Genomic DNA, 70,815 nt, shown 5'->3' with positions numbered 1-70,815 from the left:
CTTGTAATACCTGAGACCCTGTCTCAAGAAAGGGCAAGAGAGTCGGGCGTGGTGGCACACGCCTATAACCCCAGCACTCAGGAAGGCAGAGACAGGAGGATCGACCCTGTGAGTTCGAGGCCAGCCTGGTCTACAAAGTGAGTCCAGGACACCCAAGGCTACACAGGGAAACCCTGTCTCAACAAACAAACAAACAACAAAAAAGACAGGTGGTGGTGATGCGTGCCCTGAGTCCCAGCACTTGGGAGGCAGAGGCAAGCTCATCTCTGAGTTCAAAGCCAGCCTGGCTTACAGTGCAAGTTCCAGGACAGCCAGGGTCATACAGAGAAACCATGTCTTGAAAAACAAAACAAGGGAAAGCAAAGCAAAGACAAAAACAACAACAACAACAACAACAACAACAACAACAAAAACGAAACAACAGGAACAAAAAGAAAGAAAAAGAAAAGAAACATAGATCTGCTCAATGGTCCAGGAGTTATGCTGAAGAGAGAAATAAAAGTAGCGCATGTCCATATAAACCACATGTGATGAGTTCACAGCGGCAATGCCCACCAACAGTTGAACGGATGAAACCATGTGGTACAGCTGTGTGATGGCATATTTTCCCATATAAAAGGAATAAGGGACTGACACAAGCTACACCCAGAGAACCTCAAAAACAGTAAGCCAGGGCCAGCGAAATGTCTCAGCTCTGATAAAAGATGTTTCCTGTGCAAACCTGCAACTGATCCCTGGGTCCTACATAAGGGTAGAAGGAGAGGGCCAGCCCCGCAAGGTTGTCTTCTGGGATCCCAGTATTTGTGACCCTACAGATTAAAGGGAAAGTTAGAAGAACTGCAGCTGGAGGCTTGTTCAGTCTAACGTCTCAGTGTTTGGGGTCTGGATCTCCTCTGCTACTACCCTCCCCCACCCCACCCCTGAACTCGCTATATAGACCAGGCTAACCCCAAACTCACAGAAATCCACCTGTCCCTGTCTCCTGAGTGAGTGTTGGGGTTAAAGGCATCACTACTGAGCCCAGGTTCCTTTTGCATTTTTGAGATAAGGTCTCAGGTGGCTCAGCATGCCTCGAACTCACTATATAGCCAGGTTGGCCTTGAACTTCTGATCCCCTGGTCTTCACCTCCTAGACAGTGGAGTTTTAGGCATATTCTCCTACACCTGGCCTTCCTCCATCATCATCCTCGTCACACCTCTGTCATCCTGTAGCTGAAGCTACGCTACCAGGAATTCTTCACTTCAGGAGTATTTGCTGGGTCCCTGCAGACACTGGGCTGCTCGCTATTCCAGGCAGTAAGCAATCCATCACTGATCTTGTCCTCTTAATTTGTGACCACCACACCTGGGGGTGGTCCAGTTGACCCTCCTGATGTCAGTAGCTCCAGGCTTTTGTTCACATCCTCAGAGTTTGTCTCAGTTGTTAGTTACTGGTTGGACTTTATCCTCTTGGCCATTGTCTGAGGGAAAGGCATGGCTTCTGGCTATCACCCACAGCCCAGGCCTGACAATGGCACTTATTCCTCTGTGATCCAGGCAAACATTGATAAAGGGAAGGCTGACAGTATCTGGTGTTGGGACAGGCGTCCTTTCCTCTTATCTCCTCTAAGGACCTAGCTTGGTGCCTTTTACGTGTTTGTCCACCAGGACTTCCAAGACCTTCCGAGCACCTCTTTTGTATGTGACTTCTGAGAATTGGGGCATGCAGAACTGTGGAACTGCCACCTTTGAGATTGCCAGTCGGCTAAACCCAGAGACTTCCTGTTACAGGTAGGGAAACTGAGGCCCAGACTGGAATAAGGATATACCCATGAAAATTGGCAGATGCCGCGTGCAACCCTGCAGACCGTGGAAGCAAACTGCAAGTTCAATAGTGCTGCTAAATTACAAATGCTACAGATAATTTTATGGGTGTGGTCAGTTTTCTGGGAGTGTTTTCTTTTGTGAGTGCTGGGAGCTAACTGGCTTGGTACGTGGTAGAAAAGCATGGGGGCACTGAGCTCCCCTCATTGTCTTATGGGGCCTTCTGCTAGGTCTGAGGGCTTAATAGCAAACTGCGGAGACAGGGACTCTTGTGATAAAATCATAATTGAACTCCTTGACATGTCAGGGTTGTGGTAGATGCTTAACACCCTCCACCGTCACACCTGTCCACGTATTGGATGTGGCTTGGGCCCCAGAATGAATGAGAGAAAGAGAATGTGAGGTGGATAAAAGGATTAAGAATTAGGTTACATGCTGGGCATGGTGGTGCACACCTTTTTAGTCCCAGCACCCGGGAGGCAGAGGCAGGAGGATCGCTGTAAGTTTGAGGCCAGCCTGGTCTACAAAGTGAGTCCAGAACAGCCAGAGTGACACAGAGAAACCCTGTCCCAAAAACAAAACAAACAAAGAGAAAGAATTACTTCCCATCCTACTTACATTTGGTACCACTGCCTTTGTGTTTTTATTTATTTGTAGTGCTGAGGATTGAACCAAGTTCCTCCCTGACGCAAGGCAACTGCACCAAGCTGCAGTCTGAGGCTTCTGAGGTGTCCAGGACTCTTTAAAACACCAAGTCCCCTGGGGGGCTGGAGAGATGGCTTAGTAGTTAAGAGCACTGTCTGCTTTTTCAGAGGTTTTGAGTTCAATTCCCAGCAACCACATGGTGCTCACCAACCATCTATAATGAGATCTGCTGCCCTCGTCTGGTGTGCAGGCAGAACATTGTATATGTAATTTTAAAAAAATCTTAAAAAAACAACAACAACAACAACAAAACACCAAGTCCCAAATGTAAGAAATAAATCCTAGCCAATAGGGAGTCTGTTTCCTGACTGCTGCCTCCCATCCCCCAGTTGGGTAGGCCTTGAGACATAATCTCTGAGCCCCTCTGAAGGGTCAGAGGGTCAGCTGACCAGAAGACAGCCCTATTGTATGTAAAAGACTCTTAGGCTTTGTCTATTCCAACTGTGCTCAGGGGCAGACAATTTAAGATTCTCCACTCCCCCAAGGAGAAACGAGGCAGATCCCACATTGACTGCAGCCCAGGAAGGTCAGGCAGGAGGCTAGGCTCGGAGACAGGTGAGTAGCTGGAAATGTAAACTTTCTCCTGGAGGATTCTCCTGGGGGATGGATTGGTTTAGGCTAAAATTACGTCTGTTTTTCTTTACAAAGAAGACATTACCAGGTCCTAGGCCTCTGTGTTTCAGAGCTCAGTCAGTCTGCCTTAGACACATCCATGGCTTCACCATATTGGGAATGAAATATGGGCACTACAGAATGCTGTGCAGGCTGAGAGATTGAAGTCCGGGGGCGTGGACCTCTCCCTCTCCTCTCCTCTCTTCTCTCATTTTGTTTTGTTTTGTTTTTTGTTTTTGTTTGTTTGTTTGTTTGTTTTTTGAGACAGGGTTTCTCTGTGTAGCCTTGGCTGTCCTGGAAACCTCTTTGTAGATGAGGCTGGCTTTGAACTCAGTTCCACCTGCTTCTGCCTCCCAGGTACTGAGACTAAAGGTATGCACCACCAAGGCCCGGCTCAGGCTCTTCTTTTTCACTGTTGCTTCTTTCTTCTGAGGAGACCTTGGTTGTGACTTGCATAGTGCTCTAAGAACATCTGGCTTTGCCAACAGTAGAAAGAGCCCCTGACTTGGAGTCTGGAGGCACGGGTTGAAAAGAGCCCCGCCTTTGCAGACAGGTAGAAGTAGACCCTGGCCCTACCCTTCCTGAGTGTACAATCTGGGACAGGATGCTCTCCTTTCAGCACCTCCGTTTCCTCACCTAAAGAGGAGGCCGGTCCACTCTGAGCCCCATCAGTCTATTCACTCTTTCTAGATATTTTGGGACAAGCCTGGGGGGAGGAATGTCACTTTGTCCATTAGAATGCCCAGGAGGCAGCACTCCTGGATTAGACAGGGGGACCACCTCCAGTTCCAGATTTGAGGGAGAGATTGATTTGAGGTAGAATTTGAGTTAAACTATTGAAACTATATAAGAAACACATTTCCCTTTTTTCTGTTTTTGGTTGGTTTGGTTTGGTTTGGTTTGGTTTTTTGGGTCAGAGTTTCTCTGTGTATCCTTGGCTCTCCTGAAACTCACTCTCTCTGTAGACCAGGCTGCAGACAGAGACCTGCCTGCCTCTGCCTCCCAAGTACTGAGATTAAAGGCGTGCACCACCACTACCCAGCACTGTTTTGTTTTTCAAGACCGGGTTTCTCCATGTAGCTCTGGCTGGCTTGGAACTCACTCTGTAGACCAGGCGGGCCTCAAACTCACAGAGATCTGCCTGCCTCTGCCTCTGCCTCTGCTGGGATTAAAGTCATGGTACTGCCACTGCTGCTGCCGCTGCCACCACCACCACCACCCTGCTGGATGCTGTTTTCTTACACTGTTTTACAAGCAGTACACTAAGGCATGAACATTCAGGATCCCCACTGCCTTCTGAGGCAGGTGACAGCCTCACCTGATAGGTACAGAAGGTGAGAGAAGAGTGGCATAGCCAGCAGCTAGCAGATATGTTAATGAGGAGAGTGCTGCTGCCTCTTAGTTCTAATAGGCCAGGGCGCTACAGCCCCAGCTTTCCTAGGGGCTGGGATTCAGTGCAGCTTGTAGCGTGTCCAACTAGCATATACAGGGCCCTGAGTTTGATTGCCAACCCTGAATAGACCTGGAGACCAGGAGCATGCCTGCAATCCCAGTACCTGGGAAGTAGAGGCAGGAGCTTCAGGGGTACATGGTTGTTCTCATTTGCATAGCAACTGAGTTTGAGGCTAGCCTGGGCTATACAAGACCCTATCTCAAAACTTCAGGAACACTCAACCCTTTTATAACAGCTGTGAGGAGGAGGAGGAGAAGAAAAACATCTTATTTTTACAGGTGTAGACACTGAGTTCAAGTAAATTCACTAGGCTTCCCAGGGCATTCATGTGACAGCTGGGGACAGGTCACTCTGCCAAGCTCTTTGTGCTCACACTGTCCGTAGTCATGGATCCAGCCATGTCGGCGCCCCAGGCACACTCAGAGAGCCTGCTGTATGCCAGGCCCATACAGTTGTCCTGGATTTGGACAACCCTTGCTCTAGCACAGCGGTTCTCAACCTTCCTAATGCTGTGACCTTTTAATAGAGTTCCTCATGTTGTGGTGACACCAACCATAACATTATTTGTGTTGCTACTTCATAACTGTAATTTTGCTACTGTTATGAGCCATAATATAAACATGTGTTTTCCCATGGTGTTAGGTGACCCCTGTGAAAGTCTTTAGACACCCCCACACCCCCCAAAAGAAAGGGTTTGAACTGATGCTCTGGTGGGTCTCCTGTGCTGACATGTGGCATTAGGTGAGGTGGAGGATCATGGGCATCTATGCGATACTGGGCCAACACACAAAGCTACCCAGCTCCAATCTCCCCTGCCTGGGAAGGCCAAGCAGGGTGACCCTAACTTCATCAAGCCTCTCTGCCCTGAGGTAATGATCACCCCTGTATGGGGAACTGACACACTCCATAAGGTGTCTGAATGCCTTCCTTATCTCTGGACTTGGACCTCTTTGGGGCTTGTGTCACATACCCTCTGGGGGACTTTCCCTATCTCTGTTTCACATAATCAAGCTCAGGATAGGAGATGCCATCCCAGGGTGTTACCAGGATAGCTGATCCCACAGCATTGTGGGCAGGATTAGGAGGTCTACCTGGAAATTTCTCCACAGGTATTTGGGTTGGGCTAGAAGCTTCTGTTTGTGAAGGGTTGGGAGATGGTAGATAAGACCTCCCCTACCCACTGTGTGTGTGTGTGTGTGTGTGTGTGTGTGTGTGTGTGTGTGTGTTTGTGTAGAGGTCAGCAGGCTCCATGAACAGTTTTGGAGATAGTATGCCATTGGCTTAGAACCTGTAGATTCAGATAGGCCGATCAGCCAGTGAACCCCGGGAATTTGCCTGTCTCTATTTTCCCAGTGCTGGGGGTTACAAAACACGTGTTACAAATCCCAGGTTTTTTGTTTGTCTTGTTGGTTGGCTTTGGTTTTCAAGAGAGGGTTTCTCTGTGTAAGCCCTGGCTGTCCTGGAACTCACTTTGTAGACCAGGCTGGCCTCGAACTCAGAGATTGGCCTGCCTCTGCCTCCTGAGTAGGAGTTTTTAAAAAACATGTGTTTTGGAGGCTCATACTCACCCTCATGCTTGTTAGCTGACTTGGGAAGTGATGTGTGTGTGTGTGTGTGTGTGTGTGTGTGTGTGTGTCTGGTCTAGACTCTCCTCCATTCACAGAGGCCCCAAATGAAAGGGGTTCTCCCCGCCCCCAACACTCCATTTTATCACCATAAAGATCAAATAATATCCTTAGCTTCCTTACCTGTGCTGTCCCAGAGGACTCCAGAGAGAGTCAAATGCACTCATCTGTGGAAAATGCAGAGATAGGCAAGGGCTGCCCATGTTTTCTGTGGGTGATCTTAATTACACCCAGTCTCCAGAACAGAACAGAGCTGGGCACACCCTAGCTCCCCCCCCCCACTTCTGTCAGCCAGCCTCAACCCACCCCCTTCACAGGCACGTGGAGATGTGTGGTCAACTTGGCAGATGTGGCTGAGGAGTACATGAGATCTTCCCTGGTACATAAAAAGCCCCTCCTCACTTTCCTTGAAAAGAAAAAGAAAAAGAAAGAAAAAAAGCCTTTAACTCCAGCACTCAGGCAAGCCAGCCTCGTCTACAGATCGAGTTCCAGGACAACCAGGGTTATACGGAGGACTCTTGTCTTGACCCCACCCTCCCCCCAAAAAATAGAAGATGGATTAAGATTTCTTTCTTTTGGCTGGGCAGTGGTGGCACACGCCTTTAGTCCCAGCACTTGGGAGGCAGAAGCTGGTGGATCACTGTCAGTTCGAGGCCAGCCTAGTTGGTCTACAAAACGAGTCCAGGATGGCCAAGGCTACACAGAGGAACCCTGTCTCAAAAAACAAAAGAGTCCTTAAAAAAAAATTCTTTTAGCTCCTTCCCTTTCCATGTGTCTTCTTAGAGTTCTGTCTAGCTGTGGGTGTCTCTTTAGGCCCCTATTCTACACTTAACTCTGAGAAAGCTGAATTACTTACAGAACTTTGGGCTTTACCACTGTGTATGTGATAACAGTGACTATGGGGGTGGGGGGGCTGAGAGGATGGGGTGGGTGGGATGGGTGAGGCACAGCAGCCAACTCACATGGCTTGTATCTGTTTGGTCCTTACAGGGTTCACATGAGGGCAGATTATTACCTCTGTTTAAAAGATGGGAAAACCAGGGCTGGGGAGATAGCTCAGAGATTATGAGTGTGTATTCATCTCCAGAGGACCCAAGTTCTGTTCCCTGCCCCAACAATGGGATCACTCACAACGGTCTAATGCCAGCTACAGGGGATCTGACACCCCCTTCTAGCTTCTATAAGCACCTGAACACATATGTATCTGCACGCATGTGCGTGCGCACGTGCGCACACACAGGCACACACACACACACACACACACTTTAATGTTTTTATTTTTTGTTTTTTGGTTTTTTTTTTTTTAGATTTATTTATTTGTTATGTATATAGTGTTCTGTCTGCATAGAACCTGCAAGCCAGAAGAGAGCATCAGATCTCATAAAAGATGGTTGTGAGCCACCATGTGGTTGCTGGGAATTGAACTCAGGACCCCTGGAAAAGCAGCCAGTGCTCCTAACTTCTGAGCCATCTCTCCAGCTCCCTATTTTTTGCTTTTTTGAGACAGGGTTTCTCTTGTAGTCCTGGCTGTCCTGGACTTGCTTTGTAGAGCAGGCTGGCCTCTAACTCACAGAGATCCGCCTGCCTCTGCCTCCCAAGTGCTGAGATTACAGGTGTGCATTACCATGCCCAGCGAAAATTTTCAAGAAATTAAATATTTAAAAAGACAGGGAGTTAGCTGGGCGTGGTGGAGGGAACTAGGTCGAGAGATGGTTCAGTGGTTAAGAGCATTGTCTGTCTGCTCTTCCAGAGGACCTGGGTTCAATTCCCAGCACCCGCATGGCTGCTCACAGCTGTCTCCAGTTCCAGGAGATCCAACTCTCTCAGAAATGCAGGCAAAATACCAATGTACATAAGAGAAATAGTTATAAACAAATAGTTAAAAATAAATAAATAAATAAATAAATAAAAAAGACCAGGAGCTCGGCCTGGTGACACACACCTGTAATCCCAGGGAGGCAGAGGCAGGTGGATTGCTGTGAGTTTGAGGCCAGCCTGGTCTACAAAGCAAGTCCAGGACAACCAAGGCTATGCAGAGAAACCCTGTCTCAAAAAAGAAAACAAAATAACAACAAGAACAGAGCCGGGCGTGGTGGCGCACGCCTTTAATCCCAGCACTCGGGAGGCAGAGGCAGGCAGATCGCTGTGAGTTCGAGGCCAGCCTGGTCTACAAAGTGAGTCCAGGATGGCCAAGGCTACACAGAGAAACTCTGTCTCGAAAAACCAATAAAAAAAAAAAAAAAAAAAAAAGACTAAAAAAACAACAACAACAACAACAAAAAGACAAAGAAACGAAAACAAAAAAATGCCTGAGATCACAGAGCAGCCAGGAAGTCTGCCAGGAAGCTCCCACTCACATACTGTGACTCTGATGTTACAATTCACAATGTAGAGAAGAACTGAAGTCTTGGCTCTGTAAACCGCAGTGCTTTTTGTGCAAGCAGGTCCAGGAACTCCTGACTCTTCCTGCCTTCCCCACCCTGATGAGGGATTGCAGGAGGGAGCCACAACGCCCGGACTCCTCTCTTTTCTAATTAGAAGATCTGTTCCTGGGAGTTAGGAATTCCAACCTGTGTCCTGGTTACACTGGGCTGCAGGTTCATCTAAGTGAGGCATCACTTTCATTTTAACCTCTGATCTGAACTCTCCTGTGCTCAAAACCAGGCATATCTTCTCCTACTCCATCACCTGTGGAGAGGGCAAACTGCTGCTGACTGGGATGTTGCTTTCAAGGCTTGAAAACAATCTCTTGGTGGCTGGTAGTCTGTCTGAACTATTCTTCTCTGAAGGTAGGGGACCTGGCTCCTTTCCTGGGCTGGTCCTGTCACCAGCCAAAGAAAAGCACTAGAGTTGCCTGGTGCTTTCTCCTTCTGCGCATAGACTGCACACAGCTCAGGGATCGCCAGCTTCTGGAGCACACCACACTCACTGGGCTCTTCTGTCCCTGTTTGGAATTTTATTTGGGTTTACTCTTTTGTTGTTGTTTTGTACTTCCTTCCCCTCTCTGTGTCTCTATCTCTATCTGTCTGCCTGCCTGTCTCTCTGATCTGTCTCTGTCTCTCTCATCTGTCTCTGTCTCTCTGTCTCTCTCTGTCTCTGTCTGTCTGTCTCTCTGTCTCTCTCTGTCTCTGTCTGTCTGTCTCCTTTCTTTGCTTTTTGTATGACAGAGTATAGCCATGTAGAACAGGCTGACATGGAACTTGGAGTGATCCTCTGAGACTGAGATAATAGGTGTGCATCACCCGACACCTTATTGTTTTTATATTCCAAATTTTGGAGTTAAATAAAAGTATAAAGAACTAGGGAGGCTAGGAACAGAGGCCTTGCCTAGCTGCTTAGGCCTGAGCCCGATGCCCAGCATTAAAAAATAAAATAAAATAAAATATGTTTGAGAGAGGTTGACAAGATGGCTTGGTGAGTAAATGTTCCTGCTGCCAAGCCCGGCGACCTAAGTTCAATGTCTGGGCTCCATGTGCTGGAAGAAGAAAACTGAGTACTCTAAGTTATCTTCTGACCTCCACATGCATGCCGCAACAAATAAATAAATATAATAAGTAAATAAAGATGTGTGGGGTTGGCAGCCAAGAACATGGACTGCTCTTCTAGAAGATTCCATTTCAGTCCCCAGCATCCATGTCAAGTGACTCACAACCACCTGTACTGCCAGCTTCTGGAGACAGGATGCCTACACAAGCACAAACTCACATATAGACACATAATTAAAAATAAAATAAAAGGTATTTTTGTCTAGGATATAACCTATCTGGTTCAACGTGTGTGTGTGTGTGTGTGTGTGTGTGTGTGTGTGTGTGTGTGTGTGTGTGTGTGTGTATTTGCAATAGGGAAAACTGATCTCTAATCCCCCTACTTGGGTGCTGGAATCAAACCCCAAAGTCTCAGGCACACAAGACAAGCACTCACCATTAAGCTATAGGCCCAGGTCCTCCCAACATTTTAAACAGATTAGAGTTTGTTTTTAACCCAAGGGCCTAACCAGCTTGTCAGGTACTCCAGGGTGTGTGGAAGAGACACTCTCCTTGATCTTACCCTGAGGTCCTTTCGGTAGGAACTTTTGAACATTAAGCACAGGCTAGACCATTTCCATTTCAGTGCTTGTGAGCTCCTGGGGCAGGAAGGGACTCTTCTAGGCTTTTGAAAACACACCAGTGAGCATAGATTCCTCCTTCGTGTGCTTGGCATCCTGTGGGTTTTGTGCGTGATGAGTTAATGCTGGGGAGGAAAGCTAGGGGGCTATGGCTCCCTGAAGTAGAGGTTGTGGGGGATGTGAAAGCATTAGTGAGGTGCCTGGGCCTGCTTCCATAAGATACCACCATTTCAACCAAGATTTGGAGATGGTGTGGGACCGAACCTTGTCAGGATAATGGCGTGAAAGCTTTTCAGGTCTGGGGACCAGCCAGAGTCTGCAAGAAATAAAATTCAACACAAACAGGAGGAAGGGGGCCACCCAAAAGATAAGGAGTCTGAGAACGGGCCAGAGGAAGGGACAACGGTGCTGTGTTGCGGCTGCCCCGTAGGTGGGGTGATTTACTCCATCCTGGGCCAGCTCTGTGCAAAGCCCTGGGCTAACGGAAACCAGAGCCCTGTGGCTTGTGGAAATGGCTCGTATCCCAGCTCTTTCACAAGCACACACACGGCCTTGAGTAAGCAGCTGGCTCTCTCCTGGACCTCAGTGGTCTAGATGTAAAAGAAGATGCTCAGAGTCTGCAGCCCCAGCGTTTGGGAAGCCAAAGCAGTTAGGTCTAGGCCAGCCTGGGCTACATAGTAGCCACGTAGGCCCTAAATATAGGTCTCAAAACAAACACTAGGCCTTTCATTGACCTCGTGCTTGCTGACTTTGAGTGTCCTCAATGATGAAAACAGTGCTAATAATAAGGCAATATGTGGCGCATCTATGTGTGTGTGTGGGGGGGCTGGAGTATTGGGGGCTAAGCATAGGACCTCACACTTGTTAGGCATACATGCTACCACAGGATATCGCCAGCCCTTTGTTCCTCTGAGACACCAGGTCTCCCCAAGTTGTCCAACCTAGCTTTAAACTCACCCTGTAGCCCAGGCATGCCTTGAACTTTCAATCCTCCTCCCTCAGCCTCCTGAGTCATTATAATGACAGGGATCGATGATGCTATCCCTCGCTATCGAAGCTCTTCTGTTTTGCTTTCTTGAGACAGGGTCTCACTATGTAGCCCAGGCTAACCTCAAACTCATTATGTAGCTTAAGATGACCCTGGAACTCTTTTTTTTTCTTTTTTTGAGACAGAGTTCTCTGTGTAGTCTTGCTTGTCTGGACTCACTTTGTAGACCAGGCTGGCTTTGAACTCATAGCAATACACTTGCCTCTGCCTCCCAAGTGCTGGGATTAAAGGCGTGTGCCACCACACCAGCTGGACCTGGAACTCTTGACCCCTTCTATTTGTACCTCCCAAATGCTGGTGTTATAAGTGTGTGATACCGTGTTCAGCCTGCTAATATTGAGACTAAAAAAGTGTATGTATGTGTGTGTGTGTGTGTGTGTGTGTGTGTGTGTTTCTCAGAGCACAACTTGTGGGAGTTGGTTCTTTCCTTCCACCAAGTTGGTCCCAGGAGCTGACTTAGGTCATTAACTCTGGTAGCTGGTTACCTGCTGAGCCACCTCAGTGCCCTGTATTGAGACTTTTTAACTTGAAAAGCAAAACCAACTGACTTGGTTTGGTAAGGGGAAAAAAAAAAAATCTATGAGAGCCAGGAGCTCTCTGGGGCTCTCTGGAAAGGACAAGGCCCTGGGGTGATCCTATAACTGAAATTTAATAAATAAAAGGTGAAAATCCCCTTCCCACTGCACCACAAGGTCTGCATTGTGGGACGGTTCCTCTGCAAACAGCTAACTGTCTGTCTGTCCGTTGGGAAGGTTTAGAAAGTATTGTGTAAGTGGTGGTAGGGGGGGTCTTTGACAAAAGAAAATTTTTTTTTAAAGCAGCAAATGTCTTAACTTTTAGCTAATAAAGAAAGCAATGTGTACAGATACTGCCAAAGAGGCATTGGTGACATTGTATTGGCACAAGCTCCACTCTGTTTTTCCTTGCTCATGACAGAGGGGAGCATTTGGTTTTCTTTGTGTTGTTGTTATTTGGTTTTTATTTTTAAGATTTATTTTTTATTTATTACATGTACAGTGTTCTGCCTGCACACCAGAAGAGGGAACCAGATTTCATTATAGATCGTTGTGAGCCACCACTCGGGACCTCTGGAAGAGCAGACAGTGCTCTTAACCCCTGAGCCATCTCTCCAGTCCCTTTGTGTTGTTTTGTTTTGGGAGGGTCTTACTTTGTGGTCCTGGCTGGCCTCGGGCTTACAGATCCACCTGCCTCTGCCTCCTAAGTGCTAGGATTAAAGGTGTGCACCACTTTACTAGGTACATGCTTGGTTTTTCACTACCAGGACAGAAGTGAGGTGGACTTGCTGGGAGATAGGCCTAATAAAGAAAATCCCTTCCCCCTACAAAAGAGAGCTCATTGCAAGGGCCACAAAATGGGCCGTATGAGGTCTGGAGACAGAGTGCCAGATATCAAATCCCAGTCGTATATAATCCTCTTTGTGACTCAGTTTCCTCGCCCGCATCATAGGTATGAAAATGATGCCTAAGGGCTGGGGATGTAGTTTTGTTGGTCGAACTCGCAGGGAGCTGGATTCTGTCTTCAGCTTTGCATGCACTCTGTGTGTGTGTGTATACATGCCTTGCAACCCTAACCCTTGATAGGTGGAGGCAGGAAGATCAGAAATTCAAGGGAATCTTTGGCTACATAATGAGTTGGAGGCTAGCCTGGGCTACGCTACAGGAAACACTGTCTCAAAAAAATTTTTTTTGTTGGTTTTTGTTTTTGTTTTTTATTTTTAATTTAATTTTATTAATTTATTCTTATTACATCTCAATGGTTATCCCATCCCTTGTATCCTCCCATTCCTCTCTCCCTCCCATTTTCCCCTTACTCCCCTCCCCTATGACTATGACTGATGGGGGGCCTCCTCCCCCTGTATATGCTCATAGGGTATCAAGTCTCTTCTTGGTTTGTTTGTTTGTTTTTTTGAGACAGAGTTTCTCTGTATAACAGCCCTAGTTGTCCTGGACTCACTTTGTAGACCAGGCTGGTCTCGAACTCACAGAGATACACCTGCCTCTGCCTCCCAAGTACTGGGGTTAAAGGCGTGCACTTTATATATATAGCTCATCCTGAGTTGGACTTTCATGCCCTTGATAGCCATAAATGGCCACCATGTTAAAAAGTGCAGTTCTAAGTGGTTGGACTGGTTCTTAGCAGTGGGCTTGGGTGGGCTGCTCAGCAACACACATTCCCTCATCACGCTATGACCACCAGAAAGGCCTCGGAGGGAAAGGTCTGATGGTTGTACAAAATATGAAGGATACCGCATGAGGTCTATGATTCCGAGACTAAACCAAGCTGAACGAGATTTTATTCACTCAATATTCTTTTTCTTCCATGGTATTAACCCCAACCCTCTACTTCCACCTGTCTTGGCATTTATTGTTGGTGTTGTTGATGATGTTGTTGTTTCAGACAGGGTCTCTCTGTGTAGCCTTGGCTGTCCTGGACTTGCTTTGTAGACCAGGCTGGCTTCGAACTCATAGCCATCTCCCTGCCTCTGCCCTCCCGAGTGCTGGGATTAAAGGCGTGCGCCACCACACCCTGCTTCAGTTGAGTCATTTCATGATGCAAACATATTCCAAAATGTCTCTTTGATAAGTAAAGATCATTTTTGTCAGAAAAAAAAAAATCCGTGGTTTAGTGGGTAATGGAAAAAGAATTTAACATTGTTTGTCAACCTGAGTTCAATACCTGGGACACACATGGTAGAAGGAGAGAACTGACACCTGAAATCTGCCCTCTGATCTCCACAAGTGTGCTGTGGCACCCATACCTGTATGAGCACTAACACACACACACACACACACGCATGTACACACGTACGCGCACACACGCACACATGCGGACATGCACACAGGCATACACAATGGAAATTATGGGACTATGCCTTCAGTGAGAGTCCGCAGAGACTAAGGTAGTGTGGTGGAGGTTATAATGGGGGTAGGAAGAATATTTTGGGTTCAACGTGGAAGCTGAGAAAAGCTAGCATTGACAGAAAAGCTGTCAGAGGAGGTTCTTCAGTGTCTGAGTCTTGAGTGAGCCCCATGACCTCAAGTTGCTTAACTAACAGTGACCTTCTTAGCCAAAGGTAGCAGGCGTGAGTGTGAAGAGCATGTGCCAGCATTCTGGGCACACTCAGTACACATTTTTCTGCATGAGTGACTCTGTATTTGGAAGCTATCATTCCTGGGCACATTTAGAAATCCCACAGACCTGTCCTGCTTGCCCACCTTCACCAGGCCAGGAGAGCCGGCTCACCCGCTCTCTCTCCACAGCTGCCCTTTGAGCCGACACAAACGCATCCCTCCTTGGTCTTCTCTGAGGTAAGATGTACCTTGGGGAAGCCTGGCTCCCCAGGCTTGAGGAAGGGGCCTCCCCATCACCCCTTCATCTCCCTAGCTATCATTTTAAGATGTGTTTCCGCATCTATCTTGTAATCTCTTATGAGTTTGTTGAAGTAGGTCTCATTTTCCTATTTCCAGGTTCTTGGCAGTGGTGGAGCACGCCATTAATCCCAGCACTCAAGAGGCAGAGGCAGGTGGATCTCTGAGTTTGAGGCCAGCCTGGTCTACAGAGGATAGCCAAGAGCTACATAGAGAAACCCTGCTTCCAAAAAAAAAAAAAAAAAAAAAAAAAAAATAATGAAAAGCAAGTCTAACCTCCCTTGAGTCTCAGTGAGACTAAAGAAGTTAGTTAGGCCAGAGACCAGGTCTTTTTTTGTTTTGTTTTGTTTTGTTTTGGTGTTTCCAGACAGAGTTTCTTATTGTAGCCTTGACTGTTCTGGACTTACTCTGTAGACCAGGCTGGCCTTGAACTCACAGAGATCCACTTGCCTCTGCCTCCCAAGTGCTGGGACTAAAGGCGTGCGCCACCATGTCCAGCCTAAGATAGTTTTTTTTTTGTTGTTGTTTTTTTTCGACACAGGGTTTCTCTGTGTAGCCTTGGCCATCCTGGACTCACTTTGTAGACCAGGCTGGCCTCGAACTCACAGCGATCTGCCTGCCTCTGCCTCCCGAGTGCTGGGACTAAAGGCGTGCCCCATCACGCCCGGCTAAGATAGGTTTTTGTTAAAGTTAATTTTTTGTACACTATCAAATGATTTGGGAGGGAGAGGAGGCTGGGGTTAGTTTCCAGCACTCACATGTTGGCTCACAACTGTGTAAGAACAGGCTCAAGGGATCTGATGATGCAGTCTTCAGATCTCCTTGGGTACCAGGCACACACGGAACACATACATACCTACACCACTGAAATAAAAAAAAAAGGATGAAGCTGGTATGTACCTGCAACTCAGTACTCAGGAAGAATAGAAGTTCAGGGCCAGCCCTGGCTACATAGCAAGTTTAAGGTTAGTATGAGCTACGTGAAACTGTGTCTCAAAACAACAACAATTACTGCTGTGGAGTCTGGACTAGAGCTGTGAGACCGCACTCACGCAGGCACAATTCATCCAGTATCTGGGGGAGGGGGATAGACAGAGGCACCCTAAGGCCACCAGCAAGCTTAGTGTTTGGGGGACACCCAAGAGGGGTGGCAAAAAAAAAAAAAAATCAGAGAAGTGTCAGCAAAATTCACATCATTTTATTACAACTAAAAGAGAAGCAGGTATTTTCATATTTCCTTATTGTTTAATGGGCATTAAATTTTAATGTACCAGGAGCCAAGCGTGGGACTGAGAGGCCAGGTTGGCCTGCTGTACAGCAAATTTGAATCTACCCTGGCTGTGATCTAAGAGACTGGGGACACGATCTCCTAGATTTTTGGTGTGTGAACTCAGGCCCCCTCCGTGCTAGGCAGATGAGATGCTCCTGTCATTATCAGTGCTACATCTCTAGCCCCAGTAACCATTAAATTTCTAAGTAGCGTTTCACTAAGTGAGCTCCTTTTTAATGTTTGCAATGAAGACAGAGGGAGAAAAAAAAAAAAATCCTAGAGTCTAGCATAAAATAAGAACCAACCAGACGGGTGTGGTGGGAGTGTGCCTGTAATCCCAGCACTCGGAGAAGCAGAAGCAAGTGGATCACTGTGAGTTCGAGGCCAGCCTGGTCTACAAAGTGAGGCCAGGCCAGCCAAGGCTACACAGAGTAAACTTTGTCTTGAAAACCAAGGGAAAAAAAAAAAAAAAAACCCAACCAACTAAAGTGTAGTAATTTAATTGGTCAATGCAGTCAGCACCTGGGGTTGGAAACAAAAAGGCCGTTGAAGAGCTACTCAATGTTCTGTGGTTACCCATTAAGGAGAGGACTTCCTTCTTCCTCCGTGTCTGGCAGTTCCAATATAATGCCCCGTACTATGAACTTAATTTTGGGTTCTTTTGGGCAGAGAAGGAATCAGGAGTGAGGTTGGGTTGTGAGGTCTAGACAGTGCTGCACTGTGAATGAAGCTGGGTATGGCTGGCACATGCCTTGTAATCCCGGTACTGGGGAAGCTGAGGCCAGAGGACCAGCAGTTCAAGGTCATCCTCAGAGACATAGTGAGTTCAAAGCCAGCCTGAGCTACCAAAGACCCTGCCTCAAAGAAGATAAAAGACTGGGTTTGGTGGCCCATGCCTTTAAGTCCTGGAGTTCAGCAGGCAGAGGTAGGAGGATCTCTCTCTCTCCAGTCTGGTCAGCCTGGTCTGTGTAATAAGTTCCAAGCCAATCACTGAGTTGAGAACTTGAACTTGGGTAGATTGCAGATCCCAGAGGACGTTTAGAGTCTGCAGGTAGCACATCTGAATGGGCTACAGCACTGGCTGGGCCCCACAGGGTATTAGTGGGGCTACACAGTACCCCAGGGTATACAGAAAAGCAATGAAAAGCGATAAAGAGGGGTCCAATGGGGTGGGTTCTGTCAGGGACAGCAGCATAGTGAAGCTTGCTTTGCCAGTAAGTCAGCTTCAGCCATGATCAAACTAGTGCCTGCACCAGCTGCGGACTATTTAGAGCAAATCTGTTTTTGATCATCGACGTTTAGCAGATACCCCTAAGCAACAATGACTAGAAGGAAGACTTCCTTTTCACACACCTGTCTTGTTTCCCCTTCATTGCTCATCTGTCTCATCGCTCATGGGTTAGGCCACTTGTGTTCTAGGCCAGGTCTGGCCACTCATGCCAGTGTGTGAGCAGAGGGGGCTAGAGATGAGGGAGCCTTCCAGATTATGGGAAGTCTGGGCAAGAGGCTCAAGGCCATCCTTTACTATGCAAGTTCAAGGCCCACTGGGGATTTATGAGCCCCGGAAGGAAGTGAAGAAATACCATTCCTGTGACTCAGAGAAGCAGAGGTGGGGAAAAAAGTCTCCAAGTGAGAAAATCCCCCAGTGACCATTTTCAGGAGCAATTTCTGTTTCTTTCAAGGTTTTATTTCTGTTGCTATGATTAAAATACCAAAAAGCAGGTTAGGGAAGAAAGGGTTCCTCTTAGCTCACACTTCCAGTCTGTTACTGTGAGGGGGTCAAGGCAGCATGACCTCGAAGCAGCTAGTGGCACCACAGCCACAATCCAGGTCCTTACACCGGGCCACCACGCTGCCTACTGTGGGATGGGTCGTCCCACATTAAAAAAAAAAAAAAAAAAAAAAGACAATCCAGCCCGATCTCCCACAGGCCTGCCCTGACCAACCTGAACTAGGCTGTCCCTCACTGGGACACTTCCCACGCGATTATAGGTTGTGTGAAATTGACTGATCTTCATCAGTACTTCTCACTGCCTGGGCGGGGCTGTGGGAAGCTTATTCACGCTATTAACAGGCTCTTCTGTTTCCCTATCAGGGCTTTAATTGAAGGCTAGGGATGAAAAGGGACCAGAGAGAGAGGACTGAAATTCTAACAGATGCTAATATTCCACACAGGGCGGGTGCGGGGGGTGTGTGCGGTTTGGGTTCTACAGTTGAGGATTCCCTGGCTTGGGGGGGCGGTGGGAGTCTGAGGAGAAGCTGTGCGCCATTATCGCTACCCGGGTTCCTGAGCGATTAGATTCCGAGGCCTGTCCTTAGCAGGAAATGGTAAGGAATCAGCAGGAAACCCAACACAAGGGAAGGGAAACTCCTCCCTCCCACCAAAGGACCGCCAAGGGGTGGTGGGGGTGGGGTTGCATGAAATGGAAAGTGGGCCAGGATCTGAGTAGACCCGGAACAGGCACCCTGAAGTGGATGGAGAGCGGTTGAACCTTCAAAGCAGAGGGGAAAGCTGCCTGGGTAAAGATCCAGTAGAAGCCGCCTTACCGCGAGACTGGTACAGAGCGGCCATCCTCCCGAGGGCTGCCCTCTCCACAGGAGCAGGGAAAGGCTAGTCCTTTATGTACAGGTGTGTGTGTGTGTGTGTGTGTGTGTGTGTGTGTGTGTGTGTGTGTGTGTGTGTGTGTAACCTACCCTTGTTCCTGATTGCTGCCTTACTCAAGGCCAGAAAGATCCAAAAAAACAAAACAAAACAAAACAACCCACAATGTCAAAGTTAACAAACAAACCAGGAGAAAACATGCGTGAGACCAACCCCTGGGAAGCAGTTGAGGTAAAGGAGTAGAGGAAAGCTAAGAATTAATTACTGATTACCGGTTTACCTTTTTTTTTTTTTTTTTTTTTTTTTTGGTTTTATGAGACAGGGTTTCTCTGTGTAGCCTTGGCTGTCCTGGACTCGCTTTGTAGACCAGGCTGGCCTCGAACTCGCAGCGAACCGCCTGTCTCTGCCTCCCGAGTGCTGGGATTAAAGGCGTGCGCCACCACACTTGCTCGCTCCTTTTACTTTTAAACCCAAAGTCCTCAGCTATTTGTGAGGTAGAAGGAAAGCTAGGGAATCCAGTGAAAATACTAAGTCCCAGCAGAAACTGGATGTTAACCCACGGCTCATCCCGGTGGCTAAGACACCAGCACGGAATGTTCCCTGACTCCTTGAGCCAGGCTTCCCTTTGATGTGCGATGTGGACCAGCAGGTGGTACCGGAGCTCTCTAGCCGGAGCTTGGACTAGCTGAGTTCTCATCTGTTTAGATTGTTACCTGAAGAAAGGAAAGGGGGAAAAAGTGTTCTTCTGAATGCTGACACAGCTTTTTTGATGGAGAAAACTTTTTTTTTAAAAGTTAAAAAAAAAAAAAAAAGGAAAAGAAAAACTTTTTTAAATGGCAAAAATTTTTGAAAAACAAAACCAACACAAAACAAGAAAAAAGAGCCTACAACAACAAAGGCTTGGGGAGAGTCCGGTGGAGTTTCATCATGGGTATGAATAGTTTTTTTTTTTTTTTCAGCTTGCTTTCCTCTTCTTTCTGGGTGTTGATGTGGATCTCTTTCTATTTGTTCAGGAAACTGTGACGTGTGTTCTTGGGCAGGGTCTGAGGTTTTGGAACCTTTTTCTAAAAGGGACAGAGAGAGCACCCTGCTGCATTTGCTAATCCAGAGGCTGGCGTGCTGGGCTGAGCTGGTCAGGATGCAGCAGGTTCCCGTGGGCAGCAGGCTGGTGCTGGCTCTCGCCTTCATCCTGGTTTGGGCATCTTCAGTTCAAGGTAAGACCCAGGAACTTTACTCCTCCGCTCTCTGCTATGAAGGCATCAGCAAAGGGATGTCTTCACTTGAAGGTGCAGGTTGTCCTATTGTGGGAGAGGGGGATTTGATGTGGATGAATTCCCTAGTTCACTTGAGTCTGGTCTAAAAAATAAAAAAATAAAACAAACTCTAAAGCAAGTGACAGCCGTAAAACCTATTGGAATGACTGAAAAGTGGCTCTTACTTTTGGAAAAAAAGATGTGTGGTTTATTCATTTGAAGAGTTCAGGAAATTAATCCCAGCACTCAGGAGGCAGAGGCAGGCAGATCGCTGTGAGTTCGAGGACAGCCTGGTCTACAAAAGTGAGTCCAGAACAGCCAAGGCTACACAGAGAAACTTCTGTCTCCAAAACAAAAACAAAAACAAAAACAGAGTTCAGGAAATAAACAGAAAATCACCCAAGTGATTTACAGAGATGATGGCATCTTGGAATGTTCTGGAATATCATCCTATCTGTGAGTTGTCTGCATGTATTCCGTCTTTGTTTCATTTTGAGGTAGGGTCTTATGGAACATAAGATGGTCTTCAAGTTGCTGTAAAGCTGAAGATGACCTGGGATATCTGCTCCTTTTGCCTCCACCTCCCAAGTCGTGGGATAACAGGCATGTGTCGCCATGCTGTGATCCAAGTTAGAGTGCATTCTGATGGCATTGTTATTTTAACAGCAGGAGAGCCTTTTTTTTTTTTTTTTCTTTTTTTTTTTTTTTCAAGACAAGGTTTCTCTTTGTAGCCATGGCTATCCTGGACTCACTTTGTAGACTAGGTTAACCTTGAACTCACAATGATCTGCCTGCCTCTGCCTCCCGAGTGCTGGGATGGCCCAAAGAAAAATTTAAAGACAGTCCAAAGAACGTTAGCATCTGTGGCTCCTGTTCAGAAAATAGCCCATTTTAAAAACCTCTCCTTCATTTTGACTGTCATTAAGGCTGTTTAGTCACACTGAATCAACCTAGAACTTTCCCTAAGACAATGAAAATGAAAAGTTTATATATGAAAAAAGGAGGACAGTGCCTTCTTTGATATATAAGTAACTGTGTAGACAAGGCACAAGGTCAGGGCTTGATAAATTGGCAGCAGAGTTTATGGTTGAAATGGTAAAGGAAATGTTGAGTCACAGTGACACACAGGTCCCAGGGTTGTTTCTTCGAAGTGACTCCAAGCCACGGTGTTCTTACTTCCGGTTGAAATGAAATCTCACAGGTAATCGGAAATCCCTTATATATTGGAAGCTAATAAACTCATTTTCATCTGGTTATGCTAATGTTGGAGGAAAACAGGAAATGACCTTGCCAAGGCTTGGGTCTGTGCATGCAGCTTTGTGATGAGGTTGGAGGGGCCTCACGCACGCCTAGTTCTCCACCTCTGAGCTTGAGCCCCAGTTCCCTCTTTGACAGAGAGTGCAAGTTTACTCAGATCGGTCAGGGGAAAACCTTTGGCTTGATGTAATGAGTCCCCGTAACCACAGGCTCTGACAAGTTAGACAACCGTGAATTCTGCATTTGTGATCCGCTGGTGACTGGTTGGCTCTGGGCATATCTCTAATGGAGACTTGTATGTAAGCCTTGCTGTTGCAAAAGTTCCCAGAAACGTCATGTTGACTCTGTTGACTCTAACTCTGATGGTAAAAATAGGCTGGAAACATAATTTCATCATTAGCAAGAAATGAAGAAGGGGCTGGGGCGGGTGGCTTATACAGCACCCAAGAGGCAGAGAGAGGAGAAACTGTGAATTTAAGGGCAACCTGGTCTGCGTAGCTCCAGGACAACCAGAACTACATAATGAGACCCCATCTCAAAAGATAAAAAGGAAAGAAAGCACGGGAAGGGTAGAGGGGTGGACAAGGCTGTCATTTATGTTCCCTGCTTGTTGATTGAGCTTCTCAGTTGGAGAGGGAAGAGATGAAAAGAGAAATGAGTGAACCAAAAATCTAGGGTGTTTCCAAGGGGCTCTTGGCTCAGCACCTTATGCTCATATCTGAACACGAAGGCAAATGGGTGCTTGGCCGTGAGTTAGTGAGACAAACTGCCTCCGAGCAGCAGTGACACTACTTGTCATTTCTCTGTGCAGTGGCAGGAATGATTCACTACGATTCCCTTTCTGTATTTGCCCCTGCCCCCACCCGCCCCGTCCCTCCCCCACCCCCACTACTTTAATGACACAGGGCCTCAAATCACTTAGCCCAGGCTGGCTTTGAACACGTTATTAGCAAAAGATGGCCTTGAACTTCTGATTGTTCTTCCTAAGTGCTAGGATGCTACCATGCCCAGTCTGTGGCGTGCTGGGACCAAACCCAGGCCTTTGTGTATGCTATACCAGCATTCTATCAACTGAACCACGTCCCCAGCTCCTTATCTTAAATATATGTATTTATATATACACACACACACACACACACACACACACGTATATGGTTTAAATGTGTTTGCAGCTCTCTGGCTTGGATGATCAGATACAGCAGGCTTTCATCTTGTCCATCTTAGGTTACTGCATTAGTTTTCTTAGCTTGCCATAAAAAACACCAAGACTAAGTAACTTAAACAACAGAAATTTAAGCCGGGTGTGGTGGTGCAGCACTTGGGAGGCAGAGGCAGGCGAATCTCTGTGAGTTCAAGCCCAGCCTGGTCTACAGAGTGAGTCCAGGACAGCCAAGGCTCCACAGAGAAACCCTGTCTCAGAGGGGGAAAAAAAGAATGATGGCTAATCTATTTAATATAGGTTCCCTGGAATTGTTGATGAGGCCTGTGATGCCTACATTACACTATCTTTTTTTATTTATTTCTATTTCTTTTTTAAATATTTATTTATTATTATGTACACAGTGCTCTATCTGCCTGCATGTACACCTGCACTCCAGAAGAAGACATTAGATCACATTATAGATGATTGTGAGCCACTGTGTTGTTGCTGGGTATTGAACTCAGGACCTCTGGAAGAGCAGTCAGTACTCTTAACCTCTGAGACACCTCTTCAGCCCTTATTTATATTTCTTAACGTCCATAAAACACTTGGGAGGTGGAGGCAAGAGGATCAAGAGTTAAAGGTCATCCTCAACCGAATAGTGAGCGAGCCCTGGGCTGTATGAGACCCTGCCTCAAAGAAAACAAAAATACTCACAGAGACAAAATGAAAAATGCATGAGCAGGTGTGGTCAAGGGGCTGAGGCTAGACCTCACACTCACACAGGTCCACTCATGGGCACAGCTGTTGGTAAAGTGATTTCACAATCACTGCCCAATAACGATCATCGCTGGCCACGAGGAGGGATTATGACAAGAAGAACTAACTGGACGACACGTCACCGTCTCACGTGGTCCTTGCGTCAACCCCTTGCCAAATACGTGTGCGTTTTGCCCAAGGTCTGTTAGAGTGAGCTAAGAAGTCAGTTTCAAGGTCAGAATTAAGTTTCTAGTCACAATGAGGAACGGACACATTCTTTAATTTTATTATTATTATTTTACTTTATGGACAAGAGGATGTCTGTGCACCAGCTGCGTGCCTGGCACCCAAGGAGGCCAGAAGAGGGTGTCAGATCTCCTGGAACAGGAGTTACAGACAGCCGTGAGCTGCCAAGTAAGTGCTGGGAATTGAACCCAGGTCCTCTGCAAGGGCAGCCAGTAGTCTTAACCCACAGAGTTGTCTCTCCAGTTTTTTTTTTAAATTTAAAACAAACAAACAAACAAAAAACGTTTCTTCTACTGCAGTCTTTGCTATGTTTCCTGTGGAGGTGAGGGCAAACTGAAAGTAAGCTTGGAGCTTTTTATAGCCTGTCAACCCGTGCCATGTGCGGAGAGGGGGAAGCTGGCCCATCGTGTGAAGTTGCAAGGCTAATAGGAAATAGGAAGTTGCTCCAATATAGATAATAGCAGCTGCCGGAACGCTACCACTTTTTTCTACCATTTTCTTTTTCTTTTCTTTTCTTTTTCTTTTTTTTTTTATGAATCAGAATGGTCTTTTCTCTTCTTTTTTTTTTTTAAACCTCTCCTTTTGACAATTTCTGCTTAAGTTCTTCTCATGCATCTGTAGCAAGATTCCATTAAGAATAGGAAATTAGTTAAACTGCGATCTGGTGGGAGGCATGGAAGGCAGGCTAGGAAGAGATAGCAAAGGCTTGTAGAGAGAGTTGCCCTCTTTGTTTCCTCACAAGAAGTATTGAGTGAGACAGGGCTAGTGAGTGTGTGGAGAGGGTCTGGTGGCAGAGGAGGAGGCTCTCCCTTAGACACCACTATGTCATTGGCTCACAGGTCCACCGTGCGTGGGACCTTGAGGAAGAGAATGTTTCTGCCCATATGTGGACACTCTCTTTCATTTGAAAAATTATGATCCTCACATACATAGTAGTGCCTCCCTGGAGGCTGAGGCAGGATTGTAAATTCTAGGCTAGCATGGGCTATATAAGGAGACTCTATCTCAAAAGACCAAAATGGCTGGGTGTGCTGACACACACCTTTGGTCTCAGCATTTGGGGGGCAAGGGCATGTGGATCTTTATGATTTTTGAGGCCAGCCTGACCTGCATAGTGAGTTCCAGGCCAGCTAAGGCTAAGTAGGGAGATCATGAAGAGAAAGCAAGAGTGAGAAAGTGTGTGTGTGTGTGTGTGTGTGTGTGTGTGTGTGAGAGAGAGAGAGAGAGAGGGGGTGGGTGGGAAGAGAGAGAGTTGAGTGGGAAAGGAGGAGGTGAGGGAGAGCTGAGAATATGATCAAAATATGTTATATGAAAAAAAAAGTTGCCTGTAATCCCAGCACTCAGGAGGCAGAGGCAAGCAGATCTCTGTGAGTTCAAGGCCAGCCTGGTCTACAAAGCAAGTCCAGGACAGCCAAGGCTACACAGAGAAACCCTACCTCAAAACAAAAACAAAACAAACAAAAGACAAAAGAAAAAAGTTAACATGCACACACACACACATCAATATAATAAAAACAAAACAAATAGTGATGATCATTAGAGATTTGTAGTCTCTAAAGCAAGATAAAGAGAAGACTCTCAGGGCTGCAGGGGCCAGAACTTTGTCTTCGCAGCCTTCCCACACCCGGGAGTAGCTATGTCAGGAATTTGTTTTTCCATAACTGTGTTCTTTATTTTAATGTACCTTTAATTTCATTAGCGTAAGAGTTGGGTGGATTTTAGGATGGGACGACTTCTACTTGTGATCTCTTTCTTTCTTATTTTATTTGTTTTCTTATGAGTATGTGAGCTTGCACACACCCACACACACACATGGAGGCCACATGACAACTTCAGTGTCATCCTCAGGGACACTGCCCATCTCCTTTGAGATCAGGGCTTTTGCCAGGCAGTGGTGGCACACACCTTTAATCCCAGCACTCAGGGAGGCAGAGGCAGGTAGATCTCTGTGAGTTTGAGGCCAGCCTTGTCTACAATGGGAGTTCAAGATAGCCAAGGCTACACAAAGAAACACTGTCTCAAAAATCAGAGAGGGAGGGGTGGAGGAGTCTCTCATTTGCCTGGAGCTCACCAATTAGGCTAGGCTGGCTGGTCAGTGAACCCCAGGGATTTTCCTGTTTCTACCTCCCCACTGCTGGGATTAAAAGTGTATTCAACCAGGCCTCACCTTTGTAGGTTCTTGGGATAAAAATCAAGTCCTTGTGCATACAAAGCAAGCCCTGTAGAAGCAGAGCCCTGACCTTTTGTTTGTTTGTTTTTTGAGACAGAACTACACCATGTATCCCTGGCTAACTTTGAACCTGCTATGTAGACTGGACTGGCCTTGAATTTGGGGCCACTCTTATCAAGTGCTGAGATCTCAGGCCTTTGCAACCAACCTGGTTTTGATTTCTTATTATTTTTGTTTATTTGCTTTTTGTTTTTGTTTTTGTTTTTGTTTTTTCCGAGACAGGGTTTCTCTGTGTAACTTTGGTTGCCCTGGAACTCACTGTAGACCAGGCTAGCCTTCATCTCAAGAAAAGGGATCTGCCTGCCTCTGCCTCCTGAATGCTGGGATTAAAGGTGTACACTTGGCTGATTTCTTCCTTATTTTTAGACAGGGTCTCATGTGGCTCGTGATGACCTTAAATTCAGCAAGTTAAGGATGACCCTGAACTTCTGATCCTCTTGCCTCCATTTTCAGATCTGTGGCAGCACGTCTTGTTTTGTGCAGTGGGGGCTTAGTGCATGCTGGGCAAGAACTCTACCAACAGGGGGCGCTACCTCCCCACCTTTCATTAGTTCTGAAGCTGCTCTCTTGAGAATCAGTTTATACACCACACAGTTCACTCTCCAACTTACATGTCTGTGGGTTTTAGTGTAGTCACAGATTGTGTAATTATCCGCATCAACTTTTAGGAAACTTTCCCACCTCCCAAAGGTTTTGAATTCTGGGGGAAATATGTTTTACTCATCTGCCAAAGTGATGTTTTTTGTTTTTCTTTTCACTAGTGGAAAGACGCAGCTGTTGACTGGGGTACCTCTTGTTTGATGGGCTGAGGGTGTCACTCAGTGGCAGAGGATGCGCGAGGCCCTAGGTTTGATCTTGACCCTGTAGGAGAAGTAAATACATTCGGTTAGCTTTTCAGTAGAACTTTCTAGGCAAGCTCACATTTTCTCTGTTCATCAGCCACTTGCAGAGGGGCCTGCCCTATCCTGTCCAGGACCCAGCAGCCACACTAGATAGAATATTCTGAGTCAGCCAGTGGCTCACGCCATTAATCCCAACACTTGGAAGGCAGATTTCTGAGTTTGAGGCCAGTGTGGTCAGGGCTACACAGAGAAACCCTCCCTCGAAAAAGTAAACATCATAGCCGGGCATGGTGGCGCATACCTTTAATCCCAGCACTCGGGAGGCAGAGGTAGGAGGGTTGCTGTGAATTCCAGGCCAGTCTGGTCTACAAAGTGAGTCCAGGATAGCCAAGGCTACACAGAGAGACCCTGTCTTGAAAAACCAAAAAACCAAAAACCAAAAAAAAAAAAAAAAAAAAAAAAAAAAGAATTAAGATTAAAGGCGTGCACCACCACGCCGGCAAGGCTTGAAACTTTGAACCCAGTAGAGTTGGCTTCACGATTGTATTGGGTATTTGTATAGGGATGACATCGCCCCCTGCTGGACAACAGGCGCTTACTTCCTCCACCCCATTCCCCTACCCCCCAGATACATGATACTCTAAGTCAAAGCTAAATGCCTCAGGAAAAAAGAAGAAAAGAAAAAGAAAAAGAAAAAAAAGGAGAAGAAGAAGAAGAGAAGAAAAGAGAGAGAGAGAGAGAGAGAGAGAGAGAGAGAGAGAGAGAGAGAGAGGAGGAGGAGAGAGAGGAGGAGGAGAGGAGAGAGAGAGAGAGAGAGAGAGAGAGAGAGAGAGAGAGAGAGAGAGAGAGAGAGAGAGAGAGAAGCATTCAAATGCCTTGAACTTTGGCCGTATGCAAAGTCTTGTGTTGTTGGGCTTCACAAACCTTCCTCCCATTTGAATCGGGAGCTCATCACCATAGTGCTATCCACATTTGAAACGCCATAAACTGAGAACCAGAGTGGTACTAAGTGGCAAATCGGGTCTCCCTTCAAGTGGGTTACTCTCAGAAATGATTAATGCTGTCCTCATCGGAGAGACCAGCATTTGGAGGGCTGTGATCATGGGGCTGGTACCATTCAAAGAACCTAGCTTTTCTTTTTAAGATAATTTCCTATCTTTTAATTTAATTTAATTATAATTTTTAAATTTTTTTAATTTTTAATTTTATTTTTATGTGTATGAGTGCTTTAGCCTGCACTTAAGTTTGCACAATGTTCATGCCTCCTGCCTGCAGAGGCCACCAGATCCACTGTGACTGCAGTTAGGGGTAGTTGGGAGCCACCATGTGGGTTCTGGGAACTGAACCTGGATTCTCTGCAAGAACAGTAAGGACTCTTTAACCACTGAGCCATCTCTCCAGCCTTATATTAGAGTCTTTAAATGTTTTGTTTTATTTGGGTTGGTGAGATGGCTCAGTGGTTAGGAACACTGTCTGCTTTTCCAGAGGGCCTGGGTTCAATTCCCAGCAACCACATGGTGGTTCCTGACCACTTATAAAAGGATCTGATGTCCTTTCCTGGCATGTGGGTGTACATGTACTTCTACACTAAAAACAAAAAGATTTTATTTATATATACAGTGTTGTGCCTGGATGCCAGAAGAGGGCACCAGATCTCATAGATGGCTTGTGAGTCACCATGTGGTTGCTGGGAATTGAACCTTTGGAAGAGCAGCCAGTGCTCTTAACCTGTGAACCATCTCTCCAACCCCATATTGGAGTCTTCTAAACACTTATGTCTTAGAGGAATTTTGTTTATTACAGCAGTTTAGAAAATACATTTTAAAATTTCTTCATTTTCTTTTTCTTTCTTTCTTTCTTTCTTTCTTTCTTTTTTTTTTTTTTTTTTTGGCTTTTCGAGACAGGGTTTCTCTGTGTAGCCTTGCCTCTCTTGCTTTGTAGACCAGGCTGGCCTCGAACTTATAATGATCCACCTGCCTCTGCCTCCCAGGTGCTGGGATTAAAGGCATGCGCCACCACGCCCAGCCAGTTCAGTATTTCTTACAGGCAGCTTCCACCCCATTAAAGTGTGCGTGCACCTACAATCTAACATTTGAAGCAATGGTGGGAGTCAGAGGCTGGAAGATCTCCGCGGGCTCCATGCCATCTGGGTTTTCATAGGAATTTCCAGGCCAGCCATGGTTACAGTGTGAGATGCTGTCTAAAAACACAAAACAGAACAACAACAAAAAGTCCAAACGAGGTGGCAAGAGACCCTGCCCGACTGTGAACAGAGGAGCGTGTTTCCTAGGAATTCTAAGCACAAAGAACGAGCTTTGATCCACATTTCATTCTTAAGAATGCCATATTGGGGGCTGGAGAGATGGCTCAGCAGTTAAGGGCACTGTCTGCTCTTCTAGAGGTCCTGAGTTCACTTCCCAGAAACCACATGGTGGCTCACAACCATCTATACTGGGATCTGATGCCCTTTTCTGACCTGCAGATGTACATGTAGATAGAGCACTCATACACATAAAAATAAATAAATAAATAAAAACCTGAAAAAAGAAAGAAAGAAAGAATGCCAGGTGGTGGCGGACGCCTTTTATCCCAGCACTTGAGAGGCAGAGGCAGGCATATGAGTCTCTCTGAGTTTGAGGCCAGCCTAGTCTACAAAGCGAGTCCAGGACAGCCAAGGCTACACAGAGAAACCCTGCCTTGAAAAATAAAAACAAACAAAACAAAAACAAACAAAACAAAGATTCACATTGTCACAGGGTCCAACACACAAGCGGTTGGAGGCTGTACTGTTTGGGGTCATCTCAGTGTACCCAACCATTTCCCGTGCTTTATACTAGGAGTTGAATCTACCACTTTATGCGTTCCATGTAAGTTCTCTACCACCTAGTCTTTTACACAGAGTGGCTCAGGCTGAGCTCTGACAGGTCTTGAACTTGGAACCTCCCTACCTCAGCCTTCTGAGTAGCTAGGACTGCAGACCTGTACCACCAGGCCTGGTTTCCTCAGACTGTCTGAACCATCTATGGATTCGGCAGGGTGTGGTGGTGCAGAGCTGGCATCCTAGTACTGAGGAGAGGGCATGCAGAGGCTCTCCTCTCCATTCGAGGTTGACCTGGGCTACATATAGCAAGACCCCATCTCATAGCAGCAACAACAAAAGCATGGGATCTGAATCGTCTCTATAAAAGGCAGGCAGGCTTTGTGATCAGCTACAGATCCTGGCTCCCTGACTGAGGACCTTCGTGACTCATGTTTCCTTTGTGTAATGTGGAGATAAAGATACAAACATGGTATTAGTACTGGACAGTGGGGGCCCACACTTGTGAAGCCAGCACTGGCAGTACTGAGGCAGGAGGATTAAGAGCTCTAGGACTGTGGTAGCCACACACGCCTTTAATCCCAGCACTCAGGAGGCAGAGGCAGGAATCTCTGAGGTCGAGGCCAGCCTGGTCTACAGAATGAGTTCCAGGATGGCCAGGGCTACACAGAGAAATTCTGTCTCAGCCATTGTGGCACATGCTCTTAATCCCAGAACTCAGGGAGGGAGAGGCAGGTGGAGCAAAGTGAGTTGAGGGCAAGCCTGGTTTACAAATCGAGTCCAGGACAACCAAGGCTACATGGAGAAACCGTGTCTTGAAAAAACAAAACAAAACAGGGCTGGAGAGATGGCTCAGAGGTTAAGAGCACTGTCTGCTCTTCCAAAGGTCGAGTTCAATTCCTAGCAACCACAAGATGGCTCACAACCATCTGTAATGTGATCTGATGCCCTCTTCTGGCCTGAAGGGGTACAAGCAGGCAGAGCACTGTAAACATAATAAATATTTTTTAAAAAAAGAAGTCAATATCACTAAATAGCTGCCACAATGCCTGGCATTATCTTAAGGTCTTCATATGAATCTTCTTATTTAATTTTTGCAACAAATTTAGGATAACACTGGGCTTTAGTTTATAGTGCAAGTTCAAAGGTCAAGGTTTCAGAACTGATCGGAGGCAGAGCTGAGGTGAGCCTCCTCTTGCTGTTCACTTCCAAAGTTATTCTATTTAAGCACTTTCTTTTTTATTCTTTGTTTGATTGTGTGTGTGTGTGTGTGTGTGTGTGTGTGTGTGTGTTTAGTGTAGTGTGCTCATGTGCTCATGTGTATAGATCAGAGGACAACTTGTCAGTTCTCTCTTCCTACCATGTGGGTCCTGGGGATCAAACTCAGATCACTGGGCTTAGCAGCAACACCTTTACCCACCAAGCCACCTCACTGGCCCTGTTGTAAAGCAGTACCCTGAGAACGACAGTGTCCATCACAGGCACTGTTGGACACAAACCGGGTGGCCTTCTGCCAAGTTTAGAATCCATTTAATTAACTTGTTAGACACAGAGAGTAGCCAATCCTAGCGAAGCTATGTGAGACATACTTATCACCCGTGTGGGTTCCTTGTTCGGACAGGTTATCCTGCGCGGAGAGCCAGGTACCAGTGGGTACGCTGCAAACCTGATGGCATCTCCGCAAACTGCGTTGAGGAGAAGGGACCGCTGTTTGACCTGGTTACTGACGACTCCAACAACATTGGCCGTCCAATGACTGATCCTGTTTTGTAAGTGGACTTCTGTCTGATGTCACAGGAGTGGCTGGGCGTTTCTTTTCAGGTTCTGGCTGTGGTAACTCTGTTTTCTACTTCACATAAGGCATGAGATGCGCCATCACACATGGGCTCATTCACGCTTTCCTAAGGTTTTCTTGTGGGTGGCAGGGACTGTTGGGGACTGTTTGCCCAATGTATATTGGAAAAAGTTGAAATAGGTTTAGTTATGCAAATAAAGTGGGATTTTGTTTGTTTTGCTTTTCAAGACAGGGGTTTCTCTGGGTAGCCTTGGCTGTCCTGGACTCGCTCTGTAGACCATGCTGGCCTTGAACTCACAGAGATCTACCTGTCTATGCCTCCCAAGTGCTGGGACTAAAGGCATGTATCACCACACACAGCTAAATAAAGTGTTTATATATTAAAAATAAGTTAGATTTTGTTTTTTTGGAGACAGAGTTGTTTGTTTGTTTGTGTTTTGATTTTTTCCAAGTTAGGGTTTTGTTCTGAAAAAACAATGATATATTTTAAAAAGTTAGGGGCTCAGTGTGGTGGTGCACACCTGTAATTCCCGCCCTTGGGAGGCAGAAGCAGGTGGATCTCTGTGTGTTCCAGGCCTGCCTGGTCTACAAAGAGAGTCAAGGACAGCCAGGGCTACACCGAGAGACCCTGTCTTGAAAAAACAAAAACAAAACAAAACACCCAAACAAACAAACAAACCAACAAAAACCTATTAGGACCTAAGTCAGCTAGACATGGTGATACATTGATAAACTAAAATGGATAAACCAAGGCAGGATGGTCATGGATTCAAGTCCAGGCTGGGCCACATACCTTGTCTCAAATCATCTACAACTCAGAAGCAGCCTACCTTGGTTCTTCACTTGTGTGCGTTTATTTACATGCATGAACATGTATGTGCAGAGGTCGGAGGACAGCTTCCAGCAGTGAGTTGTCTAGGAGACTGAAGTTCTGTCATCAGGCTTGGCAGCAGGCACCTGGATGTGATGAGCCATCTTGCTGGCTAGCGTGGGAAGATGCCAGCTGGCCACCTCTGGTTACTTTGCTGTCTCTTGTTGACGTCACTTCTCTACTGCTACATGTTGAAGCAGCTCGCCTTATGTTAAATATTCAGAGTTTTCCTGTCTCCTATACCCGCCCCTTGTCTCGGACTCTGTTCTACAGGTGCCTCTCGGGAGCCAGCATCTTCTTCTGCTTCCTGACACTGGATAGACTCCCTTCCTTGTCTCTGCTGCACCTCTATAACTATTTCCCCACTCCTCTCTTAGTATATCAGATTTTTAAATTTATTATTATTGTTGTTGTTGTTGTTGTTGTTATTATTATTATTATTATTATTAGCAGAGTTTTGTCTCACTATATAGCCCTGGCTGGCCTGGAACTTGCTGTGCAGACCAGGCTGGCCTTGAACTCATAAAGATCTACCTGCCTCTGTCTCTGCCTCTCAAATGCTGGGATGAAAGGTGTGTGGCACCATACTTGGCCACATCACCAGTTTATAGAAGGGATGCTGGTGCTTGCTTTTGCCCCCGACCCCAACACGCAATTAGATTTCTGCTGCCACCTTCAATCCTGAGTATCTGGTGATTGATACACATCTATTGATTGTGTCTCTATTTTTAGGATACTTGACCTCTTCACTGCCTTTCAAAACGACTAACCCACCACTTGCTTTGAAGCTTCTGTGGGCTTCTCCCATTCACCCTATGCTGGTTATGGGATTTCCACGGCTGCTTTCTCTTTTGCTCATTTAATTTACGGTGTGTCCTGGCTCGGCAGCAGTCCATTGACTGTTCCACGCCTTTCAATTCCATCTGTATGTCAGTTACTGACAGTCTGCACCCCTCTTCCTCTGATGTGGGGGCTGAAGCATCCTCCTGGAGCACACTTGGTGACATTTGTTTGTTTCCTCTCTGCACTGTTTACCATTTTTCTAATTGATTTTTTTTTTTCGCTAGGTCATTAACTTCCTGAGCAGGGACCTCACATTTTTGTCCTTGTTGTAGCTCAGGTAGCGATGACAAGGACATTCAACAAATATATTTATTGAATGTATGCACGACTGGCTATAACTCTGATCAGTTTTACAGCCTACGGTTTATGGTTTTCATGGAGAAAATGGCCCACAGGCTATGACATTCAACCTTTCCCCCTACCCGCTTTTTGAGACAGGGTCTTGATATGTGTAGACCAGGTTAGCCACAAATTTGTGGTCTCCCATATGTTGAGATGACTAGTTTGTGCCATCAATCTGGGCTTGAACTCAACTTTTGCCAAAGATGCTTTACTGTCCAGATTTGTCAAGGATGGGTGGCACTGTTTCTCTGTTCTGGCTTTTGTGTGCTCATGAGAAGGAGCCAGCCAACTCAGCCCTGGCAGCTTTACCTTTCAGCTCGCGACTACAGGTTCCAGTTTTATATTTTCAGAAAGAAAACTTAATGTTTCTATCTTGGTAAGGCTAATAACCTTTTCCAGGTGTAGTGGCGCACACCTGTAATCCTAGCAGTCGGGAGGCAGGTGGATCTCTGTGAGTTTGAGGCTGCCTGGTCTACAGAGTAAGTTTCATGACAGAGCCAGGGCTACACAGAGAAACCCTGTCTCAAAACAAAACCAAAAAAAACAAACAAACAAACAAACAAAGCAAAACAAAACAAAACAAAATGACAACAAAATAAACAACAACAACAAAAAGAAAAAGGGAAACAGGGTTTCTGAAGTGACATGAACAAGGAGTGCTGTTCTCCTGAGTCGGCTTTAGGTAAATGTGGAATTAGGGAGTGCAGGGGTTAACATTATAAATATAACAAACATGGAGATGGAGGGCTTGGCTTACTCTTTTTCTGTATTTGTTTTATGTGCTTGTGTGTTTGCTTGCATGCATGTGAATGCATCCCTTGCATGCCTGGTGCCAGAGGAGGCCAGAAGAAGGTGCCAGATTATCTGAAATTGGAGTTACAGGTGATTGTGAATCACCATGTGGGTGTTGGGGACCAAACCTAGATCCTCGGCAAGATCAGCAATAGCTTTTAAATTAATGTCTTTTCAGCCTGCCTTTTTTCTTTTGAAGTACTGAAGAGGGCTTTAGCTCTTTGTATTTGAACAAGTGGGTGCCTAAATTTGTTTCTATGTTGCCTCCTACTCTGCCTACCCTCCTCCCCCGCCCCTGTATCCACACCTCATTTTTATTTTGTTTTTAGAGAAAGGGCTCAGGTAGCCCATGATGGCTGCAGTTCACTATGGATCCAAGGATTACTCTTAACTTCTGACCCTATCGCCTCCACCACTCAAAAGCTGCCATAATCTGTGTCTACTCCACACCCATCTTATTTCTTTCTATTAAAATATTGGGATTACATTCTTTATGAGTAGAACTTTACTTTTTTTTTTTTTTTTTTTTTGTATTTCAGGATGAGAGGATTCCCGAATGATTTCTTCCCCATTTCTGAAGACTTTTCTGGGTCAGGCTCGGGCTCCGGTTCAGGTTCCGGCTCCGGTTCTGGTTCCGGTTCCGGCTCCGGAAGTGGCTTCCTAGCTGACATGGAATGGGAATACCAGCCAGTAGATGAAGGCCAAGTTGTCTATTACGACTATAGGCCTTCTGATAGGATGCTCTCAGAGCAAAACCAAGAGCAACCAGAAGATTTCATTATATGAAAGTGACCGCTTCCGTTTCCCCACCGCCACATGGAACAATGTGTTCAGTATACTTTGTGTACCACGTTTAAATGATCAGTCTCAGGATAAAGAATTTTACAGAAAATTAAAAATGCCTGGCAAAGACTCTTAAATCCTGTCACCCTTTCCTCATTAATTCGTAAGGAATTATGCTTTAATAATGTTATCTATCTTATTGTTCTAGAAATACCTGCGTTTACATGTGTATTGAGTCAACCTTATTAAATTAACATACACTTCCATTATTATATGATAACTTGAAAAGGCCATGCTGTTTTTGAAAAATTCAACTTGAATAGCAAATTGATGAACAACATTTCATACCAAAAGTGTTCAGGAACCTGACTCGCATTGTGAATTACAGATACACTTCTTCATATGATTAAAAATAGAATAAAATGAACCACAGTGACTTCCTACAGTGGCTCTGTGACATGGTTTGCCATGAAGGCTTCTTTCTGTTTTGCTATGGCCATTGGATGTGATGGGGAAGCAGTGAGTGTTGCTTACCTAAATAGTCTGGGTTGTACAGGCAGAAACCTAACACCTCAGCCGGGCAGTGGTGGTGCAGAGGCAGATGGATCGCTGTGAGTTCGAGGCCAGCCTGGCCTACAAAGCAAGTCTAGGACAGCCAAGGCTACACAGAGAAACCTTGTCTCGAAAAACCAAAAAAAAAAAAAAAAAAAAAAAAAAAAAAAAAGAAAAGAAACCTAATACCTCAAGCGACATACAGCTGTGGTCTCAATGCCTCATAATGCTTCGCCTTTTCCTGGATGCCTGTTTATTTTCAGTGTCACTCCATTAAAGCAAGGATATAACCAAAGGGGGCAAACTGTTTGGGATTTCTTTATCTAATCCAGAAAAGAATTACTTTTAAAAAGGTTATATATTTTTTTATATACAATTTTAAAGGATTTAAATTTTTGTTATGTATACAATGTTCTGCCTGCATGTGTGCCCTGCCCACCAGAAGAAGCACCAGATCTCATTATAGATGATTGTGAGCCACCATGTAATTGCTGGGAATTGAACTCAGGACCTCTGGAAGAGCAGATGGTGCTTTTAACCTTTGAGCCATCCCTCCAGCCCTTTTATATAAATTTTTATACACATATACACACATATATACAATATATATTGTATATATAGTTATAATATTTATTTATTTATTGGGCTGGAGAGATGGCTCAGTGGTTAAGAACACTGGCTGCTCTGCAGAGGACTTGGGTTTAGTTCCCAGAACTCACATGGCAGCTCACAACAGGAGATTTGATATCCTTTTCTAGCTTTCATGGGCACCAGACATACACGCAATGAACCCATATACATACAGGCTAAGACGCTCATACACATAAAATAATAAGTTAATAAATCTTTTTTTAAAAACAAATAAAAATACCTCCCCAAACTACTTCAATTGCCTTCTCTGATTCTTTGTCCTTAATATGTAGAATACATGGGTCTGGGAATGAAGGAGCAGAAAAAGAGACTCATTTGCTTCAGATGTAACTTGGGGAATTTGTGCTTTCCATTCCTGAGACCTTTTCAGATTTAGATGTTACCTTGGTTAACTTTGCCAACTTGGCAAGCCTCAGGTCATCTGAGGAAAAAAGAATCTCCATTGAGAAGTTGCTCAGATCAGATGGACCTATGGGGGATTGTATTGCTTGTTAATTGATATAGGAAGGCCTAGCCCACTGTGGGTGGCACCATTCCTAGGCTAAAAGAAAGTCCAGGGCTATAAGAAAGCTAGCCAGTGAGTAAGCCAAATTCCTTCCCTCCTCTAAATTGATTCAGTCAGAATATTTTAATACAGCAACGGACAGGAGGCTAGAACAGGTGTTAAGGCTCTCTGGGGGAACTATTTACATTAGGGTACATTGTGAGAGTTCCACTAAACTTAAGCATGACATTTTAAGCAATCTATGCTAAGGGATGAGAGCCAAAACTAGGGCTCAGCTTGAGAGTAATGGAGCGAGTCACGTATAGAAGCCCTGCACAGCTGAGCAAAAGGATAGGTGACACTCGGTGATCTATGGAGGTTCCTCCTAATATTCTTATCATGTTTAGCCAAGCATTAAACCATCAGGAATAATATTTATCACCATTCACGATATAGTGGTAGAAACACAAATAACTGTATTTTTATTATGTTTTTTCCAATATCCATAATAATTATAAGCAGAATGCTAAGACAGCAAAGAAAAAGAGTGAATGATTGTGTAGAAGCTGTTAGCTGCTATTCTCTCAGTATATTTCTTAGTATTTCAATCACTGTTTAAAATATTAATATATTTTTCGGTAATCTGCCGCCTTTTATCTATGCCAAACTGGGGTTTCTCATTCTTGTCATCATCGGCGCTTTGGGAAGAATTTCTTTCTCTTCTTCTTGTGTGTGTGTGTGTGTGTGTGTGTGTGTGTGTGTGTGTTAGAATTGGGGATTGAATCTAAGGCCTCATGTTTGCTATGCAAGCACACTGCCACCAAACTATATCCCAAGCCCTTGGACAGGATTTCTTTGTTGCAGAGGATGCCTTGTTTATTGTGGAAAGTCTCTTGTGGAATGTCCCCATGAGCTGCCCATTCCCCTAGACGCCAGGGAAAATACCTCCAAACATTTCCAGATAATCACTGAGGAGAAAATCTTCCCCTCTTTAGACTTTCTGGGAGGAATTGATGCTCACTTAAAGGCTAGTGGCTCATCAGTAACATTGTTACCTTTACATTTGTTGCCTATTGCATGACTCATCAATGGTTTACAGAAGCCGAGCCTAGCGGCTCAGGCCTTTAATCCCAGCACTTTGGAAGCCGAGGCAGGTGAGTTCAAAGCCAGTTTGGCTACATAGTTTCAGACCAGGCAAGGCTACATAGTGAGACTTTGTTTCAAAAAACATAAGTAACAAAAACGTCTATAGAAAGTAAGACATTAGTAGCATGAACATTCATTTCCTTGATCTAAGATTTCTTTTAAAAATATTTTCTTAATATGTATGAGTGTCTTGCTTGTAAGTATGCACATACACCATGAGTGTACCTAGTGCCCGTCAGGTTCTTTGAAACTGGAGTTACCGACAGTTCTGAGCCACCAATTGCATAATGAAATCAAATTGGGTCCTATGCAAGAGCAGCAAAGTGCTCTTAACTGTTGAGCCATCTCTTTAGCCTATGATATGAAATTTTTTATTTTTTTATTTTTCAAGACAGGGTTTCTCTATGTAGCCTTGGTTGGTCTGGACTCTCTTTGCAGACCAGGCTGGTCTTGAACTCACAGAGATATGCCTACTTCTGCCTCCTGAGTGCTGGGATTAAAGGCGTGCATCACCATGCCCTGCTGATACGAAATTTATTATGGAAGAAATTACTTCATTTGTCTTCACAAGGACAGAATACTAATTAAATAGGAATTCCAGAAAATAAGAGCTCTTGGCATTTGAAAATATGTTTCCATGCATTCGTTACTTATTGCTACATAATTAATTACCTCGACACTTTATGGCTCATGCATATCCTTAATCCCAGGAAAGAAAGATTACAAGGTACACAGTCAATACAGGAGAGCCACACATCTCACAATGAACAATTTAAATTTCATTTACAATAGTGCAAAAAATTACAGGTACCTAGAAATAAATTTAATAAATGACGTGTGTTACTACAAACTACAAACACTGGTGAAGGACACTAAAAAAGATCTAAAAAACTAGAAAAATGAAAAATGTTTATGACTGGGAGACTCAATATTGTTTTTATTTTACTTGAGTCAAGGCTTCCTCTAGTGGTTTAGAAGTCAAGACAGTATAGATACAGAAAGTCTAGAAAGAGACCAACCATTATACAGTCGATTAAAAAAAACCTTTTATGTATATGGATGTTTTGCTGAACGTCTGTGCAAAACATGCACAACAGAGAGGCCAGAAGAGGGCATCAGAGCTCACCCTCCACTTGAGGCCAGCATGAAACTGTCTTAAAATGAAACAGAACAGTATACTCATATCCAGTGTTTGAATTCTGTCGGGATTAGAGACCACGGTGTCTCATTTTAACCATTAAACATTTTAGACTTGCAGGCTTGCACACTTGACACTCTTGCTTCCCAAGTTGAGTTGTGAGTCACTATTTGATGCTGGGAAGCAAATCTCACTCCTTTGGAAGTGTAGCCAGCCAGCACTCTTAGCTTTGAGGAGCCATGTCTCCAGCCCAATCAATAGATGTTTGACAAGCATACCAAAGCTTCAGATTTTAGGACTGTGCAATTGTTTTTCTATCTTTTGTTTCTTTGTAACAAGGTCGCCCGCTGTAGCCCAGGTCAACCAGGGGACTAACTGTGTAATTTTGGGGGGCCCTTTTAATTCACTGCAATTCTTCTACCTCAGCTTCCAGAGTGCTGGGACGACAGCTATAAACCTCTATGCCTGCCTTTTCCTTGTTTATAGAGTGGCTGATGTTCCTTTGTCCAAGCCATGTGACCCACAGGTTTTTAGTCAATAGTATTTTGAGATACAACTCCCTTCTCTGTCCCCATACTGTTTTACTTTTTTTGTAAACTTCCCGACCAGTGGCAACACTGGCAGGCAATCTCCAGTACTGGGAAGGCAGAAGGTAGGAGATTGTGTTTCTTGACAGCTTGGGCTACACCAGACAAGCCTGAGACACTTAGTGAAGCCCGGTCTCAACAGTAAGTAGATACACAAACATCAACTTGTTCCAAAGCTTCCTGGCATAGAAAGCTTTAAGCTTTGCTTTCAAATAATATCATTTTAGGCTAGAGATTTCCTTCCCCTCTATCACGCAGGAAGCCCAGTGTTCCATCTGCAGCAGTGCATAAAACCGGACGTGACTGCTGCAATCCCAGCATTGGGAAGGCACATTGGAGGTGGAGGCTGGACCAAAAATGTAGGCTCACCCTCCACTTGAGGCCAGCCTAGTCTACATGAAACTCTGTCGTAAAATGAAACAGAACAGTATACTCATATCCAGCGTTTGAATTCTGTCAGGATTAGAGACCACGGTCTCATTTTAACCTTTAAACATTTTAGACTTGCAAACTTGACACTCTTGCTTCCCAAGTTGAGTTTTGTTATGATGGGATGATGATTCCCCCGCCCCCCGCCCCCCGCCCGCCCTCGAATTTGAATTAAAGGTTCAGCTGGGAAGCCTTAGTATTTCATCCATCCTCAGGTCTGCCAGGCGATTTGTTGTAGAGATGTATTTTGCACTCTTGCGAAACATTTTGGACGTGGTGGGAGGCGGGCTGAACCCATTTGTGAGCATCGCCTCTCCGGTTTGGCGATGTGGGTCACGAGCTATCCCAGGACTGCAAAGGATGTGCTCTACGATTAGTTTTTCTCCCTAATGGTCTCTTCCGAGGTGAAAAAGCCAACAATTCCCAGGGCTGAGGCGGGAGACGGCTTCAGGTGAGATCAAGTGAGAAGATAGGAAACGCAGCAAGCCAGCAAGGACATGCTTCTCGCACAAGCCCAAGCTTTCTTCGGAGGCCCTCAAACTTCCCTAGGGAAGAGGAAATGGGTGTGCCCCGGGAGCAGTTCCACAGAGCCCTGCTCATCATGTGACAGCTCTAGGGTTGAAGGACTAGTAGACAGATTCTTTCGGCCCCTCCCACCGGACGTCAACCACACTGGCCACGCCCTCAACCGAAGGGCGGGGCAGAGACGCCCTGTCTCTAAACGGCCTTCCTCGAGGGCGGGGCCTCCGAGGGGCGTGGCCGGAGTATGGGGGAGGGAGAAGAGGGGGAAAAAAAAGGGGTGGTCACGTGCGGCTGGTGGCCTACGGTCACGTGACGGGCGGCGGGGCGCAGGCAACCCAGGCTGGGAGTTCTCCCGAGGGAAAGCCGAGTGAAGTGGGGGACCCGGAGGCGGTGACAATGGTGAGTGCGCGGCGGCCTGCGAGGGCCGTCTCCCGCGGGGCCTCGGTGCGCGCGGCTGGAGCCCAACGGCGGGCGCAGCGCCGAGCTGCAGGGAAGGAGCGACGAGCGGTGAGGCCTGACGGCTGCCCGGTCCCGGCCTGGCCTGCGCACCTGAGGCCAGGGCACTGTCCGGACCATGTCAGAGCCTCTGCCCGCCTTCCTCGACCGTCTGTGGGGGCCGTGGCTGGGCACCCGCAGCCCGCCCAGCCGGAATCCCGCGGCCTCGCCTTCCAAGGTAGCGGAGGACAGCCGGTGCCCAGACCCTAAGTTCCGGACTCTGGCGAGACCTGCTCACCTTCCTCGCCCCGAGCTTGATAAAGTCCGCTTATTTTCTTTACGCTGGATGTGTGTGGGGGGGGGGGGGGGGGGGACGTTGTGCAATTTCATGACCCGGGTGGAGGCTTTTGGCACTTGTAGAATAGGAGAGAGGGAAAGAGAAAAGGGTGTGGGAACTGAGAACCCTCATTTTATCTCCAGACACCGATTTAAGCACTTGGTTTCACTTCCTTCCCGAAGTGGTTTCTACAACTTAGCTCTTTGGGATGTTGCAATGTCTTGGGAGCCCAGGGAGGGATGAAAATTAGAGCACTTAACCAGACTTAATGGAAAGCACTATTGGGCACGGCAGTGTTTAACTATGTGCCTGCAGTCTTCTTTAGATAGGAGGGCGTTTGGCTCATGTTATTTAACATGTACACCTCGAGAGCCTTACACTACCTGATCTCCCAGCTTCAGTAAACCGCCTGAGACTTTTAGCTTAGACCAAGCTAGCCAGGTCTGTTTTTAAGACGTTGCGTTCAATAAATAACTTAAAATCAGAAATCGTGTTCACTAGAGGTTGGGGGAGGCGGGATTTCATTCTGGGAGCGTTTTTTAAAAACACGTATTTTGGGTGAGCCCAGCCACAGATAAACAGGCAAACTGCCTGCTCTCTTGTACTTTATAGACTAAGGAGAGTTAACCGTTTGTTTAGATAAATTAGTTTAAGGTGGGAGTTACAATCGCAATAAATACCGAAGAAGGAATTCTTTGGGTGTTAGAGAACCCTTTTTTCGTTGCTTATAATTTTACACTTTTTGGTTACATGTTTGTAATTAGTCCTAGTTGTGTTCAAGAGTAATTTGCTTTTATTTTCAAGGCATTGATTCAAACCAATGAAATTGTAAAGCTTTGAGACCTTGATGTGGACACACGTGTATGTATGAGAATTTGCTGTTTCATTGTGTGTGGGCTCACTGAATACATTGTGGAAGCCTTGGTTTCCCTGAGCTCTATTTCTTTTCTTTGTCTCTTTCTTTTTTTTTTTTTTCTTACTGAAAAATTTTTCATACACATTTTGACTATATTCTTTCCTTTCCCTCAAGTTCCATTTCTTTAAGGCTACCAGACTTAATTTTCTTCAGTGGTGGCCCAAAAGTTTGTTACATTTTTATGTATCCACCTGTAATTTTGCTAGATGGTGATTCTCAATAATGCATGTCTTGTCACCACATGCTTGTGGGGTGCTTGAGGAGGTCTCAAGAAGGCCTCAGGCCTCCTGGAACTGTGATTACAGACAGTTGTGAGCTGCTGTGTGGCTACTTGGAATCTAACCCTGGGTCCTCCGGAAGAGCAGCCAGTGCTCTTAATCACTAAGCCATCCTCTGGCCTATTATTGCAGAACTGTGTCTACTTGTGTGTTTTGGCAGCTTTAGTGGCAATTTAATTTTGTTAAAATAGTATTTAATTTGCATCTCTAAATGTCAGATTTCAAGTTGGAAAGATCATTCTGTGTGCTATAAAAATATATGTAGAAAAAATTGCCATATTTAATTTTATATGTAAAACAACTTTTATAGTTCCTGAGTCTTAATTTTCCTTTAAGTAGCTTTGAGGAGTATTCAGTTAGGGGAGAAAATTAATTTTAATTTCTCTGCCTTTGTTTTGTAACTACATGAGCTAATAATGCTGACACTGTGGGAAGGGGCATCTTCCTTATTGTCACTCCAGCTGCCCTGGTGTAATGTATCTGATGTAGTTTCCTGTTTTAAAACAGGCAGCCACTTTAGAATATTGCCTTTCCACCCTCCTGTCGGCTTTTCTTTCCACCATCACCTTCCTCCTTTGCTGCCTTAGTGAGTTGCACAGAGTGGATAATTACCAAATACCAGGTAGTCAGTTTTGAGCTGCACACACATATGATTATTTGGAGGAAATACACTGTCTCAAAATGTACTGTTTTTAGAGGTTTTGACTTTTAAGACTTGTTATATGAGAGGTAACAGGTAACCAGGACATGGGGCACAGTGTTGAGTGTTGCTTGGGAGTTGAGACAAGAGAGATTGCAAATTTAAGGTCAGCCTGGGCAATTTTAGACCCAGTCTCAAGCTGGGGGAAAAGTGGGCAGAGAGGGTATTTCAGCTCATTGGTAGAATTCAAGCATAGGCCATGTTCAGTCCTCACTTGCCTGATGAAAGCAGAACAGCAGCTGGGTGTGGTTTATGCAGATCACCTGTCTATCAGTTGCTCTTTTCTAAATATTTAACTAATAACAAGTTTTCTTATTGAAATTAGCTTTCCAGTTAAAATTTGAGTTTGTAATGTTGCCAAAAATGATAAATATCATTGCAGAAAGAAAATTGCTGTATGTGTCTTTGGAGCATGTCAAAAGTACTGGCTTCTAGTTAGTTATTTGAAATTGTCCCTTTTGTTGGGGCTGGAGAGGTGGCTCAACAGTTAAGAGCACTGGCTGCTCTTACAGAGGACCTGGATTCAATTCCCAGCACTCACTCAGTGGCTTACAGCCACCTGTGACTTCTGTTTCAGAGGATCTAATAGAAGGTCCAGGCACACACATGACAAACAGACATACATGCAGGAAAAACATTTATATATTAAAAATAAAGACATAAGTATAAAAGGGATTTACAGAAGAGGGGAAAAGACACTGTCTCTGCTAATATAGGAATAGTGAAAACAGCTTGGTCATGTGTCACCTGTGACTTACAAAACCTTAAAAGGTTCCTTGGGTTGTTGATTGTCATTATCTGTCCCCAGGACAGAGCTGATGCTTAATAAGTTCCAGACCTAGACTTTGCTGCCTCACTGACTGATCCTGATTTTCCAAGGAAGGGCTTGTTTCACCAACAGTTACAGATCGCAGTCCATTTTCTTGTGTGTAGTCACTTAACTCGTATTATTAGAGTGGTATGTGTGTATTGAAGATTAGCACTCCACGAGTATTTGAGAGCCTTATATAAAATAATGTAAACTACTTTTAGGCTCTTTTTTTCCAGTGATGAACAAAAGAAAATGTCCTCAGAGTGCACAGCTCAGAGAGAGAGAGAGAGAGAGAGAGAGAGAGAGAGAGAGAGAGAGAGAGAGGGTCATATACACATAGGGTGTTAGGTAAAGCCCTTTCAGAGATGAGTTGGTCATCAAAGGGTGAATGAGGCAGGCCACGGTACTTTGCCAGGCTGTAGGACAAGGGGGAGGCGGCAAATCTACTGAACTTCTGTACACGTCGTTACTTCCATCATTTAAGGTTATTGTACCTGGAGAGCTGGTGGGTCTGTCTGTAAGCCGCATCAGAGGATATAGTATGTGTGCTTAAAAAAGCATATTTGAAGTCAACATTACCTATAGAGATTTTATGTACTGGAGCTGGAGCAATGGCCCAGTGGGTAAGAGCACTGGCTACTCTTCCGGAGGACACACTCTTCCGGAGGACTCTTCCTGTACTCACACGGTAGCTAACAGCTGCTTTCAAAGCTGTAGCCCAGGTGATATGATGCCTTCTTGTGGCTCTGCAGGCACTAGGTGTGTACACGGTGCACAGACTTATGCACTTACACACAATAAAGCATATAAAAAGAAAAAATTGTATAAATTGATGAACTCCACAAAGTGAACATCAAGAGCTCAGATAAAATATTATTATATGGGGCTGGAGAGATGGCTCAGAGATTAAGAGCACTGGCTACTCCTCCAAATGTCCAGAGTTCAATTCCCAGCAACCACATGGTGGCTCACAACCATCTACAATGAGATCTGGTGCCCTCTTCTAGTGAGCAGGCACACATGCAGGCAGAATACTGTATAAATAATAAATAAAAATTAAAAAAAAATATATTATTATATTAGCTTCTGATTAGGCATAGTAGTGTATGCCTTTAATACCAACACTCAAGAGGCAGAGGCAGGTGAGTTTTTTTGGTGTGATTTTTTTGAAGTCAGCCTGGGCTATATGGTGAGACCCTGTCTCAAAAAAAAAAATCTATTCTGTATATAAAACAAATATATTAGGACCTCAGCTCCTTTGTAGCTTCATAAGTTCTTTGTTGTTGTTTGCTTCTGGTTTTAGACAAAATCTTATTCTGTAGCATAGGCTGTCCTGGGACTCACTATGTAGCCTAGGCTGCTTTGAACTATTGGAAAGCCTCCTGCCTCAGTTTCCTAAGTTTCATAGTCATCACCGCCGTGGCCAGCTGCAAAACTACATTTTTAAAAATTAAAGACATATTTACCATCATTTATTGTGTGGGAGTGCTTGCCCATGCCACGCTGTGTGTGTGGAGGTCAAAGGGCAAATTGTGGGTGTTGTTGGTTTTCTCCTTCCATCATATGGATCCTACGGACTGATCTTAGGTTATAAGGCCTTCCTCCAGGTACATACACCAATGAGCCCTCTCGCTGGTCCAGACTACTGTCTGAGGAAGTTCCAGTCTATAAGCTCTCCGGACTGTTGGGGTAGTGAAAAGAAGTAGTTTGATCAGATGAGTGTGTGTATGTGCCCAGTGTTAGTGGTATGGACCCAAGCACTCACACAGTCATCTTTCTCTCTTTCACATGGGTCTGGGCATCTGAACTCAGGTCTTCTCCCTACTCCCATATGGCAATTTTTTCCCCCCAAGACAGGTTTCTCTGCATAGTCTTGGCTGTCCTGGAACTCTCTCTGTAAATCAGGCTGGCCTTGAACTCACAGAGATGCACCTACCTATGCCTCCCAAGGGCTGAGATTAAAGGCACGTGCCACCATGCCCAGCTCCATTATGACATTTATATATAAATGTGTCCTTGTACTTTGCTTATATTTAACTTAACTTGCTAATTCTGCTTTGTTATCATTCCCCTCTCTTCCTTGCCGGTCACCTCCTCTCCTCCAAAGTTCTTCCCCTCTGTTTGCATTGTGTGTGTGTGTGTGTGTGTGTGTGTGTGTGTGTGTGTGTGTGTGTGTGTGTGTTTGTATATGTACACATGTAGTTAATCTATATTTTATATATTAGAATTTAGTGGCATTTGTCTTTTTGAGATTATTTTATTTAACATGATGATCAGATGAACATTTTTAAAAAGTCACTTTGGTTTTTGTGCAGGACAGAGTAGGAAGAAGGGATGTAGGCATTGGTGTGAGGAGTGTGCCTGTGGGTCTAATGGCTTGGAAGGCTGAGGTCAGAGGACTGCTCGAGCTTCCTAGATAAAGACCAAATGGAGCAACACAGAGGGACTCCATCTAAGAGCACACACATAAGGAAGGGTATAGGCCAGTTTGATAGGAAGCTGTCATCTTTATATTTTATTTTATTTTATTTAATTTATATGTGCTGGTGTCAGGTCTTGGAGTTACAGACAGTTGTGAGCTGCCATGTGAGTGCTGAGAATTGAACCTGGGTCCTTTGGAAGAGCAGGCGGTGCTCTTAACCGCTGAACCATCTCTCCAGGCCCCATCTTTAAAATTTAAAAACTAGAGCGTTGCTGTTGGTGATCATAGCACTCTATAGCTGTATGTCAATGTCAGAATCATCAATGGTGTCTGCTTACTGTTCATTGCTACATTGTCAGCTAGTGTGCTTTGCTAAAGGGAAGCAGTTGTCTGAAGTTACAGTGCTTATATATTGTCTTTGGAAATATTTATTGGCTTTATTTGGAATTTTATTGGCTTCTAATATTACTGCCAAGTTTACTCAAAAGTCTTATTACCTGGTATGACACATTCTGTTCAGACCTGATAGAGCAGAGATTTTATGGTAATTAGCCACTGTGATGGCACTGGAGCTGGAAGATGGGGGATAGCTTGGACTGTGCAAGTTTTTCTCTGTTGGAAGCACCTAGTATGGGTGTAATAAGCTTTTCAAACTTGGTTGTAAGAAATTGAGGCCCAAATTGTAAGCATGAACCTCAAGTTAACTCTGTGGGCTCAGTCAGGCTGGTGATTTGATTTGCAGCAGTGCTGGAGATCGGATACATGTGTGTGAGGCAAGCCCCTCAGTTCAGTTCGATGTAGAACCTGATAGTTTTTTTTATTATTGCTAACTCATAGATTAGTGATCTGCTTGGTTTTACATTAAAAATAATTAAATTTGAATTTCAAATGTAGTGAATGTCTAAACATGATAATCATAAGCATTTTAATTTTATTTCAGAGTTTTCTTGGAGGCTTTTTTGGTCCTATTTGTGAGATCGATGTTGCCCTTAATGATGGGGAAACGAGGAAAATGGCAGAGATGAAAACTGAAGATGGCAAAGTAGAAAAACACTATCTCTTCTATGATGGAGAATCTGTTTCAGGAAAGGTAAGCTTTTGTTTGTCAAAGTTACTTAATTTTAGGACATTAGAATTAGTTATTAAAATAGTCTATGCTGTAACTAAATTTGAATGGTTGTATTGGAAATAGATTTTTTTCCCCCCTGAAAGTCAACTAAAATATTTGATGGATTAAAAACAGCAATGGAAGATTCTTCCCATGGAAGGATTTTAGGGGTAGAGTCTTTGAATTTCACAAATATTTTTTGCTGGAGACTGTATCTTAAGCTTTGTAGAGTTTTTCATTAATACAGAGTTGGAGAGCTGTGGAGTAGCTGTCTGGTGTGGCATAGGAAGGGTTCTTTCTGACTCTTTGTAGCTTGCTCTTCTGCGTGGTCACTATGTCTCATTTGCTCCCTTTTCTTCATACTGGTGGAGGGCCTCAGCTCTTTTGGAATGTGTCTGTATGGCTAGATATAGTTAAGATACCTTCTTCTGTAATATTCACACCTCTTTTGCTTTTTCTTTCCTTAGTAGTTTGTAAAATTCTTCATCTCCTTCTTTCTTCTTGTCTCACGTAGCCCATCGTAGCCTCAAACTCCCTGTATTAAACTTGTGGTGGTCCTCCTGCCTCCACCTCTGAAATACTGGGATTGCAGGGATGCACTGCCATGCCTGGCTAACTAACCCTTAGTTGTTTTAGAGCAGTTCTATATTTTCAGGGAAAAAAGGGGTGAAATACAAAGTGCTTTATATTGCCTTCTCTTCACCATGTCCTCATAGATTAACAATCTAACATCTGCCTGTTGTTGTTATATTTTGAGGCAGGGTCATAACTCAGGCTGATCTTAGACTCCAGTGACTTAGTCTTCCTGCATCAGCCTCTGAATTCTGGAATTGAATGTATGAACCACTAGGCCCAGTTTAGTTTGGTAGATTTAAAAATATATAATGATGATGATGATGATGATGATGATGATGATGATGATGGGGCTGGCTCTCAGAGATAGCTCAGTGGTTAAGAGCACTGCCTGCTCTTCCAGAGGTCCTGAGTTCAATTCCAAGCAACCACATGGTGGCTCACAACCATCTATAATGTGATCCGATGCCCTCTTGTGTAGATAAAGCACTCATATACAATAAAAAATTAAAAAAAAATAATGAACCAAATCCAGCTGTGGTGGATTGGGCAGTGGAGGCAGGAGATGAGAGGTTAGGGTCATCTTCAGCTACATAGTGGGCTCAAGGCTAGCCTGGGCTACATAAGACCCTATCTTAAGACAAAAAACAAAGAAGTGATGAACCAGTCTGGTTCATAGTTTCAGTTAGGGTTCACTGTGATATTACATGTTGTATGGGTTTTGACAGTTACACAGTGTTATGTATCCTTCCTTTGAATATCATGCAGAATGCCTTAATCATCCTACAGCGTCCCATCTGCCTCACCTGGACTCATGCCTCCCTGGCACCTGGACTCATGCCAGTCCCCAGAGCCTGTGGCCACTGCTGATCGTTTTTCTTTTGTGATTTTACCTTTTCTAGAATGCCATGTAGTTAGAATCATACATTTTGTAGCCTTTTTAGATTAGTTTTTTATATCTGTTTGATGTCCCTCAATAACTTTTTGTGAGTTGGTAGCTCATTTGAGTTTAACATTAAATAATTCTCTTTTGTGCTGGCCCTGGCTTGTGTCTATACTTTTCAGCATTTAGAATGCTGAAGAGGCTTGGTGGGTTGCTTCAAGTTTGAGGCTATCCTAGGCTACATACATAGTGATTTCCAGGCTAGTCTGAGCTACAGAACAAGGCTGTCTCAAAATGTGTATATGCCTTTTGTATGGATACCAGCATATTTATTTCTTCCATTTACCTACTAAAGACTGTTTTGAGCTGGGCGTGGTGGCACACGCCTTTAATCCCAGCACTTGGGAGACAGAGGCAGGCAGATCTCTCCATGCTACAGAGTAAGTTCCAGGACAGCCAGAGCTGCTACACAGAGAAACCCTGTCTCCAAAAACAAAATAAAAAACAACAACAACAAAAAAAGAGGAAAACATGTTTTTATTTATTTGGTTATAGAGTTGTTTTCTTTATTTTTATTTTTATTTTTGACAGGGTCTCACTATGTAGCCTTTATTGGACAGGAACTCATATGTAGGCCAGGCTATCCTCCTACTCAGAGATCTGCCTTCCCCTGCCTCTACCTCCAGAGTGTTCGAATTAAAGGTGTCTGACATCATGCCCAGGTTGGTTTGGGTTTGTTTTTTGTTTTTTTTTTTTTTTTTTTTTTTTTTTTGGTTTTTCGAGACAGGGTTTCTCTGTGTAGCCTTGGCCATCTTGGACTCACTTTGTAGACCAGGCTGGCCTCGAACTCACAGCGATCCGCCTGCCTCTGCCTCCCGAGTGCTGGGATTAAAGGCATGCGCCACCACGCCCGGCTTTGGGTTTGTTTTTTGTTTTTAATTTCTGTCTTCTCCTTAGAAGTTGTTTGATGTTTCCTTTTTGTTCATTCACATCTAGTTTAGGCATTTTCTAGCTACAGCCAGGACTGTAGCTGTTTTCTTTCTTTCTTTTTTTTATTTTATTTTTATTTTTATTTTTATTTTTTTTGAGACAGGGTTTCTCCGTGTAGCCTTGCCTGTCCTGGACTAACTTTGAAGATCTGCCTGCCTCTGCCTCCCAAGTGCTGGGATTACAGGCGTGTGCCACCGTGCTAGGCTTGTAGCTGTTTTCTTTCACCTGAGTTTTTACAATATATGCCGTGTTCTGTTCCTTAGTTCATTTAGGATTGATTTTTCCTGTATTGTATTGTAGAAGTCAAATGTGTCCCTACACTTGGATCTATAATTAACCCAGAACATATTAAACAGGCCATCCTTTCTCTCATTGTGCTATAATGTCACCTCTGTCATAAAGCATGTCATGACGTCTATTCTGGCTGCTTCTTCTTCTTCTTCTTCTTCTTCTTCTTCTTCTTCTTCTTCTTCTTCTTTTTCTTTTTGTTTTTGTTTTTTCGAGACAGGGTTTCTCTGTGTAGCCCTGGCTGTCCTGGACTCGCTTTATAGACCAGGCTGGCCTCGAACTCACAGTGATCCACCTGCCTCTGCCTCCCAAGTGCTGGGATTAAAGACGTACACTACTGTTCTCATGGCATATTTGTGGCATGAACCTCGTTCTTCGTTCCTTTTGAATACTCTAATTAAGTTGTCATTCATACCCCATAAAATTGGCCCTTAGTTCATTGCTGTTTACTGTATTTGCAGAGTTGTGCAGCCCTCATCAGTCACTTCACAACATTTATTCCTTTGACCAAGAAACAGTGTCCACTACCTGCAAATCCCTCATCTCCAGAGATCCTTTGCTTCCTGTTCCGAACATTGCATATACATGGAATCACACTGTGGCCTTTGTATGTGGTTCCTTTTACTGAGCTATCTGTTCAAGACTCCCATAGCAAGTATATATACCTCATTCTCTTAAACTATATTTTAAATGTTAAAGTATTTTAGCCCCATTCAAGAAAGATGTCTTCTTGTCCTCTTTTATAAAAGGTACTTGTTTTGCTTATCAGTATATTATTCTTAGATATTCTGAAGTCTTTTATGGTCTTTAGATTAGTAACTCATTGTAAAGTTAGTAATAATTATTATTATGTTTGTTATTCTGACTTATAACAGAAGAAAATTTGCCTATTTAATTTTTGTTGTTATTGATGTATTGTTTAAAATATAGATAACAAGGATTTAAAGGCATTTTTCTTTCTTTCTTTTTTTCTATGCAGCCTTGGCTGTCCTAGACTCACTTTGTAGACCAAGGCTGGCTTCGAACTCACAGAGATCCACCTGCCCTTGCCTCCTGAGTGCTGGGATTACAGGCAACCAGCCTTCATGTTCAAATTTTTTTACACATTTGTGTGGAGTAGAGAGAGAGAGAGTACGTGCCACAGCATGTATACAGAGGTCATAGGACAACTTGTGAAAGTTGGTTCTTTCCTTCCATCATGTTAGGTTCTACAGCTCAAACTCAGGTCAGCAATATTGGTGACACATGCCTTTACTTAATGAATTGTCTTGCCAACCCTAATTTGTCATTTTAACCATACAGCCTAATGGTATTACTTGTGTTTTTTAAATCCTTTTTGTTTGTTTGTTTGTTTGTTTTTCGAGACAGGGTTTCTCTATGTTATCTTGGCTATCCTAGACTGGCTTTGTAGACCAGGCTGGCCTAGAACTCACAGAGATCCGCCCGCCTCTGCCTCAGTGCTGGGATTAAAGGCCTGTGCCACCACGCCCGGCTTGTGTTTTTAATCTTAATCACACTATATATCTAAGTTTTTACATGACCCTAACAGAAACTTTATATCCTAGTAGTAGTCACGCTCTTTCCCTAGTGAACTTTAATCTGCTACCTGCCGCTTCACCTGCACTAGCTACTTTGTGTAAGTAGTTGCGTAATATTTGTCCTTTTATGACTGCATTATTGAGCATGTTGTCAGGATCCTCCCTTGTAATAGCACATGCTAGAAATCCATTCTAAAAGCCGGGCGTGGTGGCTCATGCCTTTAATCCCAGCACTCGGGAGGCAGAGGCAGGTGGATCGCTGTGAGTTCGAGGCCAGCCTGGTCTACAAAGTGAGTCCAGGACAGCCAAGGCTACACAGAGAGACCCTGTCTCGAAAAAACAAACAAACAAACAAAAATCCATTCTAAGCTGGGCATGGTGGCTCATGCAGAAGCAGGTGGACTGCCATGAGTTCGAGGCCACCTGGTCTATAAAGTGAGTCCAGGGCAGCCAAGGCTACCCTGTCTCAGAAAAAACAAAAAAGAAAGAAAAAGAAATACATTTTATTCTGAATATTATTCCCGATATATCATATCCATGTGGTAAAAAATATGCCCAGTTAGTTGTACCTTAGATCTGTAATCCCAGCACTAAAGAGGTTGAGGCAGGAGTATTGCTGAACGTTCAACACTAGCCTGAGTATAATATAGCATAAGGAGAACATGAGTCAGAGACTCTGTCTTAGCCTCTCCTGTAGCTGTCTACTTAGGAGCCAGCCTGCTTCCCTTTGGAGGAACTGACAGCATTTGTTGAGCAGCTGCAGCACTCTGTTTCCCCAGCACTGATGAGAACTCTTAATTTATCCATATTCTTGAGGACACTTGTATTTGTTTTGAGACAAAGTCTCTTACAGCGCTGGCTGGCCTTGAACTCACTTTCATCCTCCTGCTTCCACCTGTCAGGTGCTAGGATCACAGGTGTGCGCCACTGTGCCCAGATCGTGTGTAGTTTTTCTTAGCATGTCATCTTAGTGTGAAGTGTTAGCCCATGGTTCTAAAGTCCTTTTCTTTTTCAAGACAAGGTCTCTATAGCCGAGGCTGACATTGTGCTGCTGGTCTTCTTGGCTCCACCTCCTAAGTATTGTGTTTATAGGTGTGCATTGCCATGTCAGCTTTCCAGTTGTTTTTGTTTTGTTTGTTTGTTTTAAACAGGATTTATCTGTATAACAGCCTTGCCTGTCCTGGAACTCCCTTGGCTGACCTGGAACTCACAAAGATATGCCTGCCTCTGCCTCCTGAGTGCTGGGATTAAAGGCGTGAGCCAGATGGTGTCTCTGCAGCACAAAAAAAATTTTAATTTTGATGAAGTTTAGTTTATCTATTTTTAAATTTAATTTTATTTCTTGAGCTTTTGAGAAACCACAGCCTAAGTAAAGGTCATGAAGTTATATTTGTGTCTTGTTGTACTTACTTAGGCATTATCCATTTTGAGAACATCTCTGTTGGGTGTGAGGTAGTCTTTCAGTGTTGTTCTTTTGAATGTTAATACCCATTTGCCCCAGCACCACTTACCAAAAAGAGAATAGCTTCTCTGTCGCATTGGTTTGGTGATCTTGTGCAAATACCTTTAAAAATTAAAACTGTTAAAAAATTAGAATGTTTTTTAATTTATGCAAAAATCTTGTTTGCCTATAGCTTAATTTCTTTCTTTCTTTCTTTCTTTTTCATTTTTTGGTTTTTCTGAGACAAGGTTTCTCTGTGTAGCCTTGGTTGTCCTGGACTTGATTTGGAGACCAGGCTGGCCTGGAACTCACAGACCCGCCTGCCTCTGCCTCCCCATATGCTGGGATCATAGATGTGCATCACTGCACCCAGCCAGCTTGATTTCTTTTATGTTCTGTTCTGTACCTTGTATTCCAAATTTATAAAGAAGGGCACGAAATGAAGACTTTGAACCAAGGAGATCATTCTCCTATATTTGTGAGGTTTTCAGATAGCAACCTTAAAAGAGGATGGGTTTTCCTTTTGCATTAGTTGTACATGGAAAAACTATTATTATTAGTTATTAGTTTTTTAAACAGGGTGTCTATGTAGCCCTGCCTGCCCTGGAACTCAGTATATAGACCAGGCTGACCTTGAACTCAGAGATCCACCTGCCTTTGCTTCACAAATGTTGAGCTTAAAAGGGTGTGTACTACTACACCCAGCTTAAAAACAATTCCTGTTAAGCAGTTAGATACTGTTGTCCAAATTGTTGGTTCTATAAAAATGAGTTCTATCATAGAAGGAGAAATTGAGACCTTGTTAGATTTCATCAATTATAATTAGAGTGCAGGGTGTAAAAAAACAATCATAATTAATATCATTGGCAATTGTTTCAAAGTGACATTATTACAAGTATTGGTTCTAGCCTGCGTTTATAGGGCATTTTTTTACTATTTTATGTTTAGACAAGGACTTGATGCTTGATGATAGTAAAATACCTTGACCTGGTGCCTCTGGCTGCCCATATTGACTGGTGGTATTTTTCTGTTACAGCAGTGAATAAAGTGTCTGTTTAGTCTGAGATTATAGTTTATAGCTGAACTACTTAGGTGAGGAATGTTTGTGTAGTACATTCCAGCAGTGTGAATATGGAGTATGTTCTCCTGGCAGAGCTTAGAAACTTGGTCTTAGATCAACAAAGTATTCAGGAACAATTATGTACAAATGCTTTGCTGTCTTCCTGTGATACTGTAAATAGTAGATGGTACATTGACACATTTGGCCTAAACAGCATAGACTCTCAGCCCCCAAATAATCATGACGATAGCATTATTTGAGACATGTACAGAATATCATATGTTGATGTGAGCTTTGAGGTTGCTTTATTGGTTTGAGTGAATGTTGTGTAAATAGACCTGTTTTCCCTACATTCAGTTTTCATCACCCTAAAACATGCAGCTTCACCTGTTTCTATGCAAAATCCTTATTTGTAATAAAGGGGAAATTATCAACTTTAAGTTTTACTCTAGTCAGGCATGGTGGCACACACCTTTAATCCCAGCACTCACTAGGCAGAGGCAGGCAGATCTCTGTGAGTTCTAGGCCAGCCTGGTTTACATAGTGAGTCCAGGACAGCCAGGGCTATTACACAGAGAAACCCTGTCTTGAAAAACCAAAAAATTGGGCTATCGTGGCATACACCTTTAATCCTGGCACTTGGGAGGCAGAGGAATATGGATATCTGTGAGTTCAAGCCTGGTCTACATAATGAGTTCTAGGATACCTAGAGCTACATAGTGAGACCCTGTCTCGAAATAAAAACAAAAAACAAGCAAAAAATAGATAAGTTGGATAAATGGCTTTAACTGAGTGATTGGAATTAGCTGTACTAATGTTGAAACAAGCTAACATAATAGGAGTGGCAACACTGTCTTGTGACACCAGTCCCTGAGGGTTGGAGAAGAGTGACGTCATCCTTGGGTTTACAGATGCTCAAGACCAGCCTGGGCTACATGAGAAACTTTGTCAAACAAACAAAAGCATACATTATATGCTTCCTAACCCTAGTCCTACTCTGAGAAAAACACAACTTCATTTCTATAGTCTTGCTAAAATACATGCTGAGTAGAATTGTAGAAATATCACAAAACAAAATTAAGGGTCATTATTGACCAGTATTCTTAAAAACTTTAATTGTAATTACTTTAAACCTACCCCAGTCCCCAAACAGTTTTGTTTTGTTTTAATTTACTTACTTTTGAGACAGTGTGTATTTGTAGTGTAGGGTGGCCTAGAACTTGTTATACAATCCACGATAGGCTTGAATTGTCTCAGCCTCTCCAGTTCTGAAATTGAAGATGGCTGCTACCATACCTGGCATGAACCTGAAAGTTTTGGTGTATGTGAAGCTTATTTACTCACCCTGTTGACCAGGCTCGCCTCAAACTCAGAGATCTGCCTGCCTTTGCCTCCTGAATGCTGGGATTAAAGGTGCGTGCTACCACCGCCTGGACTGTGAAGCTTATTTAAATCTTTGTCTTTAAAAATTATTTTTCTTCCTTTTTTTTTTCTAGAGTGAATGTGGGCTATTATGGAAAAGTGAGAAATTATGTTTTCTGGCTTTTGACAAGATTATTTGCTTATTATAAAATCCAAAACAGAGCTTGGACACTACAAAGATGATCTGGTTGTGGTTTATATTTGCAATCCAGAGGCTGAGGCAGGAGGATTCAGATGTTGAGATCAGTGTGGGCTTGATGGAGCATCTCATCTTCACAGAGGTCACTGCATAGACAGAGCAGATATAGGCTGTGGTGGTGGCCAGCTAGCACAACAGCCTCCACATTTCTCCCCACAGATTTATTCAAGCCACAGGTTGTTGTGCCACTGTCAAGTGATTCTTCCCAGAATTCCCTGCTGCCCCAGATCCAACTAATGGTACCACCAGGGTAGGTGACAGTGTCCTACAGTCAACAGCCAGACTCCTCTGTTTTGCACCTCTCTCCTGTTAGATTTAGGCCAAGAAGTATCTGTTTGCCCATCTTATAAATTCATTCTCTCTTTCTGTCTCTCTCTCCCTCTCATTTAAAAAAAATATTTTTTTTTTAAGAGACAGGCTTTCTCTGTGTAGGTCTGGCTGTCCTGAAACTCCCTTTGTAGACTAGGCTGGCCTTGAACTCACAGCTCCTTTTGCCTCTGCCTCCCAAGTACTGAGATTAAATGCATGTGCCACCACTGCCTGGCTAGCATATTTTTTTGATATAGAAAAGATTGAAAGTTCTACAGTTGATAGGTTGCATATTCTTTCTTTTTTCAGATTAAATTTCTAAATTTAAGCCAGGTACAGTGCTGCACACCTATAATCTCAACACTGGGTTCAGGGGAGGCAGAGGCAGGAGGATCTGTGAGTTCAAGGCCAGCCTAATCTACGAAGTGAGTCCAAGACAGCCAAGGCTACATAGAGAAGCCGTGTCTTGAAAAACTAAAAAGAAAGAAAGAAAGAAACAAAAAAGATTTAGCTGGGCATGGTGGCACATGCCTTTAATCCTAGCGCTCGGGAGGCAGAGGCAGGTGGATCTCTGTGAGTTGGAGATCAGCCTGGTCTACAAAGTGAGTCTAGGACAGCCAGGGCTGTTACATAGGGAAACCCTGTCTCAAACAATTTTTTTTGTTGTTGTTTAAGTTTAAAGGGCTGAGGATATTTGAAGCTCAGTTGGTAGAGTGCTCGCATGCACAAAGCTTTGGGTGTTTTAGTCCACAGCACCACATAAATGGGCCGTGGTGGAGTCCCAGTACGTGGCAATAGAGGCAGGAGAATCAGAAGTTCACAGTCATCCTCAGCTATATAGAAAGCTGGAGGCCAGCCTGGGTTAGAGACCCTGTTTTAAGAATAAACAAAAATTTATAAGTTCAGTGTTTTCACTTGGCAGGTACATTGGTCTAAGGATTTGAGATGATGCAATTCAAAAAGTGTGACAGGACTGGAGAGTTAGCTCAGTGGAATAACGTTTGCTTAGCAAGAACAAGGCCCTAGGCTCAATTCTTAGTACTGAGATAGGAATAAATGGGGTCATGCAAAACAGTCATACCTAAAATTAATTTAAATCTCAAAGCATTTTAGCATGAATTATAAGCTTAGGGTAGTAAGTGTTGCTTTAACTTTTTTGTTTGTTTGTTGATGCTGGTTCTTATACTGGCCTCAATCAAACTCAATATGTAGCCTTGGCTGGCTTCAAACTCACGATGATCCGGTTTTAGCCTTCCAGCTGCTGGATTTCAGAGATGAGCCATTGTATCTGGTTAAATGAGCATTGCTTTTAAGGCTAGAGTTTAGAGCCAGTATTTCTTGGTTATAAAAACCTGAAAATTCTCTTTTAGGCTAATTCTTGAAGTTAGTGGGTGTTCCACATTAAGATGGTGTTAGTCTTAGATCTGCTTCATATCTGGCCAGAAAATACATATGAGTGGTTGGAGAGTTTCTCTGTTTTTGAGCTTTTTAATATTTCTCTCTCTATGAGAGGATCCTTCTTAATAAAGTGAATGCTTTGTTTGTGCAAGTAATGGGTTCCTTAGCGACTGCCTGTGAGTTGCCCTTCCCGGTGCAGTCAGGTCACTGCCTTTCACAGCTCAAGAATGAAGGCCTCCAGTACTTACAGAATACATTCACCGGAAGGAATCTGGTAGGCGCACCCCAAGGACTGTTAACATCTCTTACAATTTCATGTCTTGGCAGGTAAACCTAGCCTTTAAGCAGCCTGGAAAGAGGCTAGAGCATCAAGGAATTAGAATTGAATTTGTAGGTCAAATTGGTGAGTTTTAAAATAGTATTACTTTTTCCTTTGACTGAAGAGGGTTGGATTTGGCAGTTAAATAATTGAATTAGAGCTGAGCTTTACGATTATGTGTAATAGAAGAGGATGTAGTGTAGTAAACCAGGCATCTCAGTTGTACTCAGTGACATGTGGCTCATTCTGCCTGTGTGCTTAGACTCTGAGAAGTCATGTAAACCGCCAGCCTTGAAAGATGGCCATACTGTCTCCCATCGACCTCGTTACTCATGACCTCACTCACAGTCACCACCTCCACCTCTATCTTCATTTTCTGATTTCCCATGTCATTTGTCCCCTGAGCTAGTGTCTACCTATAGCCGACTCCCTCCTGAGCAGAAATTCACATAAAAGGGAAAGGATAATTTTCTCTTAAGTCAAATTGTATACATTTCCATATGGGAGTTTTGGAGACACTCTTGAGTTAGCAGAAAGCAAAACTACACATACATCTTTTGGTGTTGAAGAGTCAAGAAAGAAAGTGTGTCTTACTCAGACCCTCCATAGCTAGGTTTAAAATCCAGCTAATTGTTACTGTATTTGTATGTTTTTAAAGTATCAAAGCTGGAATGGTGGATATTTACATATCTAATTAACTTGTAGTTGGTTTTATTCTTTTTTTGCATTGTAGTTTTATGAAAGTAATATATTTATCTAACAAAACAAAACAGAATTATTCTTAAAGGGAAGTGCTTCAATAACTACTGGGGTGTGTCAGCTTCATTTAGGAAGGACAGCTACATGAAAGGAACGAGGACATTGCCGTCAGGTTGTCACTGTGCCGGGCTGGAGGTTATCACGTCCAAGGAGATGTAATGAGAGAATAACATTGAGATCAAGCTCTAGATTATTAAAGTAAAAGCATATTTAACTAATTTTTTGGTAAATTACTTTAGGCAATAAAAGCTTGGGTTTTATTGAATTGGATATTAAATATAATTGGTATTTTTGCTGTTTTACGTTTCTTAGAACTTTTCAATGACAAGAGTAATACTCATGAATTTGTGAACCTAGTGAAAGAGCTAGCCTTACCTGGAGAACTGACTCAGAGCAGAAGTTATGATTTTGAATTTATGCAAGTTGAAAAGCCATATGAGTCATACATCGGTGCCAATGTCCGCCTGAGGTATGGATGTGCTTCAGAAACTATCACAGAATCAAAACCAGAAACCTGTGCTACTGCCAGTGTCTTATATAAACTTATAATTACAATTCTGCAATGGAAGAATTAAGATTTAAATATTCTGTTACATACCTTGTTTCATTTGACTGATAATGATTTGACATAGTCATGGCTGTTAACATTATAGATTCAGAGACATTTCTGTTTTATAATTCCCTTGTTAGAAGTATTATTATTAGTTACTTCAAATCTTTAGTTCCCTAATGAGTTTCATTCAGCATTTGGTTAAGAGATAATAACCCAGAGGCTTAGTGGTCAGGGCTACACAAGCAGAACTGAAGTAGAATTCCGGTTTTTTTTAACCTTTGCTTCTCTTTTCATTTTGGGTGTGGGCACTTGCATGCCACTGTGCGCACACATGGAGGTTGGAGGACGGCTACAGTTGGTTCTTCCTTTTTACCATCTCACTGACCCAGCATCCCATTTTCTAATTCTCGGTTTTGTGTTCTTTCCTGTAAGACTCTATGCAGGAGACCCTGGCTGCCTCCAAGACCAGCAGCAGGCCAAGAAGAAGTGTAGTGTAGGCAGAGGACATGCTTAGCTTGCAGGGGCCTTGGATTCACTCCTGGTACCAAAGCACCCCCAAATTAGAATTCTTTGTGTAAACAAGTAAAGTAAGTTGACACTTGGGAGTCCCAGCAAGGAGAAAGCTGAGTTGGTTTATATTTGCCTATTAAAGTACCTGCTGAATTTAACATAGGTGGTTCACCTCGTCTTCTCATTAACTTTGTAGGTATTTTCTTAAAGTGACAATTGTGAGAAGACTGACAGACTTAGTGAAAGAATACGATCTTATTGTTCACCAGCTCGCTACCTATCCTGAAGTCAACAACTCTATTAAAATGGAAGTGGGCATTGAAGATTGTCTGCACATAGAGTTTGAATATAATAAGTCAAAGTAAGTACCCAAGGGGTCACTTTTGCATCCCTGTGACCAGAGTACCTGACAGACAGTATAGAGCAATAAAGATTGCAGGCTTGTTTTCTGACCACTGAAGAGATACATGTGCATTGTTGAAGATTTAAAGTATGTAAACATGAAAGGGGAAACTGCCATACCTTCCCATCCTCACCACCAAGCCGCTATTAATGTCTTCTTGTGTGTCTTCCCAGCGGCAGAAAGGTATGCTATAGATGCTTTTATATATTGTACTTTTAGAAAACGTCTCTTATTTATTGTATAGTGCCTTTTTGTTGGTGGTGGTGCTGGTGCTGCTGGGTTTTTGAGACAGGATCTTACTGTGTAGCCCTGGCTGTCCTAGAACTCACTACATAGACCAGTACAAGGCTGGCCTTATACTCATAGAAATCCATCTGCCTCTTTTTCAGAATGCTTGGTCTTGTCCTTCTGGTCTTGTAAATGCCTTTTAAAATTGTATTACGGCTGAGTGTGGTGGTGCACCCCTTTAATCTCAGCACTCAGGAGGCAGAGGCAGGTGGATCTCTGTGAGTTCAAGGCCAGCCAGGGCTACACAGAAAAACCCTGTCTCAGAAATAACAACAACAACAAATTAAAATTATATTATGGAAGATGTTAAAGATGAAGATGCCAAGGTACATGAATAATATAGTGAGCAATAGAAGAAATCTTTATATATATGTATGTATTGGCCCCCTCCCCGATAGTTTGTTTTTAATTTTTATTTCTGAGACAAAAGTTTGCTATATAGTCCAGGCTGGCCTGGAACTCATGGTGCTCCTATTTCAGCTGGGTTTTTAGGCATGTAACTACCATAGTCAGTGCCGTAGGAGTTACTTTCTTTGTTGTTGTTTTTGTTTTTGAGGCAAGGTTTCTCTGTAGCTGTCCTGGACTCACTTTGTAGACCAGGCTGGCCTCGAATTCTGAGAAATCTACCTGTCTCTGCCTCTCTGAATGCTGGGATTACAGTTGTGCACCACTGTGCCCGGCTAGTAGTTACTAACATATGGTCTGGATGTGTTTTAGCCATACAAAGTTCTGCCTTTCCCATAGATATTCTCTCTCTCTCCCTCTCTCTCTCTCTCTCTTTCTTTCTCTGACAGAGTTTCTTTATATAGCCCTGCCTGTCCTGGAACTCATTTTATAGACCAGGCTGACCTAGAACTCACAGAAATCCACCTACTTCTGCTTCCCAGGTGCTGGGATTTAAGGCCTGTGCTACCATGACCAGTTTCCTGCTTGTCTTATAAACACACGTGATTTGTTCAAATCATCATCCAAACAAGGATATTCTACAATATACTGCATTTGCTTGTTTTTGTTTGTTTTTCTTTTGTTTTTTGAGACATGGTTTCTCTGTATAGCCCTGGCTGTCCTGGACTCGCTTTGTAGACCAGGCTCGCCTCGAACTCTTGTTGATTTGCCTGCCTCTGCCTCCTGAGTGCTGGGATTAAAGGCCTGTGCTCCCACGCCCAGCTTGTTTTTTGTTTTTTGTTTTGTCCTGTCACTCTGTAATTCAGGTTGCTCTTGAACTCTTGAGATCCACTTGCCTCTGCCTTCTGTGCATCACCATGCCATCTTCCCATCTTTTTAAAAAAAGATTTATTTATTTTTTATTATGTATACAGTGTTGTGCCTGCAGGCCAGAAGAGGGCACCAGATCTCATTATAGATGGTTGTGAGCCACCATGTGGTTGCTGGGAATTGAACTTAGAACCTTTGGAAGAGTAGGCAGTACTCTTAACCTCTGAGCCATCTCTCCAGCCTTCCCATCTTTATCTTTAAAGTATATTTGTGGGGGTTTTTTTGTTGTTGTTGTTTGTTTTTTTTTTGGTTGTTTGCTTTGGTTTGGTTTGGTTTGTTGAGATAGGGTTTTATTGTGCAGTCCTGGCTATCCTGGAACTAGCTCTGTAAACTAGGCTGGCCTTTAACTACAGAAATCTGCCTGTCCTGCTTCCCAATGCTGAGATCAAAGGTGTGTGCCCCTAACCCCTGGCTTAAAGTTTATTTGTTAAGGAAGCAGTTGTGCTGTTTATCCTCTTTGATTAGGTGATTTTTTTTTTTTTTAATTAGCTGTCACTCCCAGCTTTGCATCACTAAAATGGTCATTTGAAACTGTAAAATTATCAGGCCGTGTGCTCACTTCGGCAGCACATACACTAAAATTGGAAGGATACAGAGAAGATTAACATGGCCCCTGCGCAAGGATGACACGTAAATTTGTGAAGCGTTCCATATTAAAAAAAAAAGAAAAAGAAAAAAAAATCAGGCAGTGTGGAACCTAAAAAGCTGTCACTGAAGCCTTCCTTCATATTTCTGTCTTAATTAGTGCATGGGTTCCTGTGTTAATATCTAGTTCTGGGAAGAAGCAAAAAGTACTCCCGAGTAGAGTAGGGTTCTCAAGTGCATTGCTTCATGATTTCATGGTTTAATTACTAAATACAACACAACAGACTTAGCCCCTAAGTGTAACCCCTTGATCTCTTTCTTTTTGGTTAGCCGCACTGTCCAGCCCATATAACACTAATAATGCTGAGCTCTTAGGTAGGTGATTTAGTGTTAAAAACATATTAGTATTCTGTTAAATAAACATCAAGCATAGGATCTTAATTTCCTATTCAGTTACGTGTTTGAGTGCTCTGAAAACGAACTTTCAAAGTGAGACAATTGTGCTAATCAGTCCCTCAGGTATATTTGATGGTCATATAAAAGTTTGATTTTATATTTGCATAATGAACTGATTAATACCGTTTTAGAAAGGACACGGAAGAATATGAATAGTCTCAATGGTATTTTGAGATAGTTATTTTCCTTGAGGTTGTCCATGTTACCTTTTTTGAGTTTCTCAATTTTTTTTTTTTTTTGAAACCGATAATTAGTGTGGACATTCTTTCCAAATAGGTATCACTTAAAGGATGTGATTGTTGGAAAAATTTACTTCTTATTAGTAAGAATAAAAATACAACACATGGAGTTACAACTGATCAAGAAAGAGATCACAGGAATTGGTAAGTTGAAGAAAAGTTTTAATTAAAATTAAAATTCCTTGTTAGTTGAAAATTTAGAAATCTTAGAAAGTTAAGATAAATTTGGAATCCACATTGGATATTAGCTTTGCTATTTAATAATTTACCTTAATTAATGCTTTAAAAGAACCTTGAGCTGAATATAGAGGCAAGCCCCTGTAGGCTGAAGTCAGAGCATCATGTGAACCCAGGCATTGAGACTAACTTTACTCTTTTTTGTTTTGTTTTGTTTTTCGAGATAGAGTTTCTCTGTGTAGCCCTGGACTCCCTTTGTAGACCAGGCCGGCCTCAGGCTAACAGTAATCCACCTGCCTTTGCTTATCTGAGTGCTAGAATTTTTAGTTTTTATTTATTATTTGTACAGTAAGTATTCTGCCCGTATGTGTGCCTGTACACCAGAAGAAGGCACCAGATCTCATTATAGATGGCTGTGAGCCAGTATGTGGTTGCTGAGAATTAAACTGAGGACCTTTGGAAGAACAGACAGTGCTTTTAACCTCTAAGCCATCTCTCTAGCCCAAGCGCTAGGATTAAAGGTGTGCACCACCATGCCCGGTTCCAACTTGATTATTTTATTTATTTATTTTGATTTTTTGACACAGGGTTTCTCTTGTAATCCTGGCTGTTGTGGAACTCACTCTGTAGACCAGGCTGGCCTCAAAGTCACAGAGATCCTCCTGCCTCAGCCTACCGAGTGCTGGGATTAAAGGCATGTGCTACCATGTGCAGCTCCAACTTGATTCTTAAAGTAATTTTGTAATAGGTACTTATAAACATCTGATATTCTTTTCTTTTAAAGACAAGGTATTGGCTTTTAACTTCTCTTGCTTCAGTTTCAAAGTGCACAGACTATAAGGAGGCTGAAAAAAAGTATCATAGCCAGATCCAGTCTCAACAAAACAAAACAAAACAAAACAAAAGCAACAACAATAATGGGCATGGTGAATGCTATACTGCTGAACTACACCTGTAGCCATCTTACAGTTGCCTTCATTTTGTAGATTTCTGAGTTAAAATGCCCTAGGGAGTTAATCCCAAAATTTTGTATGCTTGAAATTTTCCTTATGTTAAAATTAACTCTATGGGAAGATACTTTGGAAATTTCAGAGAAAACCATCATGTGATGGTTAGTCGTGGTGTGTGTTGCTACTTTCTCTTTTAGCATATATAGAAATGATGGCAGGAGCCATGTGAGGCTGACTCTGAGCTGCATGTACCTGTGGGGAGACTGAGGCACACAGTTGAGTGATGCGTTTAAGAGTAGAACAAAATTAGAAAGGAATGGCCAGCAGAGCCTAAGGCAGCACTGAAATGATCTAGCTGAAAACAGGACAGAGATTTTACTTCTAGGAATATTCAAATCAGTGTCATTTCTATTGTTACACTAGGACCCAGCACCACAACAGAAACAGAAACAATCGCAAAGTATGAAATAATGGATGGCGCACCAGTAAAAGGTAAATCAACTTCATTCTTTTATTTTCTCTTTGATATAAGCCTTTCTGTACATCCCTGGCTGGCCCTGTAACTTTCTCTGTCAGCCAGGTTGTCCTTGAATTAACTGGTGGTGATCCTCCTGCCTCTGCCTCCTAGGTACTGAGATTACAGGTATGTACCACTACACCTGGCTTCATTTGCTTAAATAAAATTTTAAATTTACTTTTTATGTGTATGGGTGTTTTGTTTGCATGTGCGTACACACCATATACATGCCTTGTATCTACAGAGGCCAGAAGAGGGCATCAGATCCCTTGGAACTGGAGTTATAGACGCTTGTGAGCTGCTGTGTGGATGCTGGGAATCAAACCTGGATCCTCTGGGAGAGCAGGCAGTGTTTTTAAGCCATTGCTCCAGCCCCTAAAAATCTTTCATATGTTACTTATTTTTGTAGGGGGAAGGGTGTGTGTTTGCAGTGCCATGCATGCACCATGTCCTCAGCTTGGTGGAAAATGTCTTTACTTACTCAGCCTCTGGAAGCCGTTCAGCCACTGCTCTTGTAGGTGTGGATGGCAGTGTTCATGGCAGCTGAACTTCACTGTTCATTTAGTGTGGAAGTGTGAATCCTTAAAATGTATAATGGCTGTGCATAGTGGCACCCACCTTTTGTTGTTGTTTTAATTTTTAATGAATGAATTAATTTTTTGACATACACCTTTAGTTCCATCACTCAGGAGCCAGTAGCAGGCGCTCTTTGTAAATTCGAGGCCAGCATGGTCTACATAGAGATCTTGGGATAGTCGGGCTATATAGAAAGATCCTGTCTCAAACAAACAAAACACAATAAAGCTAAAAACAGCAAAACAAAAAACAAAACAAAAACAAAAACTTATAATTTTTTTTTCTTTCAATGCTAGAGTTTAAACCTAAGACCCTCACGAATGATAGGTAAGCACTGTATCACTGGGCTATGTATTTAAAAAAATTTTCACTTTCATTATTATTATATGTGCGTTTCAGTGTAGGCCCTGTGCCATGGCTACATGTGGAGGTCAGAAGACAGCTCTCAGGCTTTCCCTCCTTTTACCTGGGGTCCAGGGATGGAACTTAGTTTGTCATGTTGCCCAGTCAGTGCCTTTACCTGCTAAATCATTGTCTCACTAGCCCCTTTATTTTTGAGACAGAGTCTGACTAAGTTGCCCAAGGAGTCATTGAATTTTATGGTGGCATGTACCACCATGACCTGTTTACACTACTTTGTAATCTTTAGGGTGTAGGACAATAAAACCAGGATTCTGGTTGGTTTTGTCAACTTGATACAAACCTACATATATCTAGGAAGAGAAAAATCTCCCTTCCTGCTCCCTGAGACAGGATTTCTCTGTGTAGCTTTGGCTGTCCTGGACTCACTTTGTAGATAGGCCACCATTCCTGGCAGAGAAAATCTTAATTGCAAAAATGCCTTTGTAAGGTTGGTGGCTCATTCCTTTAGTCCCAACACTCAGGAGGCAGAGGCAGGTGGATCTTTGTGAGTTGGAGGCCAGCCTAGTCTACAAAACTAGTCGCAAGGACAGCTAAGGCTACACAGAGAAATCCTGCCTTGAAAAACAAACAAAACTAAACTAAACAAAGATTGGCTGGTGGTAGTACACACCTTTATTTTATTTTGAGACAGGGTTTCTTATGTTATCTTTGCTGTCCTGAACTTGCTTTGTAGACCAGGCTGGCCTCGAACTCACAGCGATCCGCCTGCCTCTGCCTCCTGAGTGCTGAGATTAAAGGTGTGCGCCACCATGCCTCGCTCATGAGTGTCATCATTATTGTCCATTTCACAGATGAGAAACTTGAAACAGTGGCTAAGTCTCACAATCTAAGGATTTCTGGCCTGATCCAGGTTGCTCTAGGACAGTGGTTCTCAGCTGGGGTCAACTCCCTGAGAGACATTTAACATTGTCCTAAGAAATTTTGTGCTGTCTGCTGCTGGCATCTGGTAGTGTTACAAGTGTGTAGACCTATCCCACTAGAAGGAGTCATCTGTCCCCTGATGCCCCAGTGACAGGCTAGACACTGCTTATCTCAGGTGCTGCATCTTAGGTGAAACCAAAGAACTGTGCCCATGAGTTCCTAGTCCTACGTTTATATGATTATATTTAATTACTTGAGAATTAAATAGAAATTGCTTTTCTTTCAGGAGAATCTATTCCAATAAGGCTATTCTTAGCAGGGTATGACCCAACTCCCACAATGAGAGACGTGAACAAGAAGTTTTCAGTAAGGTACTTTCTGAATCTCGTGCTTGTTGATGAGGAAGACAGAAGGTACTTCAAGCAGCAGGTAAGATGTGACAACACCTAGAGAGCATTCCCTTTTCTAAAGCTTATTGTGCTTAGCAAGTGGGGTTTGCTACAGAAGTAGGCTTTCTAAGAGAGCTTTCCAGCCATTCCACATGACTAGAGATGAGTTGTACTTTGTCAGCCCTTTTATTTTTCTCCTAAACAGTTTTTTGTTTAAGAGAATAAAAACATCTGCTGTTTATGATATCAGATAGTAAAAAATAGAGAATGGCTAAAAGCCAAGAAAAACTTTATCACCACTGTGATTAGTTTTTCAGGTGTGTTTTATATCATACCTTTTGATTTTTGTTTTTTTGTTTTGGTGTTTCTGGGATGGAACCTGGGCCCTTGGGCATGCTAGGTAAGCCCTGTACCCTACCCTTACACTTTTTTTTCTTCTGATTTGAGAAAGGCCTTACTAAGTTGCCCAGACTGGCCTTACTTTTACTCTGTATCCCAGGAAGGCCTTGAATATTTTGTTCTTCTACCATAACATGTATCACCAGCATTTAAGAGTGTTTTGAGTGTGTTTCTGTTACCAAATGTAGATTCCTTCCTAACACTTGCTCCATTAGTGTGTCCCTAATCACCTCAGTCCCTCTGCCCAACTATCAATTATTCTAATATCTATAGTTGATAGATTTTTTGAGGTTGTTATTTTATCCTTACTAATAAGTAAGTATATCTTTTAGAATACCCAGTTCTGATACCTTTTGTTAAGTATAATATAAAACCTTTTTTAAAAAAAATACAAAACCTTTTACATTTGTGAATTAAATAGCTTTTGGGGCATCTTGAGTAAGACTGTAGATAGAATGGTCTTCTACAGTGTGAAGTGCATTAATAAGAGGATCAATCAAGTGTTCTATAGTCAAGTTAGAAATTATTTTGTGCTAGCTAGGCATAAGCCACCATGAGGCAGGAGGAGCGCAGAATTTGAGACTAGCCTGAACTACGTAGCAAGATCTCATCTCATAAGAACTAAATAAGGGGCTGGAGAAGTGGCCCTTGTGCTGACAGAGAACTGAGGTTTGGTTCCTAGCAGCCAGAGCGAGGCTCATACAGCTTCCTTAGACACCAGATACATACATGGTGCACATGCATACATGTAGGCCAAACACTCACACACAGATAAAGTAAAGAAAGCTAAACAAACAAGCCGAAGCCCAGGTAGTTATGACCTGAAGCAGGAATTTAGGAGAAACTTGGGATTAACTGGTTAGGATTCAGTTTAGGTAGATAGCAGCACAGGGATTGGAAGGTGGCATTGGGGCAGAGGTAAGGCAAGTTTTTTGCTGTGCATCAGAGCCGAGAATAACTCAGTTTGGGAGAAGCATTTAGGGAGGAAAGGGAGGTAGATTCTGTAAAATAGCATGAGGCATGGCGGGCCTCACATGTTTGGAGATATATCCGGGAGGGGCTGGGAACTATCAAAAGGCAGCACATGTAATGTTTATAAACAATAATGTGGGGTCCAGTGAGATGGCACATTGAGTAAAGATGCTTGCTGCCAAGTCAGAAGACCTGAGTTCATTGCCCAGAACCCACAGGGTAGAAGGAGAAAACCAGCTCCCAGAGGTTGTCCTTTAGCCCCACATGTATGCTATGTCACACGAGTGCACACACAAACACACATGAAATGTGCAAATACGTACAAGAAACATGGCAGTGATAAGAAGGATGAATTAGAAATGGATATTACAACAAAAGCTGATTCCCAGGAAGTAGGTTCAATGCTCTACAGCCATGACCTTGGATAGAGGCAGTGGAATCCCAGACTTGGGGCATTTTTTTTAAGCAGTAGCAGCTAGGACTTGGTGCTAGGTTAGATTTTTGGTGGTGTTGAACATGATTGCAGGCAGAGGGAAAGTTGGAGTATGGAGGAATTGAAATTGTTTTACAGCTCAAAGTTGAATTTGCAGCCAATATTTTCATGGTAAAAATCTAAGATGTAACAGAAAACTCCATTCTATCTGCATATCCCCTAGGAGATCATCCTGTGGAGAAAAGCACCTGAAAAACTGAGAAAACAGAGGACGAATTTTCACCAGCGATTTGAATCTCCAGAATCACAGGCATCTGCAGAACAGCCTGAGATGTAAGCCAAATAGGACAGAGTGGCAAGAACAGGAACTGGAGCCAAGAGGTGAAGCTCAGCAGATTAAAGATGGTTGGTCGCAGCGTGGGCAAAGTCTGACTCCGTGTCTGCTAGTCTTCCTTATCCTAAGTGCTGCATTTATTTTACAGTATGAATAAAGGTTCTTTGTGTATATACATTTTAAAACATGCTTTCTTGGAAACACTGGAGAATTCTTACGCTGCCTTTTTTGTTTTCTTTTGTACTGCACACTGATAAGCACTCAGATGCATCAGCATAAACATTAAGGATTTTTTGTGTGAGTCAGCTGGTATTTGTAATTTTGCTTTCTTTATGCAAAATTTGAAAGTCTTTATCTCTTTTTTCATGCTAATGATTACCTCTTATTCTCTATGTGCAAAAAAATTAAATAATTTTGTTCAAGTAAAATGAGAAAACCTGGGCAGCCCTTATGTCCTGCAAAGTTTTAAGGTGTGGCTCCTCAGTATTTTTGAGAATTGTGTTTGTTTTTACATGTGTATCAGAAACCAAGCTGGTGTTGCATGGTAGGTGCTTCTGATCTACCATTTCACAGCCTCATGAATTTTCATCTTTGAGGTCTCTGAGGTATATTAGGTTTTTTCACCCAAGGGATTACATGGCATGTTATTGTGGCCCTCTTCCCACATTATTACTTTCTGCATCACTATGTAGGTTCTACAGTGTGAGCTGACACGTTGTTAAACCTGAATCACTTCCCATAAATACTTTGAAACATGTATATATACACTTTAATTTAAAGACTTTCCCCATGCGAATGCTTGTATTCACGTGGGAATGCGTGGGCTCAGGAGGACCTGTGAAGCATCTGCAGTGTCCGGATCCCGGTCTTGTTAGATGGAGTGCTGGCTAGTTCACACTCACATTCAGATTTCACCTAGTCTATTTAAAAAAAAAAAAAAAAAACACTAAGTTCAACTCAGTTGTTCAGTGTCTCTAAAGAAGGCTGCAGTCATCTGAGCACAGACACTACTGTGGACTCTGGGGGCAGGACAGAGCCTGCTGTGTGGGAGCTGTGGTCACTCATGGGCCATTGGTTTTATTGTGCCATTATTCTTGATACATCTCAGCTAACCTAACTTTCTGAGGAAGCTGAACAGCACAGTTATGTTTCTTTAAACCTATTTTACTATGATGGCACTTTGATAAAATGGCCAGCAACCAGCCCTGGCCAAAGGTTCCACGTCCCATGTCCTGGAGCAGCTATTGTAAATGTGGATTTCTAAGAATGGCCATGTTTTCCTTCATGTAAGTGCCTGTTCAGAGTTTCAAATTTTCAAAATGCCAAATATTTTCATGGTCACTTGCATGTAGTAATCTAGGAGATACTCAGAGATTTTGAAAACCAATTGTATTTAACCAGCCTCAAGTTGTGCAACCATGATATATAATAAATAATTTGAAACAGAAACTAAGCTTGTAGTTTAAATAAAATGACTTTATTCTCAAATCTTCTCATTGTTAGCAGGTTGAACACAAGATTACCCAATGTTTTAGGAGGACACAGTCATAACACTGAGACATTGAATTTTATAAATGGTACTAACTTCAGGTTTGTTTAAGTCTTTTTTTCTTTTTAGATTTAAAAAATTTTTTATGTATTGCCATTTTGCCTGTGTGTATGTCTGTGTAGACATGTGGGCGGGGCCCAAGGAGGGCAGAATAGGGCACTAGGTCTCCTGGAGCTGAACTTGCAGGTGGTTCTGAGTAGCCGTGGGTGCTGGGAACAGAACTCAGGTCCACTGGAAGGACAGCCAATGCTGTTAACCACTGAACTCTTTCCAGCCTCACCAGCTTCAATTGTAAACAGTTATATAATGCTTTTAGTGAATTTGCTTAAAACGCACATAAAATGCTTTTTCACTCCACCTGAGATTTTTGTGGTTAATTCTATATTTGGGGATTTCAGTCAAAACTTAGTAAATACAAAATAGCAACTGCAGGCTAAATTTGTCTCTCTACTGTAGAATATAGTATCACAGAGGTTCTCAATCTTAGTCACATGTCAGGATCACTTCAGGAGCTTTAAAAAATGGTCGTCACATCTAGATCTCACCTACACAGGAAAACCAGATTTTTTTTGGGGGGGGGGGAGATAGGATTGGCTGTCCTGGACTCCCTTTGTAGACCAGGCTGGCCTTCAACTCAGTGATCCACC

General features: G+C 43.6%; 2 protein-coding genes and 1 non-coding gene across 5 annotated transcripts; all 3 read left to right on the top strand.

Annotated features, from left to right (window-relative positions):
• Nucleotides 1-19,645: 19,645 nt before the first annotated feature.
• On the top strand, nucleotides 19,646-34,721 carry Srgn (serglycin). Its single transcript, XM_051153141.1, has 3 exons — nucleotides 19,646-19,826; nucleotides 30,780-30,927; nucleotides 34,341-34,721. The coding sequence occupies exons 1-3, from the start codon at nucleotides 19,751-19,753 to the stop codon at nucleotides 34,585-34,587; spliced, it is 471 nt and encodes a 156-aa protein (XP_051009098.1). The 5' UTR covers nucleotides 19,646-19,750; the 3' UTR covers nucleotides 34,588-34,721.
• Nucleotides 34,722-40,363: 5,642 nt separating this feature from the next.
• On the top strand, nucleotides 40,364-70,068 carry Vps26a (VPS26 retromer complex component A). Of its 3 annotated transcripts, none has more exons than XM_051153138.1 (9): nucleotides 40,364-40,492; nucleotides 46,933-47,082; nucleotides 57,529-57,604; nucleotides 58,592-58,748; nucleotides 59,539-59,703; nucleotides 62,626-62,732; nucleotides 64,139-64,207; nucleotides 66,379-66,521; nucleotides 68,509-70,068. In XM_051153138.1, the coding sequence occupies exons 1-9, from the start codon at nucleotides 40,490-40,492 to the stop codon at nucleotides 68,620-68,622; spliced, it is 984 nt and encodes a 327-aa protein (XP_051009095.1). In that variant the 5' UTR covers nucleotides 40,364-40,489; the 3' UTR covers nucleotides 68,623-70,068. The 3 variants fall into 3 exon arrangements, with proteins under 3 accessions (XP_051009095.1, XP_051009096.1, XP_051009097.1); XM_051153139.1 differs by lacking the exon at nucleotides 40,364-40,492 and adding an exon at nucleotides 55,654-55,744 and having other exon boundaries at nucleotides 46,934-47,082; XM_051153140.1 differs by lacking the exons at nucleotides 40,364-40,492; nucleotides 57,529-57,604 and having other exon boundaries at nucleotides 46,934-47,082.
• On the top strand, nucleotides 61,860-61,966 carry LOC127196009 (U6 spliceosomal RNA). The gene has a single exon (XR_007831415.1). It is a non-coding gene; the product is annotated as a U6 spliceosomal RNA (small nuclear RNA).
• Nucleotides 70,069-70,815: the final 747 nt, after the last annotated feature.

This window comes from Acomys russatus, chromosome 11 (genome assembly GCF_903995435.1).
Source record: "Acomys russatus chromosome 11, mAcoRus1.1, whole genome shotgun sequence".
NCBI lineage: Eukaryota > Metazoa > Chordata > Mammalia > Rodentia > Muridae > Acomys > Acomys russatus.
The sequence above is the reverse complement of the archived record's forward strand: the minus strand, read 5'-3'. Positions and strand labels throughout refer to the sequence as shown.

What these genes read in the sequence shown, in the direction of transcription:
- Srgn (XM_051153141.1), top strand. Translation starts at nt 19,751, where the DNA reads ATGCAGCAGGTTCCCGTGGGCAGCAGGCTGGTGCTGGCTCTCGCCTTC. An exon ending in TTGGGCATCTTCAGTTCAAG is followed by an intron (nt 19,827 to 30,779) that starts GTAAGACCCAGG and finishes TTGTTCGGACAG; the next exon opens with GTTATCCTGCGCGGAGAGCC. An exon ending in CCAATGACTGATCCTGTTTT is followed by an intron (nt 30,928 to 34,340) that starts GTAAGTGGACTT and finishes TTTGTATTTCAG; the next exon opens with GATGAGAGGATTCCCGAATG.
- Vps26a (XM_051153138.1), top strand. An exon ending in GGTGCCAATGTCCGCCTGAG is followed by an intron (nt 58,749 to 59,538) that starts GTATGGATGTGC and finishes TTAACTTTGTAG; the next exon opens with GTATTTTCTTAAAGTGACAA. An exon ending in GAAGGTACTTCAAGCAGCAG is followed by an intron (nt 66,522 to 68,508) that starts GTAAGATGTGAC and finishes CATATCCCCTAG; the next exon opens with GAGATCATCCTGTGGAGAAA.